General features: G+C 41.4%; 1 protein-coding gene across 4 annotated transcripts; it reads left to right on the forward strand.

Moving 5' to 3' along the window:
* The first annotated feature begins 6,549 nt into the window (after nucleotides 1–6,549).
* Nucleotides 6,550–48,198, forward strand: LOC148037715 (CAAX amino terminal protease family protein). Of its 4 annotated transcripts, XM_087676662.1 has the most exons (5): nucleotides 6,778–6,904; nucleotides 36,497–36,654; nucleotides 45,414–45,569; nucleotides 46,924–47,145; nucleotides 47,229–48,198. In XM_087676662.1, exons 2-5 carry the CDS (start codon nucleotides 36,592–36,594, stop codon nucleotides 47,571–47,573), a joined length of 786 nt encoding a protein of 261 aa, XP_087532788.1. In that variant the 5' UTR covers nucleotides 6,778–6,904; nucleotides 36,497–36,591; the 3' UTR covers nucleotides 47,574–48,198. The 4 variants fall into 4 exon arrangements, with proteins under 4 accessions (XP_087532787.1, XP_087532785.1, XP_087532789.1 ...); XM_087676659.1 differs by lacking the exon at nucleotides 36,497–36,654 and having other exon boundaries at nucleotides 6,554–6,904; nucleotides 47,229–48,195; XM_087676663.1 differs by lacking the exon at nucleotides 36,497–36,654 and having other exon boundaries at nucleotides 6,767–6,904; nucleotides 45,368–45,569.
* The last annotated feature ends 23,891 nt before the right edge of the window (nucleotides 48,199–72,089 follow it).

Here is a 72,089-nt window from a genome sequence, read left to right on the forward strand (position 1 = left end):
TTGCACTAGTACCTCTTTTATGCTATTCTTATTTAATCCAAGCTTGAAATATTGGATTTTACCATTCCAAGCAGAGATGAATGAGCTCTCATATCTTCGCCTTTTCCCACGTTTTGCGCATTGCATGGTGATCCAACTGCCTTTATTAAGGATTGTAGGAATCCATCTTCCATCTTTTTGGAATGAGTTAAACACTAATATAGGTGTGATTTGGGAGCTTGGACGCCTTGTTGAAGGTTGAATTTTTGTATCCATGGTAGAGAGAGAGAGAGAGAGAGAGAGAGAGAGAGAGAGAGAGAGAGAGAGAGAGAGAGAGAGAGAGAGAGAGAGAGAGAACTAAACTACCACGAAGAAGGGAAGAATACGAGAGGGATAAAAGAAATGAGAAAAAAAAATAAGTGTCAAGCTCTTTACTAATTTGAATTTAGATTAAACATATCATTATCATTAATCCAAATATATCATTAAATAAAAGTGACCCGGACTGTATATCATTAATACAAAGAATGTCATAATCACGAATATCGGAGGCTAAAAATAGATATTGATAACACAAAGTCCTAATATTTTATTATATATATATATAATTATTTTTATTTTTATATTTTTTAAATAAATCTTGCATTATATGGAGACTCCTATTGGTTTAGAGCACTCTCTCTCTCTCTGTCTCCTAATAAAAGGCATTTTTGATACCTCAAAACTCCCCTAATGACTTTGCTTTCATAAAGATCACCAATTTTTTCCATAATGCATAAGTACTGCCCTCAATGTCAATGACATTCAAATACATGTGCTTTAATAATGACAAAATGATAGTGAACTTGCATAGCTCATCAAGTTCTGGCCAATTCTATGCATCATAAAGATCAAGCTTTATGCTCTCTAACTTCAATGGCTTGACTTGCTGACATTTGCAATGAAATACAACATTTTCTTATTCTATGATTTGCCTTGAAGTTCTAGGCAAATGCATGAAAATTATTTTATAGCATTTGATACAGATGCTACTAGATGCCCTATCTAGGTTGCATTAATGTTGCACCAACGACATTATTGCATCTCAAAACATCCTCTCATCGATGTCACGTATAAATTTGTACGCCAGCATGTAGCTGATAACCATGGAAAGATGCAAATCTAACATATCAAGCTTAGTGCAATCAAGCTCGGCACCATCTTTGAAAACATGCCTCAATGAAGGAGGGTGGTGCTACCCTTTGTGGAGCAAGGGAAGGATGAAAGGCTACAAGTTGGATGGTGGGAGAGATTGGAGGGCGTGCTAGCAACATCAACCTAAAATGAATTGAAGTTTAGCAATGACCTTTTGAAATCATGAAAAGCCTCATCCGGGTCCTAGCTCAGTTGCACAAAAGCAATAGTATCAAGGTTGGGTGTTAAGGAGTTTGCATCAAATGCACATGCAATACATGGCAATGGAGAGCTTGTTGAATTGAGAGCTCATGGTAGCCTTTAATAAGAGGCCAAAGGGAAATGAAAATACATGATGGGCTATAGATTTTGGCACCTTGGCATGTTAAAATCCCAATTTCATAACCTTGGAAACATGATTGGATTATGTATTCTTAGTTCTATTTTATCAAACGATGCAAGTGGATGTCTTTAGCACATACTTGTGCAAAATATAAATACATGCTTAAGTATGAAACAACGATGTCATTAACGAATGCACAAACACACACATGAGGTAGGGCGATACTTGAGCCCACAAGAAATTGCTATGTTGTATTGCAAAACACTTTATCATATCAATGATAATAAAATTGCTAAGATGTGTTTGTGCACATCCAACATAATCCATATACATATATGTGCAACTTAATCACATTCATTAGAATGATGTCCATACATGTGTTATCAAGAGGAGCTACATGTTCATGTGAAGGACAAGAAACACGGATACATTGAAATGATCCATGCCAATTCAATTTTATAAAAACCAAACTCACCTGAGTTGTGGAGAATGTCTATCTCCATGTTTGTTGAGAGAGAGAGAGAGAGAGAGAGAGAGAGAGAGAGAGAGAGAGAGAGAGAGAGAGAGAGAGAGAGAGAGAGAGAGAGAGAGAGAGAGAGAGAGAGAGAGAGAGATGATTCTAACTACCCTGCAAAGACAAATGGCTAAGAATAGAATGAAACTCATTTAAGTGGGCTAACATGGAAGTGCCCTCCTTCATGCAAAGGCCCATGAGTTGCTTCAGCTAATACATCTGAGAAGTGGGGCTCTACTTATCATAGACATTGCGAATCTTTTCCCATAAGTCCCATGCAGACTGCCCAATCAGAGACAACATTATAGAACACATGCTTAGAGAGGGACAATATGATGGTGGACTTACATAGCTCATCTAATTTAAACGAGTCCTCTGCATCAATACATTCGGACTTGACACCCTTATGTTTCAAAGGCTTAACCTGCATTTTCTACACTAAAACTTGCCAAATTTGGGCCTTCTAATAGTTGTCATTGGTGCCATCTAGCTTATCAATATTAAAAATAGCACTATCATTGTAACTGCTAGCCATATTGAGATCAAGTAAATGCACAAAAAGAAAAAATAGGTTGTTGTAATAACCTAACCTCAAAACCACACTACCAGGTCAAGCTAAAGACAAGAGGAACTGCTGAACCAAGAAGCTGTCCATAAAGTATGAACAAATGATAATCGAACGAGAGTGATTGCCCTCATGAAAACTGCCAAAATCAGCAACTACAGTTTACTATAAGTAAGGTACACTAGTAAGAAAACCAAGCTAAAATTGAGCTATCACTGAGATAGGACAAACTAGAATTGTCATGTGATATCCTGCATCATGAAGAGTAAGTAAGAAATTCTAGCAACAGCATACATGAGACAAGCCCCCAAAGCTATCAACGACTGCAACCCGTCAATGTGGGATACATCAACTGGCATACCAATCATTCACGTAGCAGGTCTCCAAGTAATGGAAGAGACCAAAGGCACAACAAACTGAGCAAAATCTCAATAAAGATCCAAGACGTGTACGCATAGCTGGCAGTGACCTAATAGAGGTTGGTGCTAGTCCAAGACAAGTGTAAACTCAAATGAGCCCTCAAGGCATAAACTACAGGCATATAGCATGTAAAGAGAGCATGTGCATAAAGTGGATATCCCACTATGTCAAGAATCAAGCTCAACTATATAACCACGATCTCTATGTAACATCAAGCTCAATGAAGCGGCTCCTACACTGGAACAAATTTAGATGTAGAATGAGCAAGTGAAGTTCAGATACATCATGTACATAACATCAAACATCCAAGATCCAAGTTATACATCCAAAGCATCCACTATAACATCCAAGTAGATAACTGACAACCAATGTCAATGTCCAAAGCTCCAAAATATCAAATGCAAGTCAAAGGCGAAACCCAATGTTCGTCGAGCATAGGCAAGACATGTAGCATCCATTTTAGACATAAACATCCAAGAGGATTGCCCAAGTGTCATCCAAGGATAAGAGGTATAAATTGTCTCAAAGAATGCTTGTTGTAGGCAAATGACAAACAATGTCAATTAAAATGAGCTTCAATCACTGCTCAAAGGCATTTCGAAATCGTGACATCGCATGTGACATCGAGCATAAGCATCGGTATATCACTCCAAATAGTCAGTAAGCACCCAAGAAGCAATAGGCATATATTTCATTGACAATATAGCCTTCATCCCTGCTTATTATAACAACCAAATCTCTGTCAAACTGAGTGAGAATAGTGCTTAAATCAACTCCAAAATTATCTCCAATCAATTGTAAGAATCCTGGAATACATGTGCATCAACCAAGCATGAATGGGCATCATTTACGCATCACCACTAAAGCAAGAGGCATCAATGATAGGGGGCTAAACTGTTATTATAGCCTATAAACTATATAAGCACAGTCAATAGCTAAAATATAACACTCCAATGGAGTGCTCAAGTAGCAAAGGCCAATGCCAAGTGGGGTTGCCAAGGTATAGAGGACCACCTAGATGCTAGAGGGGCTACCAATGACAAAGGGGTTGTCAATGATTGTGGGGAGGAGTTGTCTAGATTGGCACAATCAGTGCAGGCTTGTCATGAATGGCTACTCAACATTTTGCAGGGTAAGGCTGGTTGGGGAGGGTTCTTCCCTTTATTCAAATGTCACTAGTTCGCCCCCTGTAGTGTACAGGTGTGCAAGTAACTAATACGTAGTGCGGGTACTGCCAATGTAACTAATACACGGGTGGCTAGGCACATGCACCTTTACCCCCAACAACAAGCTTGGCTAAAGTGGACAACAAGACTTTGGCCAACTTATTAGTAGATTGTAGACTAGAAATGCCACATCCCCAATGGAAAGAACAATTATTGGACGATGACAGGGAACAAGCGTAAGAATGAGAATTTCTACTACTTGAATTTCAAGTGCCATTTGTTTAACTACATGGGATGCATGTTTGAGCGTGAGTGAGCAATCAACCCACTAGCAGATGTCATCGACTATGATGGTCCAACAAGTTCAATAAATTGAAGCACTTTAGTTTTAAGTGAAAGTAAAATTGTGATTTGCTTTAAAATTGACTAAATTGAGCTTTTTTCCATTTAACAAGAGACTTGCCAACAATGCAATCGGAGGGCTCATTGAACATGTCAACTTCAGGTATCCCCAAATAGGACCAGAAGAGAGTGTAGGAGATGGACGTTGGTCTTAGAGCTACGAGTGCCGAGTGTGGCATGGAGTTGGTGGAGGATGGATGTATAAAGTGCCACAATGAAAGTTTGAAGGATACCAGGGAGACTATCTTAGAAGCTACATGAGTTTTATCAAGTTCCATAGGCACATCTATTGATAGATTGGATGACCGATTCTATTGATGTGACCATGTACTTGGCATTGTTCCAATCAATTTGAGTTACTCTTATGCTATGTTGGTTTATTGGTTACTCTAATTGTTTCTATATAGTATCTTTTTTAATCATCTAAAGAATCTCCCAATAAAGAACACAATGTTTCTAAATGAGTACAATTGAGCAAGTTGTTGTTAGTTTTTCAAAGACATTTAGATGAAGTCTCAATTGTATTGCGGCCTTGATGGTGTTTCGATTGTGAAACAATGCAACTTAATAATTGCATTATAAATATGTATTTATAGTGAGTACATCGTAGCAATGCTTATTTTAACAAGCATATCATAATCACTTGACATGTATTTTGGAGTTTTTTTGGTAGGAAAACAAATGGCCACTGTTTTAATTCAAAGGAAAATTTCCCCCTTTGTTCCTCTTGGTTACATTGCCTAAATCATGGGGGGATACATTTTATACTGTTATGAGTGTAAACATGGCTATTGATGGACTAGACTTATAGAGTGTAGAGGGTGCACTCTTAAATGAAGAGGTTAATAGAAAGAATATTGATACTTCCCACACCTCTCATGCTTTGACACTTAGAGGCAATAATGGTAGGATTGCTGTGGGAGAGACTCTCAGCAGTCTCATTCTCAATCACGTTGACAGTCTCACTATAAGTCCCATGGCCGTAAGTCCTCATTGGCTTGTCATTACTGTGGGAAACCAGGGCATATTTGGCCACAATGTCATAAAACGTGCAAGGACAAGTAAAATGAAAAAGGCAAGGGTAAATTACAGGACAAAAATGACAATTGCAGCATTATCCCTAGTAAGTTGGGTGTTAAGATTGAAGAGATTAATGTTATGCAGGCTGATTTTGATAATGATTTCATACTTGCAACTTCTTCTCTTGATACTTCACAACTAATTGATACTTTTTCAGGGTACAGTCAATGTTGCTTGATAGATTCAGGGGCTTCCTTTCATGTAACCCTTCATAGAGAGTGGTTATAATGTTGCTTCCCATTTTAATTCCCTAACTTATCATGCCGTCACCTCCAATATCATCATTGTCCAAAGCTTCACTTGCCATAATTACGCTCTTGCCTCCCTTGCTTTCTTATCCTAAATTGCCATATTAAATGATGATCAATCTCTAGTGTGCCTTGGAGACTCCCTAGGCTAGCATGGTGAAGCTTGAAGAAAAAGTAGTAGATGGTGCCCCTAGGCAGCCATGGTGATATTGGTACCATTATCCCTGTTGCAGCTACCTTTGCAATTGTCCCTGTTTAAGAAAAGTAGGATTCCAAGATAACCAAGTTGATGCCAGCACTACTATTGTAGATGGCGGAGGTCCCATTATTACATCTAAGGCAGAGGAGCCAACCAGATGAACTCCATCGTGATGTAGATGATGTTGCAATGATGGAGCCTCTTGTTGAGGAGAAGAAGATGAAGACGCTGTGATGTAGATGATGTTGCAATGATAGAGCCTCTTGTTGAGGAGAAGAAGATGAAGATAGTGAGAAAGACAAAGAAGATTAAGTAGAAGAGAAGAAAAAGAGGAACATTAACGTGTAGCACATGGAGATGTGGTGTTGGGGGAGAGAAGAGGAACTGGGTATTAATGGAGAGGACGTGTTGGGAGAGAGAATATATTTGTTTGTTAAGCTTAGTTTAAATTTTCCTTTTCTCCGCCACACATAGTTTCGGTGTACTCATAATACAGTAAAGAAAGAAAAGATGTCGGAATCATACTTGTGTGCTAATGCACGGTGCACATAAGGCAGCCATCATCGTGCATATAAGCTAGCCATCTACAAATGGTGGCTCCTTTACTTTGCAACGCAGCGCCATCGGTAATCTGCCAGTGGTCGCCCTCATGCCGCCATCGCCACCATAATCAGCATCACCACCACCACCACCACCTCTCTCTTATTTGCTCCCGAGCTCGTCCTGTGCTTCACTGCGCGCGCCGCGATAGCCCCCGCTCTGAAGATGACGAGTTTCCCTCATCCTCTTCTGCTAGCGCGCCTCATCTTTGCCAGGTAAATATCGTCTGGCCGTCTTTGTATTTGTCATTTGACTTCATAGGCTAGCAAACGGAGCACATGATCACCAAGGACTGGCCTGAGAACACGGACAAGAAGGACTTGACGTCCAAACTAAGAGCACCCGGCTCTGATACCCTGTCAAAATAAAACACACAGTGTGCAAACAACCACACGACTAACAACTGATACATGGACTCAGAGACGAGATGATGTGTAGGAAGAAATGGATAACCTCAACGAACAAACCGAGTAGCTGCTGAAGGAGCGGAGAACTGTTCAACGTCAAGGGTGCTAGCTGGGGGATGTGGGAGGAGCATGTTGTACTCCGACAGATCCTGACCTTAGCAGCTAGCCAAAAAGTTGGTGTTGGATGATGAAGATGATGCTGATTAGGTGCAAACAGGATGTGAAAGGCAAAACACAGTTGATTCAGGCTCATTGGAGGGTGTGCAAGCAGCACATGAGCCGATGATGACAGCTGATACTGATCCTGATCCCCAGTGCAAAGCGTAGCTGTGTCTGCAGTTGTGATGACCCTTGGGACTATCAAATTTCAATAGGCAGCAGGAGGAAAAAGGGCAGCAGCTGGATGACATTTGGATGGGGTTAGTCTTTGGGGCTGGAACTAGTAAACACAGCAATGTAACCGCCCAAAGATGATGGCAACTGATCACTGGCAGCAGTGGGAGATTGAGTGACAATTGTAGACCGCATAGCAATAGTCACTCGGGGCTAGATAGCTAGTAGAAGATGGCTGATGGTTGATACTTGCAAGCCAAGGATGGGCTGAATGGTTTATAGATGCAAAAGGATCCTCCCAACTTAGGGTTTTGCACGTGGGACAAAAAAACTCTCTAGAATCACTTCTTGTTTAATAGCACTTTTGGTAATTTATTGTTTTGGGACTGTTTTAAAGGGCTAATTGGTATGTAATGAAAATTTAGCTCAATACCCCCTCTCAAGCCCAAAATTGAAACTAGAGAGGGACTGTAAGAAAAGCTCAAGCCCATTTTCACTCCAATATGTCTCACCCAAAGTAACTAGGGTATTGAACAAAGGGTGCACATAGATTGCCCAGTGGCCTACCAAGACTATAGAGACAATGGTTATCTTACCAAGGGAGTCCAAGTGTTCACCCCAAAGAGTCCAAGGCATTGGACAAAGGGTGTTTGTTGGCTATCGAGTGGCCTACCAAGACTTGCAAAGGTAGATGAAACTACTAAAAAAAAAAGAGAGCAAAGAATGGATATGGTTTGCGGCCTTTCAAGTAATTGTGCACTGTGGGGAGAAGAAAAAGAGATGATTAAGTCTAATACATCACAAAACAAACAAGCTAACCCAACCACTGGAGGGTGTCAATGATGAGGAAAAGGGTGATGAAGTATGGTGAGGTGGTAAAGAACCATTAGTAGAGACAACTCAAGATTTTCCGAGGTATGCTCTACAGAATGACATGCATAGAGTAGTGTGCTATACAATGAGAGTATGCATGCAATAAGTGTCACTTGGACAGTGTTTCTCGTGGAAAAATTGTTCACTTGCCCAAGTGCCCTTGTATAAAGATGATGATGATTATGTAACACAAAGGGGAGGTACAACAAGGAAGGGAGGCTGATATTAAAGATAAGTGCAAAATCATGTAGAATACTAAGAAAGGATACGAAACCCCTCTCAACCTTGGATATCAAGGCCGAAGGAGGAAGAGGAGCTTGATATCAGTCTTTGTGTGGTGTTGAGAACCATGAAGATGAGGATGATGCATTCTGACTGAGCAAGGTAGAAGTTACTGCCATGATAGCATCAAGGGAGATGTTGCATAATCTCGCTCTGGAGGAAAAGCCTCCGTATTGGGTAGAAGAGTAAATCTCCTTGTAATATGAAACCATGAAAGGAATGGTGTGCATCCCATGTCTCCATCCGAGGAAGGGCCAATATAAATCTATATATTAGCTCTACACTAAAATACAAAAATCTTATAAGAGATCAAAATCTACAAAATAGAGGTTAGTAGTGAGATGCTTCAATGCAAAATAAAACAGAAAAGTATAGCTAAGTGAAGGATGCGCAATGTGTGTGTATATGAGTGAATGCAATGGAAGACGAAAGACCTAGAGGAATGCTAGACTAACCTAGAGTGTCCGAAGGAACCTAGAGAAGTACTAGCCTAAGGGTGTGGCCACCAATGCGTATGGCCATCAGCAAGTCATGGCCAATGAAATGCATGCCAAGGTAGGTAAGTGTACCTAGGTTGGGGTGTAGGAGGAGGCCTCGGAATGAATGCAAATAGTGCAATGGGTAAGGAACCAACATACCAATTAGCTAATCCTTCAAGGGTAGTGAAAGATAGGGGATATTGAGGCTGTCCATGTGCCACATGTCGAGTGGCAATTGTGCCAGAAGTAGCAGATGGGGTAGCAGCGGGAGGCCTAGCCCCATAGGAGTGGAGGCAGTTCTAGAGAGAGTTGTATTTTGGTTTCTAGTCTATTGCCCTTCCATTTTCAGCATCGAGTTGATTTGCGTTTACATTTATATTAGGTTGTTTTTGTGTTTTCAATACTTTTCTTCATTAACCTCTAGTCTGATTGGTGGTTACCATACTCGGGATCTGTCTCCGGTGGATGACACACATTGACATCTCACTCAACTAGCTCCTACGAGAGCTACCAGCTGTTGGACAGCTCTACCCTTGAGCATATTGTATATTCTTTTCTTCATTTACAACATTCATTCATTTACTTCAAAGTCCTTTTTGTTTTCCACATGCAAAATCCTAATTTGGGAGGATTCTTTTGCATCTATAAATAGACAGATTGCCCACCATTCAGCCCAATCCGTGTGTGCAGGTTTCTTACTCCCACATGTAGATTTCAGCTATTAGCCACTGTCCCTTTACTGTCCAACCCTTGTCGACTGCAACACCATCCTCTCCGGCACATGGCATCTCCATTACTATTGTCGCCTTACTGTTCGGAGGCTTCATACTGCTGTGTTTTCAATTGTCAGCTATCACATGCAATTTGCTCATCATTGATACCTAGATCAGCCTTAGACTTGGCAATAGATTGATCTCCATTTGGCGATTGAGTCAACTTGCATTTTTGCAATTGTTATGGCTACTCGTATCATCCTTCACTTTCTTTGTTGTCGTTTGGGTCTTGTACTATCTTGGTGATCAGTGTTTTGTAGTTTCCTATATTCTAATATCTTCAACTAGTGGGTATAGCACTTGGGATTTGTCTTTGGTGGATGTCACACTCAGACACTTTTCAACTCTGCCCTTGAGCATTCTGCACATTGTTACATTCATTTACAATATTCATACACTTGAGAGTACTCTCTCACTTTCTCTCTCTCTCTCTCTCTCTCTGTGTGTCTCTGTATTTGTTTCTGTGTTTGAGATTTGTACATCATTGTCTAAGTCTTTGCGTTTCAATCGTGATCGTACTTTCTATGTTTCCTCAGTGCAAACCCTAGCATCCTTCACATGGTGTCAGAGCCGGTGCTCTTTTAAAGAGTATCCTGTGGTATTGTGGAGGCTTGGTTTTGTGCAAGATACATGGATGACACATAACCATTTTACAATCTTTTAGATTCCTTCTTCTTGGGAATCGGTATCCTATTATGTCTTATCAGGATTTTCCATCATTGGAGGCCATGGGGAGGTATTATGGACTCGATGAGGAAGACGACAATTTACCTTCACCCTCACTTTCTTCTCCTTTTCTTGACTTCATGACAAGTGAGGAGTTTGAAGAATTCATGCCCAACAAGTACGGTCTCTCCTACTAGCTTTTCTTCTACATCCGGATTGGTTGGTAAGGCTGGCCACCTTCCGATCAAGGACATACGGTATTTGGGACAATTGGTGAACCATCTTCTTCATCTCAACTAGGCCCAGTGTCAGGTTCATATAACCCCTTTGATTCATATGAATCAAAACCCTCACATGTTTCTCCTTTTGGTATCCTGAATGTGGATAATTTTTAATATGTCAATTTTAATCATGGAGACTCTAGACGCAAATATACATCTATAGGTATACTTGGAATTGTATATTCTGTTTCTTCTGAGCATGGAATTGGCACTTCTCTTTCACACTTTCCTCTTGTCCCACTCACATCTCTTGAATCTCTTTTTTTTGCATTTTGTATTTTTAGTGGGAGGCTTGGCGATAGCTGTAGACCATGTAGCAACAGTTGCTTGGGGTTGGACAGGTAGTGAAAGAGGACTGATGGCTGAAATCTACAAGACAAGGATGAGCCTGAATGGTGGGCAACTTGTCTATTTATAGATATAGACGGATTCTCCCAAATTAGGGTTTTGGTTGTGGGACATAGAAACTCTCTAGAACCGCTTCCTATTTAATCAAACTTTTGGTAATTACATGCTTTGGGGTTGTTTTAAAGAGTTAATCCTTATGGAATGAATAGAGAAGAAAGAGAACTTTGAAATGAATGAATCAATGCTGTAAATGAATGAGAGAATGCATAGAATGCTCAAGGGCAAAGCTGTCCAACAGTCAGTGGCTCTCGTGGGCTGAGGTAGGTGTTGATGTGTGCCATACACCAGAGATAGATTCTGATTGTAGCAGCTACTAGCCCTAGCAGAGGCTAATTGACTAGATGTAGATGCAAATGCAAATCAGGTGGATGTTAAAAATTGAAGGACAGTAGGTTGGAAATCAAAATGCAGCTGTCTCTAGGGTTGGAATTGACAATCGCAGCAATGTAGTTGCTTGAAGATGATGGCAGCTAATCACCGGCAGTAGTGGGAGATTGGGTGATAGTTGTAGAGACAACTAGTAGTAGTTGCTCGGGGTTGGACAACTAGTGGAAGAGGGTTGATGGCTGAAATGTACAAGACAAGAATGGGGCTATATGGTTGGCAGCTTGTCTATTTATAGATGTATAAGGATTCTCCCAAATTAGGGTTTTGCATGTGGGACATAAACTGTCTAGAACTACTCCTCATTTAATGACACATTTGGTAATCTACATGTTTTGGGTTTGTTTTAATGAGCTAATCGGTAAGTAATGTATTTTTAGCTCAACATCCCCTCTAAGGTCATGGAACTAGAAAGGGATTGTAAAAAAAAACTCATGCCCATTGTTACCCCAAGGTGTCCCACCTCAAAGTAGTTAGGGCATTGGACAAAGGGTGCATATCGGCGGCTGCCCAGTGGTCTACCAAGACTACAGATGCAATGGTTATCTTACCAAGGGAGCCTAAGTGATCACCCCAAAGAGGCCAAGGCATCGGATGAAGGGTGCTTGTGTCAACTGCCGAGTGGCCTACTAGGACCTGCAAAGGCAAATGGTGAAGGGAGTGAGCCCCAAAGTGGAAGCACAGAGCAGAAGCAAGAGCTATGGTGGAGAGAGAGAGAAGATGTGAGAACTCCAACAGTCATAATGTGTGACTGGCCTTCCCTTTATTCAAATGTCACTAAAAGAATAAAGAATGAAGTGACAGTGATGGGCGTCCACCACCTGCAGTGTAGAGGTGTGTGGGTAAATAATACATGGTGCGAGTACTATCAATGTAACTAATACATGGGCGGCTAGGCATAGGTGCATTTCCTCCCAACCTCCCACTTAAAGGCGAATGTGTCCCTAGTGAGGAGAGCACAGAAAATAGTAACAAAGTACAAATGCATATAAGTACAATAGAATGAGGAAAGACATCATCTTATGTAATGCCTATCAACTTCCTAAGGAAGGCAAAACGCTCCATTGAGAGACTTTTAGTGAGTAGATTTGTAGGATTTTGGTTAGTTGAGATTTTGACAAGCTCAATGGACTTGTCCTCGATGACCTCTTTGATAAAGTGGTAATGTATCTCAATGTGCTTTGTCTTTGCATGGAAGACCGGATCTTGGCCAATTGAATAGCACTCATAGAATCCGAATGTAGTATAGGGACCCCATCAATAATGCCAAGGTTTGCCACCAGACGCCACCATACGACCTAACCAGAGAGCCTTCTTGCAAGCCTTGTTAGAGAGTCATTTCTTGGACAGCAGAGTGCCACATCAACAGTATAGACAACTTGCAGGACACGTCGGCAGTCTGCGTAGGTGCGTGCAGGATACGTCAGCAGCCACGTTAGCCGTTTGCTCAGGTGCCACGTGGCAGCCTGCAGTCGGATAGTTTTTGTCATTATTTTATGTAGTCGGCTGCATTTATTGCAGCCAACTTGGTGCTGGGCACTATTTGTTTCTTGGCTATTTATAGTCAGTTTGTGGCACACTTTCAGATATTTTGATCGGACATCTGACAGAGTTGGTTTGCTGAGACTAATAGTGCGCGGGCTGACGGAGATCGAGGTTCTCAAGGTGAAGATATGCACAAATATTTTCTCTGTACCTGTGTATATTTCTGCAGTCCTATACAGCCTACTATACTGCAGATTTTTTGCGTTACACTTTCTTCTTTTCTCTCTCTCTCCTCTCCGTGTTCACTCTCTCTCAGTCTGTGTCCTATGCTTTTGCATCACTGCACTCTGACATGGTATCAGAGCGGTGAAATCGGACGGATTGATTGAAGAACCTACGCAAAGAGGAGATTTCAGCACGATACAAGGCTGCGTTTTCAGCATTCGAGGGCGAGCAGGAGGGCTGCCCATTGGAACAAGGTTGAAGCGAGTGTGGGTGTGTGGGGAAGGAGTCCAACTGGTGAATTTACTGCAGGTTATTACTGTTTGAAGGGGAGGAAGGCTGTGTATTAGGCCTTCTACTGCAGATTTTACATTTTCATCGCCTCTAGCGGTTGAAGAAGGTTCGGGAAGCGGAGAAAACAGCCCTAACAAGTTGCGTTTACATAGTCAGTGGGGCTGATTTTGCTTTTGTGTAGGCATTGCAGGTGAACATGTCTATAGAGACTGATTTGGAGTTCTAAGCGATCATGGACATGAAGGTGCCTGTCCTACTGGCTCTTCCATTAGATTAGAAGCTTGATGGTGACAATTATCGCATTTGGCAGGTGATGATGTTAGCCATTCTGGAGTCTTATGATTTGGGGGAGCTTGTAATGGCGGAGATCAACAGGCCCTCGGTAAGAGATGAGTCCAAACTCTCTTCCAATACTCGTCCGGAGTTGACCAAGGCCCAGTCTCATTGGGACAAACTGAATGCTAGGATTCGTTCTTTTCTTTTTTTGTCTTGCACTACAACCGTGATAGCTCACATCGAGCACTTGACGGTGGCTCGAGAGATATGGTTGGAGCTTGATCAGATGTATAACCGGATGACCCTGATAAAGAGGGTTTCTTTGGAGGTGCAGATGTGGACATTGTCCATGAATAAGTCTTCTTTGCTTCGGGAACATATCAACAAGCTTCGGTAGCTTTAGATGTAGGTTCAAAATGTGGGGAAGCCTATTTCCTCCGAAGACATGACGATCACTTTATTGTCCCAGTTTCCGCCACGATTCGGTACCTTTTATTCCTCTCTTATTGCATCAGGGCGGGAGTCAACTCTTCGGTGGAAAGAGTTGGTTCTTATGGTCTTGGACCAAGAGGAATAGTTGAAGGGACAGAATGCTTCCAAATCGGAGGCATTGGTTGGTGGTCAAGCCTCTCAGAAGAAGGGGAAGTACCAAAAGAAAAAGGACAACAAATCCAAGAAGGACAAGAAGAAGAAATCGATTTGCCATATTTGTGGTAAGACTGGTCATTGGAAGAAGGATTGTCTCGACAAAGACAAGAAGGATACCAAGAAGAAGGACACGAAGGATTTTGGAGCGGTGGCTGCACCCTCATCAGCTGCTTTTCTACACTTAGTAGTCATTGAGGACTTTACACCGAAGACTTCTGATGCTGCGATGACAACTCCCCAAGTTCGTGAGTGGATCGTGGATAGTGGTGCCTTACGGCACATGACTCTTTCTCCCGTTGGTGTTGCCCATTTGCGACCTTCGCGTGGGCAGATTCTCATTGGAGACAGCTCTTCTGTGTCTATTGCTGCGCGGGGCGAGATGCAGCTGATTCCAGATGGACGTGGTGGTATCCACACTTCTGAGGTGTTGCATGTGCCAAGCTTGGGGTATCATTTGCTTTCGGTCCATAAGATTTGTTCTCTTGGTCTCTTGGTGGAGTTTGACAATGATGCTGTTCGAGTCCTTGATCGTGGATTAAGGAAGGTTCTCTCTTCTGGGTATGAGGAGAATAGCATATACAAATTGAAGTCTTCTATAGCTCTTTATCTCTCTTCTTCTCACCTCTCAGACACAGTTCGAGCTATGGTATGCTCGGTTTGGCCACCTCAACTATGAGTACCTTCGGAAGGCGTTGCGAGGATTGTTTGTCCGTGGTTTGCTGGACATAGCGGTGAGCCATCAGCCATGTGTCTCCTACATTCGTGGAAAATTGTATCAGGATGCGATTCCCAACAAAGATGCGAGGCAGTTTACATCCCTTATGGAGCTTGTATCAGTCCGATATGTATAGTACTAGTCGGCTGCATTTAATGCAGCCGACCTGCCATTGTTGGGTGCATTCTTTTCGGCTATTTATAGCCGATATTCTGCACAGTCTTCCACACTTCTGTTTGCAGATTATAGGCTGGAGATTCGCGCAGACTGCAGCGTACTTCGAGGTGGACAGCAGATTGCATCGTCGAGGTGGAGACACGCAGTCCCACGCACTGCGCCCGTGTACATATCTGCATATCTTTGTGTACAGCACACTTTATACAGCAGATCTTCATCTTCCACTGTCTCTTTCTCTCTCTCTCTTCTCTCCGTGTTCACTCTCTCTCTCAGTCTTGGTTCCACGCTTCCGCATTGCTGCACTTTGACAGCCCATGAAGAAGTGGAGTAGACCCAAGTCCGTCATCTCGAACGCCTGATGTAAAGCTGCCTTCGTCTCTTTGACCTTTTGTGCACGATCACCTGTGACAATCAAATCGTCAATATACAACACAAAAAGCACACAACTAGCCTCGGAAGTGTGTACATAAAGCTACGGATTGGCCTTGGAACGCCGATATTCCAACTGTGATTGAAGGAACGAGTCAATCTTCTCGTTCCATGCACGCGGAGCCTGCTTGAGGCCATACAAGGCCTTCTTTAACTTGTAGACCTGCCCATCTGAAGTTCCAAAGCCAGGAGGCTGCTCTACATAGATCTCCTCCTTCAAATCACCATTGAGGAAGGCCGACTTCACATCCAACTGGTAGACAGGCCATCTCCTATGGCCAGCCAAGGCAAGAACAGCTCGAATAGTCGCCATATGAGCAGTGGGGGCAAAAGTGTCATAACAATCAATCCCTGGGTGCTGTGCAAAACCTTTAGCAACAAGGCGAGCCTTGTGCTTGTCCAAAGAACCATCTCTAAGGTACTTAGTCTTAAAGACCCATTTGACGCCAATCACCTTTTTATGAGAGGGGTGAGGCACGAGATACCAAGTGCCATTTCTCTCAATAGCCTCCAACTCGGCTTCCATAGCTTTCTTCCATGGTGCGGATTGTAAAGCCTCCTTCATGGAGGTGGGCTCTCGATCCTGCATAACACGGGTCATCAAACAATAGTTAGAGCAAACAAGCTCCGTAGAATGTGCTGGTGCCTTCGTGACCGCCGCGGACCATTCTGCGATCCCCACTCCTCAGGGACCCCCTCGAGCCCAGAATCTCGGAGTGTGTCACGGGCCCAACGAGGAGGAGGTAGGACCTCTCCCCGTCGCTCTCCATCAATTGAAGACTCTGGGATATCCACCGGTGGTAACTACTCGGGGGTGACCGGTGGAACAGTAGACACTCTGTATCGGAAACAGAATCGAAATCAAAAGGCGCTGGCTCCAAAGGAATTGTCTCAGGAGCCCAACTCTCCCCTGGATCTCCAAGAACGGGATGCTCCTCACCCGCAGCTATGGCTAGAACCTCCACGAACCGCACATCTCAACTGGTGTACACATCCCGCTTGACGGGATCATACAAACGATAGCCTTGGGATTGAGAGCTATAGCCAACAAACACCTGTCTACGGGAAGCCGCTTCAAATTTATCACAATGAGTCTTGGGAATGTGGACATAGGCATCCTAAAATAAGAAACATCGGGCTTAGTCCCAAAGTAAGCCTCAAAAGGTGTCATCCCATCAACGGCCGAAGTGGGGGATCGATTAAGGATGTGGACTGCAGTAGCCACAGCCTTGGCCTACAGAAACTGAGATGTCGGTGCTCTATCATGGTGCGCGCCAACTCGATTACACTTCGGTTCTTCCATTCAAGAATGCCATTTTCTTGAGGAGTGTTGGTGTTAGCAAACTCCTGGTGAATACCTTTATCTGCACAAAAACGAGCAAACTCATTAGAAACAAATTCACCACCCTTGTCGGATCGCAAGGTCTTCAATCGCCGGCTGATCGGTTTCCCTCAAAGAGAAGCCAATCCTTGAAGTGGGAGAAAGCCTCTGACTTCAACGCCAAGAAATAGGCCCAAGTCATCTTGCTATAGTCATCTACTATCAACATGAAGTACGAGCTCCCTTTCAAGGACTCGTTCTGCATAGGGCCACAAAGATCCGTAGATACAAGCTCCATCGGTGAAGTAGACCGCCGCGAAGCTTTGTTGGGAATCGCATCCCTATGCTGCTTCCCACGAATGTAGGAGACGCATGGCTGTTGGCTCACCACTATGTCCGGCAACCCTCGAACAAGCTGTCCACGTGACGCCCTCCGAAGATAATCATAGTTGAGGTGACCAAACCGAGCATGCCATAGCTCTGAGTATGTCTGAGAGGTAAGAAGAAGAGTAGGGAGAGCGGTAGAAGACGTCAATTTGTAGATGCCATTCTCCTCATATCCTGATGAGAGAACCTTCCTTGACCCACGATCAAGGACTCGCACCGAATCACTGTCAAACTCCACCAAAAGTCCAAGTGAACAAATCTTATGAACTGAAAGTAGATGATACCCTAAACCTGGCACATGCAAGACCTCTGAGGTATGAGTACCACCACGTCCATCTGGAATAAGCTGCATCTCACCCCGTCCTGCAATAGATACCGAAGAGCTATCTCCAATGAGAATCTGCCTACGCAAAGGTCACAACTGGGCAACACCAACTGATGGAGGAGTCATGTGCCGGGAGGCACCACTGTCAATGATCCACTCTCGAGCCTGGGGAGCTGTCATCGCAGCATCAGAAGCCTTCGGTGTAGAAACCTCAACGATTGCAAGATGAAGAAACGCAGCTGATGAGGGTGCAGCCACCGCTTCAGAATCCTTCGAGTCCTTCTTGTTGGTGTCCTTCTTGTCTTTGTCGGGGCAATCCTTCTTCCAATGGCCGGTCTTACCACAAATATGGCATGTGGATTCTTTTTTCTTGGCCTTCTTTGACTTGTTGTCCTCCTTCTTCTTCTTTTGGTCCTTCCTCTTCTTCTGAGAGGCTTGACGTGTCAAAGTTTCCGACTTGGAAGCATGCTGTCCCTTCAGTTGTTCCTCTTGGTCCAAGACCATAGGAACCAACTCTTCCCACCGAAGAGTAGACTCACGCCCTGAAGCAATAAGGGTGGAGTAGAAGACACCGAATCGTGACGGCAACTGGGACAAGAGTGTGATCGCCATGTCTTCGGAGGAAATCGGCTTCCCCGCATTCTGAACCTGCATCTGAAGTTGTCTAAGCTTGTTGATGTGCTCCCGCAATGAAGAAGACTTGTTCACGGACAAGGTCCGCATCTGCACCTCCAAAGAAACCCGCTTTACAAGGGTCATCCGGTTATACATTTGGTCAAGCTCCAGCCATATCTCCCGAGCCACCGTCAAGTGCTCGATGTGGGCTATCACGGCTGTAGTACAAGACAGAAAAAGAAAAGAACGAATTTGGGCATTCAGTTTGTCCCAGTGAGACTGTGCCTTGGCCAACTCCGCACAAGCATCGGAAGAGAGTTTGGACTCATCTCTCACTGAAGGCCGGTCGATCTCCTGTACAAGCTCCGCCAAATCATAAGACTCAAGGATGGCCAACATCATCACGCGCTAGATGCGGTAATTGTCGCTATCGAGCTTTTGATCTGCGGGAAGAGCCGATAAGACAGCACCTTCCGATCCATGATCGTCTGGAACTCCAAGTCAATCTCTGTAGACATCTTCACCTGTAATGCCTTCACAACTTAAAAGCAGCCCCCTCTGACTGTGAAAACGCAGCCTGCTAGGGCTCTTTCTTCCGCGTCCCGAACCTTCTTCACCCGTCGAAGGCGATGAAAAAGGAAAACCTGCAATTGAAAGCTGAAAACACAGCCTTCTTCCTCTTCAAACAGCAGTAAACAGCAGCAAATCCACCAATTGGACTCCTTTCCCGCGTGCCCACGCTCGCTTCAGCCTTATTCCGATGCGTAGCCCTCTTGCTTGCCCTCGAACGCTAGAAATGCAGCCTTGTGTCGCGATGGAATCTCCTCTTTAGGAACGTTCTTCACTCAGTCAGCCCTTCTTCACTGCTCTGATACCATGTCAGAGTGCAGCGATACGGAAGCGTGGGACCAAGATTGAGAGAGAGAAAGAGACAGTGGAAGATGAAGATCTGCTGTATAAAGTGTGCTGTATACAAAGATATGCAGATATGTACACGGGCGCAGTGCGCGGGACTGCGTGTCTCCACCTTGACGATGCAACTTGCTGTCCACCTCGAAGTACGCTGCAGTTTGCACGAATCTCTAGCCTGTAATTTGCAAACAGAAGTGTGGAAGACTGTGCAGAATGTCGCCTATAAATAGCCGAAAAGAATGCGCCCAGAAATGGCAGGTCAGCTGCATTAAATGCAGCCGACTGGTACTGTATAGGACGGATTGCCACGTGGTTGGCCGACTGGTCAGTCCGACCAGACTGCCACGTGGCGCTTGCTTGGCCAGGGACTCTGATCGCTAACACTCTGAAGGGGAGCTTGTACTTCATGTTGATCGTAGATGACTATAACATGATGACTTGGGCCTGTTTTTTGACATTGAAGTCGGAGGCTTTTTCTCACTTCAAGGATTGGCTTCTCTTTAAGGAGAACCAATCTGGCCGGCGACTGAAGACCTTGCGTTCAGACAAGGGCGCTGAATTTATGTCTAATGAATTTGCTTGTTTTTGTGCAGGTAGGGGCATTCACCAGGAGTTTGCTAACACCAACACTCCTCAAGAAAATGGCGTTTTGGAGTGGAAGCACAGAAGTGTGATCGAGATGGCGTGCACCATGATGGAGCACCGATATACACCTCAGTTTCTGTGGGCCGACGCCGTGGCTATTGTAGTTCACATCCTCAATCGATCTTTCACTTCGGCCATTGACCGGATGATACCTTTTGAGGCTTACTTTGGGACTAAGTCTAATGTCTCTTATTTCCGGATCTTTGGGTGTGACGTCTATGCACACATTCCGAAGACGCAGCATGACAAGTTTGAGGCGGCTTTTTGACGACAGGTTTTTGTTGGCTACAGCTCCTAGTCCCAAGGTTATCGTTTGTTTGATCCCGTCAAGCGGGATGTCTACACGAGCCGAGATGTGTGGTTCGTGGAAGTTCTAGTCCGAGAGGGAGGTGAGGAGCACCTCGTCCTTGGAGATCCAGGGGGGAGTTGGGCTCTCGAGATAATTCCTTTGGAGCCAGAGCCCCTTGATGGAGATTCTTCTTATGATTCAGAGAATTCTCTTTCATCGGCCACGTTGGTGGAGTTGCTGCCGGTGGATGTTCTTGAGTCTTCAGCAAATGGAGAGCAACGGGAGAGGTCCAGCCTCCTCCTCGTTGGGTCCGTGACACACTTCGAGATTCAGGGATCAAGGGGGTCGCTAAGAAGTGGGAACCAGCAGGATGGACCGCGGAGGTCATGGAGGACCCAGTCACATTCTACAGAGCTTGTTTGCTGTAACTATTGTTTGATGACCTGTGTTATGAAGGATTAAGAGCCCACTTCACTGAAGGAAGCTTTGCATTCTGACCATTGGCGGAAGGCTATGGAAGCCGAGCTGGAGGCTATTGAGAGGAATGACACTTGGTCTCTTGTGTCTCGTCCCTCTCACAAGAAGGTGATTGGTGTCAAGTGGGTCTTCAAGACCAAGTACCTTAGCGGTGGTTCTTTGGACAAACACAAGGCTCGCCTTGTTGCTAAAGGTTCTGCTCAGCGCCCAGGCATTGATTTCCATGATACTTTTGCGCCTACTGCTCGTATGGTGACTATTCGCGTTGTTCTTGCCTTGGCTAGCCATAGGAGATGGCCTGTCTATCAGTTGGATGTGAAGTCGACCTTTCTCAATGGTGACTTGCAGGAGAAGATCTATGTTGAGCAACCTTTTGGCTTTGGATCCTCGGATGGGAAAGTTTATAGGTTGAAGAAGGCCTTGTATGGCCTCAAGCAAGCTCCGCGTGCATGGAATGAGAAGATCAACTCGTTTCTTCAGTTGAGGTTGGGATATTGATGCTCCCAGGCCGATCCGCAGCTTTATATGTGCACACTTCCGAGGCTAGTCGCGTGTTGTTTGCGTTGTATGTTGATGATTTGATTCTGACAGGGGATCGTGCCCAGCAGGTGCAAGAGACCAAGATAGCTTTACATCAGACGTTCGAGATGATGGATTTGGGGCTTCTTCATTTCTTCTTGGGTCATGAGATTTATCAATCTCAGAGGGGGATTTTTATCTCTTAGTAGAGATACATTCAGGAGCTCTTGGTGACTTTTGAGATGGAGACTTGTCGGTCCATTTCCACTCTTATGGATCCGAACTGGAAGGCGACTTCACACTCTGATTCTCCCTTGACGGATGCTCCCCGCTACCGCTAGTTGCTTGGATCCTTGATTTGGCTCCTCAACACTCATGTTGATCTTTGTTTTGCTGTGGGTCTTTTGGCGGGGTTCATGAGTGAACCCAAACAGGTGCATTGGCAGGCTACCCTGAGGATTCTTTGGTATTTGAGGGGGACCTCTGACTTAGGGGTTTCTTATCTAGCAGGTACAGATGCTTTTGATCTTGTTCTTGCAGGTTGGAGTGACTCAGATTGGGCTGGTGATGTGGACCAATGGAGGCTTATACCGGCTATTGTTTTACCTTGGGTACAGGTGTTATCTCTTGGAGTAGCAAGAAGCAGCCCACGGTAGCCCTTTCTTCTATTGAGGTGGAGTATTGGGCTGCGTCTTCCACCACTTATGAGGTTTTGTGGCTTTGGAGATTATTGGAGGAGCTTAGCTGTCTCAAGACTCGTCCTACTCTACTACGGTGCGATAATGAGAGTTGCATTGCCTTGGTACGGAATCTTATATTCCATGCCTGGACTAAGCACATTGAGATCCAGTATCACTTCATTCGGGAGAAGTTTTTGGATGGGACCATTGATGTGGAGTACTGCGAGACGGAGGATAATCTTACCGATTTGTTCACAAAGGCGCTTCCCCAGGCTCTTCTTCGGCAACATGCCAGATCCCTCAGTCTTTTGACCTGTCCAGGATCTGAGAGGGGATGTTAGAGAGTCATTTTCTGGACAGCGGAGTGCCACATTAGCAGTACGGACAGCACGCAGGACACGTCAGCAGTCTGTGCAGGTGCCACGTGGCAGCCTGCAGTCGGACAATTTTTATCATTATTTTATGTAGTCGACTGCATTTACTGCAGCCAACCTGGTGCTGGGCACTATTTTTTTCCTAGCTATTTATAATCAGTTTGTGGCACACTTTCAGATATTCTGATCTGACATTTGACAGAGTTGGTTTGTTGAGACTGACAGTGCGCGGGGTGACGGAGATCAAGGTTCTCAAGGCAGAGAGACACGCAAATATTTTCTCTGCACCCGTGTATATTTCCGCACTTCTATCACTCCTATACAGCCTACTATACTGCAGATTTTTTGCATCACACTGTCTCCTTTTCTCTCTCTCTCTTCTCTCTGTGTTCACTCTCTCTTAGTCTTTGTCCTACGCTTCTGCATCGCTGCACTTTGACAAGCCTCAGTGGCTGCAACATACTCTGCCTTTGTAGAAGATAGGGCCGTGCATTTTTACACCCTAGACATCTAAGAAATAGCCTCTCCAGCAAAGGTGAAGATAGCCAGAGATGGACTTTCTATTGTTTGCATTTGTTGTATAATCAAAGTTTGTGTATCCCATGACTCTTGTATCTTGGCCCCCATAATAGCAGATGCACATAGTTGCTATGCCTTTCAAACACCTCATGATACTCTTGATGGCATCCCAAGTTGTCTGCTAGGTGTAGCCATATAGCGTACCACAACTCCCACTGCATGAGTGGCTATCATGGCATACATCAAACTGCTCATTGCGGATGCATAAGGGATCTTGGCCATCTCGGCCTTCTACTCATCAAACTGTGAACAATTGGCTTGACTAACCTTCACGTGAGAAGGTAAAGGACAGCCAATAGGCTTAATATCCTACATATAAAACCGCTCAAGGACCATCTGGATGTACTCCTTGTGTGACAAGTGAAGGAGCCCTTAGAGCAATCGCACGTAATGCGCATCCCAAGAATATGCGAGGCCTGTCTTATATCCATCTCAAAGCTCTTCTTGAGTTGACCTTTCAAGGCATCCAACTCAGCATGAGCACTTCTAGTAATCAACATATCATTCAGGTAGAGTATCAAAATCGTAAGGCTGCCATCACGAGCCTTCTTTGTGTATAAACACGGATCCATATCACTATGGGAATATTTTTGTGAATGCATAAAAGCATCAAACTTATGGTACCATTCCCTAGGTGCTTGCTTAAGGCCATAAAGGCTCTTTCTCAATTTGCACACCAGGTGGTCCCTGCTAGGTTTTGCAAAGCTCTTAGGCTGCTCCATATAAATCTCATCATACAAGTCTCCATGAAAAAAAGGCGTCTTGACATCCATTTGATAAAGATCCAAGTCAAGTTGAGCAACCAAATAGTACCAAGTATAGGATAGTCATCTTCATAACAACAAGAGAAAAGACTTTAGCAAAGTCCACACCATGCTCTTGCTTGAAACCCTTAGCAACCAATTTGGGCTTGTATGCCGAGTTGGGGAGCCCAGGGATACTTTTCAACTTGTACACCCACTTGCATGGCAAAGCATGCTTGCCACTAGGCAAAGGAACCAAATCCCACGTATGATTTTTCTAGAGTGAGTCATATTGTGATTGCATGGTCCTCTCCCAAGAGTAACTATCACCTTTGCGTATGGCCTCATCATAGGTAAGAAGCGCACTAGCGTCTGTCACTATAACATAATCCATAGAGGGTGCAAAAAGCTCGGACTGTTCTCTATCTCTAGTAGACCGCCTCAAAACAGGCTGTGGGGCCTGGACATCCTGTGGAGTATCAAGGACTTGCGCCAGTGGAGCATTACCTGCGCTGCTGCAACCTGTCTAGCTGGTTGTACAGTAGTGGGAGGCTTCTCTTGAAATATCACCTTGTGTACCTCAACAACATGCTCAGATTGCTTATGCATTTCTCCTCATGGAAAACGGCACTATGATTGCGGATAACCTTTCGAGCTTGCGGATCCCATAGGCGATAGCCTATCTCACTTGCATCTCCATAAGTTATAACCAAGAAAGATGCATTTCCTGGACTTAGGATCCAACTTATTGTGCTTGTCCTTGGGAGCATGGCAGAAAGCCTCACAACCAGAGACACGCAAATGAGTATATGATGGAGGTTTTTCAGATCGTACCTCCCCTGCAACCTGATAGTTAAGGGTAGTACATGGGAACCGATTAATCAAGTGTACGTCAATAGTAACTGTCTCAGACCAAAAATGCTGTGGTAAGCCTATCTGGCTAAGCATACTATAAACTTACTCCTAAATTGTTCTATTCATGCGCTCAGCTATATCATTTTGGGGTGGGGTATACGGGGCAGTCAACTGATGCTTAATATCCTTCTCATCACAAAACTGCACAAAGGCTCTAGAGACATACTTACCCCATAATCTAACCTTAGGCATTTCAGCCTATACCCAGATTGGTTCTCAACGAAAGCAAGTCAATATTGAAATGTAGCCAAGGCTTCTGATTTTTGCTTAATAGAGTATGCCTAGAACTTATATGTATAGTCATCAATGAAGGCAACGAAATACTTCGTGCCACCTAACAACTTGCAAGGCATGGGGCCACATACATCCGAATGAACAAGAGCCAAAGGCTCACCCATGCGTGTCATACAAGACTTTTGTTGCGTATTACGTGTTTGCTTACCATATAAACAATGATCACAAGACTCAAAGCACTTATAGTTGAGGGGCGGAAGACACTGCAAATGGGCAAGCATTTCTATTCCTTTCAAGGACATGTACCCAAGGCGATGATGCCAATGAGATACACGTGGAATTGCATCCATTGCCAAAACATGGTCAATTGACATAGAGAAAAGCAAGGGGTAGAGAGTATTGGACTTAGCACCATGTGTAATGACAAGATTCCCACGGGTAATCTTCCATGAGGAATCACCAAAAGAAACAGCATAACCTGTATCGTCCAAAGTACCATAAGAGATAAGGCTCTTTGTGAGAGCCGGTACATGATGTACATCATGAAGAGTGAACATGCAACCTGAACCAAATTACAGCTGGACATCACCAATACCAACTATCTCTAGTGTGAGGTCATTACCCAAATAGACATTCAATCAAATTGCGATCGGAGTGGAACTACTCTCTATGAGGGGTCACATAAAAGGAAGCCCTTGAATCTATCAATCAACACTAAGTATAGTTGGACAAAGCATTGGTTAGTTGTGAACTATCAAGAGAAGGAGTTGCAAGTATGAAATCCATAGCAACATGGAACGGACGGAACAGGGGCAGGGAATTGCCAGAATACCATTCCATAACGGAGGGGAATGAGGAATGAGGTGGAACGGGGAATGTGTTTCAGTAGGGAGGAACGTCCCCAAGAGTCCATGCCACAACATTGCCCGAGTTGGAACATTCCAACTAGGTGTTCCATGTCGGGAATGTTGCATTCCAACAGGCTATGAATTAGCATCGACGCTACCACATTCCCCTAGATGGAATATTTCCACGTGCCATTCCATGTCAGGAACATGATGTTTCCCTTTTACCGTGTGGCCCGTTTTTTGGTTGCGATTCTAGGACAAAGCATTTGTTTCTTTTTCGTCTCGTCTCTTCTAGCTCATCCTGTCTTGACAGCCCTGCCTCCGTTTTCGTCTTGAACTGTTTGACAGTCGACTACCCCACCTAGTCGTTGACTTTGCAGACTGTGTGGCACACATGCATGCTACTCGACAATGGACAGGGGCGTAGGCTGAGCAATGAGTCACCACGACTGGACAATCACACTTGTCGCAAACACACAAACTGACACACACACACACACACACACTCTCTCTCTCTCTCTCTCTCTCTCTCTCTCTCTCATCTTAGTTGATCTAGGGTCCAGTGCCGTGTAGTCTAGTGAGCGCACACGCACTCTCTCTCTCTGCCTGCAGCCCTGTTCCATCAACCCATCTACCCATTTGACCTAGGTTGTGCCTCAAAAAATGACTACTATTGGAACTTCCTCCCATGCACAAACTAGGTGCCAAGCACCTAAAGATTGGTCATGGTGGGATGAAGTGGACGCTAAATGCTGTGCTCATGGTGGAGGAGCATGTCAATGGACATGCAAGCTATGCCCTTATGGGTGCACAAGCAGGGTTGATAAGGTGCTCGCTCATTTCTTGGGAGAGGAAGGGAAATAGGTACGCTTTTGCACATGAATGATGTTTGAGAAGAGGCGAGAGCTTGAGGCGCGTGTAACTGATGATCAAGATGCTTTGGCTCGATCGAGGCTACGTGTGACTCTAGATCGTGCCACACGCATTCGACGAGCAGCATCAATTGCACCCTCTCTGATATCGATTACGACTATACCCTCATCCTCCCATGCCCAAAGTGTATTTGAGGTTGGTGTATCTACTTCTAATGTACCTCGTATATGACGACAAAGTACCCTTTAGGCATTGTGGGATTTGTTGAAGGAGATTGATGCTGTTGTCGCTTGCTTTTTGTATGTGGATCACATTGCCTTTCATACTATAAGGTAAAATTTCAAATGTGTAAAATATAAATATTTGTTGTTTATCTATTAAATATGGAATAAAATTTAATTTTTAATAATAAATGTTAAATCTTGATTTTGATCTTTGAAGTTTGTTTCCAATACTATATGTGTGAAATCTGAAATCATGATGTGTATTGTGTTTAATAATCAATTAGGTCGGAGTTCTTCAAGGGAACGCTGAAGAAGGTTGCCGAATATGGCCCTACTTACATGCCACTATCATCAGAGCACTTACGTACTACTCTCTTGGAGAGGGAGAGACGCAAGGTTGAGAAGGCTATAGAGGATACAAAGATGCTTTGGGCATGCATCACAGATGGATGGAGTGATAGCTATAGGAGATCCGTTCACGGGCTAGTAGCATATTCTCGTGGTGAGATGTACTTTGTTTCATCTCATGATGCTTTAGGCACAGGTAAGAGTGCCGATGCACTTGCCCATGAATAGATAGACAACGTTGAGATGGTTGGGCCATGGAATATTGTGGCATTCATGGTAGATGGTGAGCCAACAAATAGAGCAGCTAGTGCCATAGTTGAGAGCTACTATCCCCACGTTACAATTTGTTTTTGCACGGCTCACTGTTTAAACAATCTTCTCAAGGATATTGGTAAGCTTTCATGGATTGAGCTGACCATTACTAAAGCTGTTGAGATGGTGACCTTTGTGCTCAACCATCAATATATTCGCCATGAATTTTCAAAGAAGTCTAAAAAGATTCTTCTCATGCACTCCGACACTCGTTTTGCTTACAACTTCTTAATGCTGGGTCGTCTGAGGGAGTGCAATGGTGCATTGAGATAGGTATTCATTAGTGATGAGATCATGAGCTCCCCTTTGGCTTCTACTCCTACAAGCATGTCATGCATAGATACAACTGAGGATATGGGATTTTGGGATGAGGTGAAGAGGATTGATGCCATGGTTCAGCTAGTTATACACTTATTGCGCCTCGTAGATGCGATGTAGCCATGTATTGGCAAGGTCTACGAGGCTATGGACAGGATAATTGAGCGCCTAGAGGAGTTGGTGCTAGATGAGGATCGGTATGATGAGATCCGTACCTTATGTGTGACACCTTGGGGTGCCCATGCATCTCCTTTGCATTCAAGCAGCATACATGTTGGACCCAGAGTTTTAGGGTCATGGGTAGGAGAGTAACAGGGAGGTTGCTGATGGTTGGAGGCACATCTTGGAGTGCATGGTTCTTGATATTGAGACGAGGCGCATAGTGAAGGATCAACATGCACTCTACATGAATTTTCATGGTTCATATGGTTGTGGTGATGCAAAGGTGGATAGGTTTACTAGAGGCAGTCCTTTATGGTGGGAGGATTATGGATATGATGGCCTTGAGCTTTAGCACCTAGCAATTCGCATTTTGAGCCAGGCTGTCAGCTTCTCTTGTTTGGAGCAATTGTGGAGCTCTTACAGCCACATTGTATCCAAGAAAAGGAGCAGGCTTGGTGTGCAGAAGGCCAGTGAACTTATCTTTGTCAGTGCAAACTTACATATGCTTTGCAACTGTGTGATTGCAAAGACCGATCCCTTCACTGAGTGGGAAATGAAGCAGGAGGACGAGGAGCAAAGAGCAGGGCAGGTTCCAAACTCAAGAGAGATTGAGAAGGCAAGATTGGAGGTTACAGAGGAGAGCATCGGTGATATGGCTGATGAGCCTTGAGGTCCTAGAGACATGTATAATGTATGATAATTGATGATAGATGTATCTTTTTGATGTACTAGAGACTAGTCAGTAGACTCTAGAGTGTAGTTCCGAATGTGATCATGAGTCATGACACATGTGATACATCATTTTGATAGTTTATTGAGTACTCACTGCTTCGTATTTATAAATTATGGCTCTTGACTCTTGAGTCTTAACTCTTTAATTCTAAAGTTTAATCAGTAGAGTTTTAAGTTTTTTAAAATTGTGTGCACATTGCACTTTAGTCTTTGTAATATGTGTTTAAGTCTTATTTGAATTTTTCAAATTGGCAACATTGATTGGTCTTAATAATACAATATATCTTGTATGCAGCTGCTAGCACCATTCATTGCAAATGCAATGATCAATATGATGTTTAAAGTATTCTTTAGACTCTAGAGTGTCTTTGAATAATTGTCAAGTTGTTTGATGTAGAATCATTTTTTAACTTTCCGTTCCCTTCGTTCTCAGAATGGAGCCTCCCCTTTCCCGTTTCCCTCATTCCTAGAATGGGCCTTTCCCATTTCAACCATGTTTTTTGTTTTCGTTACCATTTCCCATCTCTCATTCCATGTGGCTATGATAAGATCATAATCAGAATTAGTTTAGACAACATTAATCTCTTCAATCTTAACGTTGGACTTGCTAGGGACAATGTTGCGATCATCATTTTTGTCTTGTACTTTACCCTTGCCCTTTTTCTTGCGCTTGTCCTTGTGCATTTTATGTCACCGTGGTCGAATATGTCCTACTTTCCCACAGTAATAACAAGTCAATGAGGATTTACGGCCACGGGACTTTTTGCGAGACTATCCACGTGATTGAGAACGAGAGTGTTGAGAGTCTCTCCTACGGCAGTCATTACCACTTGAAACTAGTCTTCCTTCTTCGAATGGGTGGTGATAACCTGATTTAAGAGTTAATTACAGCAATAAGTAAATGCACATAAAATGAAATACACACTTTACCATAACATTCTTGGATAGTAGACACCCTGTTGGCCCCAAAATTGGTGTCCCTTGCAGTATTTCTTTAGCTTTCATTCAATTGGAAGGAGTACGATTTGAGATTCTTCAATCTCCTCCTTCTAACCAATTGCTCTTACTGTCATAAATGACCAACAAGCCTTTTGGGTCATTTGCCCCTTGATTCACCGAGGACTTCTTCTCCAATTCGACCCTTGGTTGGCCAAATGCTGCCCCAAATCAATTTGGAATGGGCTGGCTTCTGAATTCCCTTGATAATCTTCAATTATCAGCTGTTGATTTCAGTCCCTTGAGCCTTCAATCTCTGGCACGGATCCCAAGGTGACTGCTAAACCCTAATCTCTGCTGTAAATTAGGGTTTACTGCAGAAATTACAGATCAACCCACCGAAAATGGTTGAAGTCTCCTCCAAATGGCTAAGAATTGCTGAGAATGGTTGAGCATAGGCAGAAGGAGATGAGAGAATGCTGTAGGCAGAGAAAATTCTGAGATTTGTCGCAAAGAACTGATCAAAATCAGCTGCTGCCCTCCTGTACCAGCCCCAAACGGATGCACCAACAACAATAGGAGCATCAAAGACTGTGATCTTCAGGAGAAAGTGCATCAGCAACAATTGCCAGCTTCCCAAGGTCAAGAATATGCAATCTCCATCACCAAAATGGTCTCCAATGGTTGGGAAATGGCCCCAAAAGTTGGCAGCAACAGTCCAACACCTCTTTCCAACAGCTCCAAAATGAAAAAACGAGATTTTTCTCTCCCTTCAACCCTATTTAGCCTTTCCTCCACTTGCATGGGAAAGTTTTGCCAAGTGGCAGCTTTCTTAGTCCATTTTCAGCAATTTCCAGTCATTGAATTAATTAATTCTGAAAATTAATTCAGCCCTTAATCCATGCCTAAAAAATTGCCCTTGCCTATCCAAAAATCAATTGGCTAGGCCATTTGCAACCCAAAGTGGTCCCATGTATTAATTGGCCCTTGGACAAGCATTAATCCATTAATTAATGCCTAGTCCCTAGTGTCACCACTGACACTTAATGGCCAATTAATGGTCCTAGGGGCAAACTAACACCAAAATTCACCTAGAATCTAATAAGTGTAACTTGTTACAACTTTTGCCTTTGACACCTATCTTTTTCACAAGGTCCTTCGGCCTTCAACTGTGAAAAAGTAGCTTGCACCTCACATGTGCATCTTTTAATTGCACACATTGATTAATCCTTTAATCAAATGTCAATTAAGCATAAGCAAAGCATCAAATTTTCACGTCCTCGTGATACCGCTCCTACCATTATGGCCTTTAACTACCAAAGCATGAGAGGTGTGGGAAGCATCAACATTCTTTTTGTTAACCTCTTCATTCAAGATTGCACCCTCTACATCTTGTAACTTTGGCCCTTCAGTAGGCATGTTGACACACATAGTAGTACAAAATGTATCCCATGATTCAAGTAGTGTAACCAAGGGGAACAAAGAGAGAAGATTACCCTTGAATTCAATCCCCTGTAAAGACAAATGGCTGAGAATGGAATGAAACTCATTTAAGTGGGTTGACATGGAAGTGTCCTCCATGCAAAGGTCTATGAGTTGATTCAGCCCATACATTTGACGAGCGGGGCTTTGCTTGTTATAGACATTGCGAATCTTATCCCGTAAGTCCCATGCGGACTGCCCCCATCAGAGACAATATTTTTGAAAATCTGCTTAGAGAGGGACACAATGATAGTGGACTTACATAGCTCATCCAGTTCAGCCCAATCTTTTGCATCAATATGTTTGGGCTTGACATCTTCGTGTTTCAAAGGCTTAACTTGCGTTTTCTATAGTAAAACTTGTCAGATTTGGGCTTTCCAATAGCGATAGTTGGTGCCATCTAACTTGCCAAAATTAAAGATAGCACTATCATTAGAACCACCAGTCATAATGAGACCAAGCAAATGCACAAAAGGGCAAAACATGTTGCTGTAATGACCTGCAAATCAACCCCAAAACCAATGCCAAATCAAGCTGAAAACAATGGAAGTAATGAGCTGTTCACAAACTCAATGCAAAAGACTATCAAATGGAGTGACTGCTCGCATAAATAGTGCAGTAAATTGCAATTACAGTATGTTGAAAATGAAGTACAGTAGTAAGAAATCAATGGCAAAAAGGGGCAATCACTGATACAAGACAAACTGCAACTGTCATGGAATAGTTGTAACTAGCAGTGAGTGAATATGCAACTGGCACCAAGAATTGTCAAAGGATCAATGTGTCATATCGAGATACATCCCATAGGCATAACCATCATGCATAGAGTAGGTCTCACAGGTAATAAGAGAGACCAACCAAAAGTACAACGGATTGAGCAATGTAACAAAAGCTCAATACATAGCCAACCAAGATGCATACATTGTTGACAACAACGTGACATAGATAGATGCTGGCCTAAAAGCAATGTCAGATCAGTCCACTAAGCATCAACCATGTACATAAAGCATGACGAGAGCATGTACATGTTACCGAGTCCCACAGTCTTACTATAAGATCCTCAAGCTCAACTGCATAACCAAATGCTCAATGTAACATCTAAGTGTCAAGTAGCGGCTCCCACTGGAACAAAAGTCGAATGCCAGATGAGCAAACGAAGCTCAAAATATTAGGTGGAAGGCATCCATACATCCAAGATCCAAGTAGCATATATCTGGGAGCATCCAACCCAAGTAACCTGCAAAGCTATTATTGTAGCATCAAACGACTATATATAACAGTGAAGGACAGCCAATGCCAAGAGTCAAAGCTCCAATCTCAGCTCAAGAGCATGTAATGAGCATAACCAAGCATGTAATATCAATTGTATACCCTAGTGTAGCATCCAAAGTGCTCGGGAAGCATCCAATGACAATAGGCATACAAGATCCCTGATGAAATAGTATTCAGCCCTGTGTATTCCAGCAAGCAAAACATTTGTAAAACTGAGCAAATGGAGGCTCAAACCAGGGCCAAAATCATCTCACATCAATAGCCTAGCATCCTCAAACATGATAGCATCATATAGACATGAATAAGCATCATAGGACCATCACCAATGAGAATGAAGCATGAAGACAGGGGGCTGCCCTGTTTCTCATAGCTTGTGGACTGTTATTCACAGTCAATGAAGCTGAAGTATGAGCTCAATCTCAATGCCAAGTGCTAAAGCAATGCCAAGTATCAATGCTTGAGTGTTGGTGAGGCCTCCAATGTAGATCCAAGCTGCTAATGGAGGAGGCAAAACTGAGCACGACTTGTGTGCTGCCTGAATAGATTGTGCAGCTTGCGTGGGTTGATTCCAGGCTTGTGAGACTCCACTATTGCTGAGGAACAGTGTGGGGAGGATAGGGGGCACCAAGAAGGTGCCAATGAAGCCTTCAAGTAAGCTCAATCAAGCTTGGAGCAAGCCAAGACTTCAAGGTGAAGCATAGGTGATGGCTGCTCTTGTACATGACTTGCTGAGTTGAAAATGAGCTCTGAGATGAGCTCAACCCAGGCTTATTGATCCCTTGACCAAGCTCCAACAAGCCTTGATGAGTGCCAAAGCAATTGATGACTGATACGAACCTTGAATGTGAAGCAATGGCTGCCAATGTTGAAACCTTGCTATAGGTAGCTCGAATGGAAGATGGAAGCAAGGTCGCACTAAGCTCATGGAGAAGAAGACTCAACCGGTTGAAGGGAGTGAGCCGTGAAGTGGAAGCACAGAGCAAAAGCAAGAGCTGCAATGAAAGGAGCAAGATCGAGAGAGAAAAAGACACACACAAGATGTGGGAACTCCAATTGTCACAATGTGTGATTGGCCTTCCCTTTATTTGAATGTCACTGAAACAATGAAGAATGATGAAGTGACAGTGATGGGCGCTTGCCATCTGCAGTGTACAAGTGTGTGGGTAACTAATACACAGTGTGGGTACTGTTAGTATAACTAATATACAAACGGCTAGGTACATGTGCCTTAACCCCTAATAGATGGAATCATATTGAACTTTTTTTTGAATTTTTTTGTGTGTGAGCTAAATTTGAATGTGTGTGTGAATAGATATGGTTTGCGGCCCTTCAAGCAACTTTGTCCTATGGGAAGAATGAAAAGGGATGGTTCTTTATCACCTTGATATGCGTGGGATGGGAGGGAAGTGTGAAAGAGAAGTGCCAAGTCCATGCTCAAATGAAACAGAAGATAGAGTACTAGGTGTAGCTGTAGATGCATATGTATGTCTAGAGGCTCCTCGATAAAACTTAACATATTGAAAATTATTTGGATCTTGCACATCAAAAGAAGAAATAGGAGAGAGTTTTGATTCATATCTCAAAGGGTTATAGGAACCTGACCTTGGGGTTTGGTTGAGATGAAGAAGATGGTTCGTCAGTCATCCCAAATGCCATATGTCCTCCTTAATTGGAGAGGTGGTTAGTCTCACCAACCGGTTAGGATGTAGAAGAAAAGTTGGTAGGAGAGAGGTAAATTGGACCATACTTGTTGCACATGAATTCTTCAAACTCCTCATCTATCATGAAGTCAGGAAAAGGAGAAGAAAGCGAAGGTGAAGGTGAAGCATTGTCTTCCTTGAGAGTCCATAATGTATTCTTAGGGCCTGCAGTGATGGAGAAGCCTGATAAGACATAGTAGAATCCCAAGGAGTCCGAGACATTATGAATCGGTTACGTGTTGTTCATATATCTTGCATAGAACCAAGCCTCCATAGTATTTGTAGGATGTTGTTATGAGGACATGTATTTTTAAAATCTCACTTAACATGTGGATTACTTTTTAATCACATAGTCAAGTAAATGTTGCACATGTGAGGTGTAACTAGGATTAGAGTAAATTTACGAGCCCAAGTCCCTAGGATATCACGGGATGTCGAAGGCAAAAGTTGCTATAAGCTATGCCACACAAGTACGTCGTGGTATTTGGTGCCATTTGTTGGTCTAGGTCATTCATTTGGCCATAAGTGTCAGTTGATGACACTAGAGAAGTTGCATTTAATGGTACTTAATGCCAATCTGATGCCCAAAGATAGCACAAAGACACTTGGGAATGGAACTTGTCTAGCCAATTTAATTATTGGCCAATCACATTATTTTTTTAGGCATCGAAATAATTATTAGATTAATTTTTAGTATTTAAAGACTGAAAATTAATATTTGATTATGGATAATGCTGGAAAAACCATTTGGAAAGGTTGCCCCTTATATAAAAAATGCCCATGCAAGACTATCTTCTCCCTCTGTTTGTATTCGTTTTTGTGTTTTGCATTTATTATGTTACTGTCTAAGTTATTGTGTGTTAGTCATGTTTGTATATTCTGTCCTTTCTATGTGAAAACTGATTAGCTCTTTAAAACAGCCCCAAAACATATAAATTACCTAAAGTTTCATTAACAGGGAGTGGTTCTAGAGAGTTGTTGTGCCCCACGTGAAAAACCCTAATTTGGGAAGATACTTTTGCATCTATAAATAGACAGGCTGCCCACCATTCAGTCCCATCCTTGTCTTGCAGGTTTTAGCCATCAGCCCTCTTCCACTAGCTGTCCAGCCCCAAGTGATTGCTTCTACGTGGTCTATAGCTAGCGCCCAACATCCATTGCTCTACTGCTGATGAGCTGCCATCATTTTCAGGTAGTTACATTCTTGCGTTTACTAGTTTCAGCCCCAGAGACTTTTGCGTTTTGCTTTCCACCTTGCTGCCCTTCCATTTTCAGCATCGGTTAGATTTGCATTTGCATGTGAAGATATGCTAGGGTTTGCACAGAGAAAACATAGAATGTATGAACATGGTTGAAACACAATAACTCAAATAATAATGCAATAAATGCAAACCCTAAACGCAAAACGCAAAACAAAAAAGCAAAAACATAGAAACAAACAGAGAGAAGAGAACTCTGAAGTGAATGAATCAATGTTGTAAATGAATGAGAGAATGTACAAAATGCTCATGGATAGAGCTGTCCAATAGCCAATGGCTCTCATGGGAGTGGGCTGAGGCAGCTGTTGACGTAGGTTGTCCATTGGAGTGAATCCCAAGTGCAATAACTACAAGTTGGATTAGAGGCTAATGAAGAAAAGTGTTGAAAACACAAAAACGATTTGCTATAGATGCAAACACAAATCGGATTGATGCTGGAAATGGAAGGGTAGTAGGCTGAAAACTAGAATGCAATAGTTTTGGGGTTGGAACTGGTAAATGCAACAATGTAACTGCCTAAAGATAATGACAACCGATCATCGATAACAATAGGAGGTTGGTCGATAGCTATAGACCATGTAGTAGTAGTTACTAGGGCTAGACAACCAGTGAAAGAGGGCCAATGGCTGAAACTTGCAAGACAAGGATGGATTGAATGGTGGGCAGTCTGTCTATTTAGAGATGTAAAGGGATCCTCCCAAATTAGGGTTTTGCTTATGGGACACAAAAACTTATAGGACTATGCATTATTTAATGGAACTCTTGGTAATTTACATGTTTTGGGGCTGTTTTGAAGAGCTTATCAGTTTGTAATGAATTTGTTTGTGGCAAAGGCTCAATGAGGGATTGTGTATTGCTCTTGATGTTGTATGGTTATTGTGCTCATATGATAAGCTTTCAGATTGGTAGTGAGGCTTCAAGAGTGCATGGGAGATGAAATGTTGAAGGCTTTTCATAACCTTTACACATACAAATTATACAGTGCTGAAATTGCAGCTCACAGGATAGCATGGACCAGTAGTCTGCGTGTTCTTTCAGGCTCAATGAGGGATTGTGTATTGCTCTTGATCTTGTATGGTTCTTGTGCTCATATGATAAGCTTTTAGATTGGTAGAGGGGCTTCATGAGTGCATGGGAGATGAAATGTTGAAGCCTTTTTTTACACAGACAAATCATACAATGCTGAAATTGCAGCTCACAGGATAGCATGGACCGGTAGTCTGCGTGTTCTTTTCAGGCACTGTCAAAGCGCGTTTTCAGATTGACCTAATGCAGGAAGAAGAGATTGTATGGAAGGAAACAACCATGAAGATCCATCCTCTTATATTACTATGCTACAGACAGTACCAATGGTACCTTCCTGATATATAAAGATTGCATTCTCACTATGATTAGGATGTGCAGCTGGTGTCATCATTTTAATTTGAAGCATCTAGCTCGTTAGGGACATTGTGTACCTTGTCTAGAGCTAAGAATTGTGTCATTTGAATATGTACCCCTCAAGTTATTGTTGAAATAGTGGTTATGGAGCATTGGGACAGCATGGTTGACAAGAATGTAAGGGATTGTTTTATGCAAATGCGGGAAGAGATTGATCAGTTTGGCCATAACATGGAGTCCAAGATTTACAAATTAATTGACATTGTTTAGTTTGGTCGTATCATGGAGTCCAAGATTGAGAAATTAATTGACATTGTAACTTCATTCAATGATGAATCTACTCATATATCAGACTCTCATGTTTCAAGTCCCACTCTCAACGAGCTTTCTATTGGTGGTTTTCAAGATCACTAGCAATCACATGGACACTCTTTTGGACAATTATCGTGTACCTTCACCATATGGACAGCATCATGATGAGTATACCTATGATGATCATTCTTTTGGAAAACATGTATGCTATGCACCTTGTTATGATGGTGGTCAATGCTCAAATGTATTGGGACAGCAGCATGGTGACTATGGGCATTATGTTAATGATTATGCTTATGAGGATTTATTTACTTAGCAGCATGGTTCCTATGGACAGCATGCTAATGGTTATGCATATGGGGATTCATTTAGTTTTGGCCAGTATCCAGTTGACAATCATGATTGTTTTTATGAGTAGTCCTATTCAAATGGAGATCATGCTAGTTCCTTCAAGCCACATCCTAATGAGTTTGAACATGGTTATATGGGACAAATAAATGCAATGGTGAATACTTTACTTGCTAATGTGGGCAATGAGGATCAGGAAGATGAAGAGAAGGAAGAAGAGGAAGAGGATAGTGAAGAGGAAGATGAACAAGAGGATGACATAATACTTGAAGAACCACACGAGTCACTTGTGATTGTAGATGGTTATGCTGAACATGAAGGCCTTGAAGACTTTGGCCAATCACATGATGAGCTTATTGAGGATATGCATCAGCTTATGTTCAACCAAGGCTTACAACAACCAAGACAAGAGCTTCATACTTCCTTGGATATATATGATCATGAGTATTACGATCATGGGTATTATGATCACGAGGATGTGTATGATGTGGATGCATATAAAGATGATGCTAGCATTATGCTTCTTTTTGATCGAGGGGATTATGGCGATAATTTCTTATACCCGTTTGATTTGGGTGGCTGGAAGTATATGATTAGTAAAAGTTTTCCCATCTTTGATAACCATTGTGTTGGGATACCTTTCAATCTAAGTGATGATGGCAATCATTGGATGAGGACGTCCACCAGAGACGGATCTCTAGTGCAACAACCATCAATCGGAGATATTAGATGTGAGAAACTGCAATACGTTCATTACCAAGGGAATAGGATATCCAAACGACAATAGAGAAAGTAGAGGATGATGCTAGTGGCCACACCAGCTGCAAGGATAGATTGATTCAATCGCTAGATGGAGATCAACATGTTGCCAAGTCTGGAGCTATAAACACAAGTTGATTTGGGTGTCAATGATGAGAAAACTACATGGGACAGCTAGTAGCTGAAAATGCTAGAGTATGAGGCCTCCAGGTAGCAAGGCGATAGCATGGATGGAGGTGCTAGGTGTCGAAAAGGATGATGTTGCAATCAGTAGGGGCTCGACAATAGAGGGACGATGGTTGATGGCTGAATTTTGCACGTGGGAGTGAGAAACCTGTACACAAGGATGGGGCTAAATGGTGGGTAGCTTGTCTATTTATAGATGCAGAAGGATCCTCCTGAATTAGGGTTTTAAGCTAGTAGTGACAAACCTAGTGAGTAACCGCCTATATTCGGCCAACTTGACTTTCAGATCATCCCCTTTCGTAATGGAAAACTCCTAAAGCTCAAAGTCAAGATTAACGATGAGTGCGATCTTGTGCCACATAGCGGTCAATGAGATGACTCGAATGCTCATATACAATGGGAAAATGGTTGTAACTGAGAGTGGAATTTAGGAAGCAGCCCTTGCATAAGCTTAACATTGGCTGTGGCATTGTGGGCTTTGCATTGATGGATGTGCTTAGGGTGAGCCAGTCCAGGGTTCGACATAGGCTCAAGACCAACTACTAGGTCTTAAAGTCCCTGAGATTCAAGCACTTGTTACATGAAGTTTGGATAGGGATATGTGGGACAAAGGATGAAAATCCCTATGTAGGAGTGGCCCATGTAGTGTGTGATGGCTCATCATAAGTAGAGAGTAGATATCCCTGCGTCTGAGATGTTGATAGATGAGGTGAGTGTCCAGGGGAAGTGAGAGGGATACCCATCACAGTTGTCCCAGGGTAAACATATGTGCTCACTTGTGGGTGTGGGTAAGGTACAATGTTAAAGGATGGCATTCCCCTTAATGATGTACCAGGGTACAAAGTGGCATTCATCTAAGGATAGGTGACATGGGGTGTAGAAAAAGAGAAGGAACTAGGAGTAGAGATAGAAGACCCAACTCCTAGTGTGCTAGATGTAGAAGTGGGGTGCAATTCTAAAGTATTGAATGCAAAAGAAAGAGATATGGGAGATCTGTGTGGGATGGGAGGGAATGTGATAGAGAAGCGCCGGCTCCATGCTCAAAAGAAACAGAAGATACGATTCTAGGTATACCTCTAGATGTATATCTGTGTCTAGATCCTCGTTGATTAAAAATAATATATCGAAAGTTATCTAGATCCTACATACCAAAAGGAGATATAGGGAAGGGTGTTTATGCATATGACTTAAAGGGGGTATATGAACTTGACATTGGGCTTGGATGAAATGAAGAAGATGGTTTGCCAGTCATCTCAAATGCCACACGTCCTCCTTGATCGGAGAGGTGGCTAGCTTTACCAATTGGTTCATATGTAGTAGAAAAGTTGGTTGGAGGGAGGTAAGTTGGACCATGCTTGTTACACATGAAGTCTTCAAACTCCTCATTTGTCACGGAGTTAAGAAAATGAGAAAAAAGTGAAGGTGAAGGTAGAGCGTCGTCTTCCTCATCGAGTTCATAATGCCTTCTTAGGGCCTCTAGTGATGGAGAAGCCTGAAAAGACACTATGGGATCCCAAGGAGTCTGAGACATTGTGAAATGGTTATATGTCATCCATGTATCTCACACAAAACCAAGCCTTCATAATATTGTAGGATACTCTTTAGAAGAGCACCAGCTTTGGTATCATGTGAAGATGTGTTAGAGTTTGCATAGAGAAAACATAGAATGTATCTCTCTAGAAGAGCACCAGCTTTGGTACCATGTGAAGATGTGTTAGAGTTTGCATAGAGAAAACATAGAATATATAAACACGACTAAAACACAATAACTGAGTCTCAATAATGCAATGAACGCAAACCCTTAACGTAAAATGCAAAAAACACAAACACAAACGGAGAAGAGAGAGAACTCTGAAGTGAATGAATGAATGTTTTAAATGAAGGAAAGAATGTACAAGATGCTCAAGGGTAAAGCTGTCCAATAATTGGTGGCTTTCGTCGAAGTGGGATGAGGGAGGTGTTGATGTGCGTTGTTAATCTGAGATGGATCTTGAGTGCAATAACTAGTAGTCGGAGTAGAGGCTTCATGAAGAAAAGTATTGAAAACACAAAAACGATCTGTTGTAGATGCAAATGCAAATCAAGTCGATGCTGAAAATGGAAGGACAATAGGCTGGAAACTAGAATAGAAGAGCCTTTGGGGGTGGAACTAGTAAATGCATCCATGTACCTGCTTGAAGATGATGGTGGCAGCTGATCACCGGCAGTAGTCGAAGGCTTGGCGTCAATTGTAGACCACGTAGTAGTAGTCGCTTGGGGCTAGACAACTAGTGAAAGAGGGGCGATGGTTGAAATTTGCAAGACAAGGAGAGGCTGAACGTTGGCCAATTTGTCTATTTATAAATGGGGACAGATTCTCCCAACTTAGAGTTTTGCGTGTGGGACACAAACTCTCTAGAACTGCTCCCTGTTTAATGATACTTTTGGTAATTTACATGTTTTGGGATTGTTTTAAAGATCTTATCAATATGTAATAAATTTTTAGCTCAACAGTTCACATAGAGTAAACTATCCCACTGGGCTTGTGCCTTGGCTGATCTATGTGGGCCCAAAGGGGTTGCAAGAAAGTGAGTAACCCTTGCATCCTCCATGAGCCATCGATACCACCGAGGAATGGTGATAGGCTCATCATGTCGCGAGGGAGACTGAGGGGCCTCCAATACCTTTAATGCACTTATTTGGGAAAGGGATTCCCCATCATGGGGTAAAGGTACATCTCCCACATGAGGAGAAGAGGGCTCCTCCTCAAATAGCTTAAGTCCCAAGAAGACTCTTGATGGGATGGGGAAGGAGTAGAAATACTCAATGAAGAAAGAATAGAAGGAGCCGTCAAGGGTGAAAGAGGAACATAAGGGGGAGGAGGAGGGGATGGAGGGGGAGGAGTCGAAGAGGCCTCCGATACATTTAATGCACCTATCTGGGAAAGGGATTCCCCATCATGGGATAAAGATACATCTCCCTCATGAGAAGAAGAGGGATCCTCCTCAGACGGCTTAAGTCCCTTGGAAGACTCTTGAGGGAATGGGGAAGGAGTAGGAATACTTGATGAAGAAAGAATAGAAGGAGCTGTCAAGGGTGGAAGAAGAGCAGAAGGGGGAAGAGGCGATGGTGGGGGAGGAGTTGAAGAGGTGCTAAGAAGTAACTGCGAAGGAAGGGGTGGAGTTGATGGTTTGGGGGGAGGGTGATTAGTCGATGGTGTTGAACCATCTGTACAAAAAGCACCATCAATGGGATCATCAGATCAAAGATCACATCCTTGCCCATATCAATCTTTCATGTCGACAAGTCATAGAGCATGTAGCACTCCACCACACCATTCTTTGATGGTGAATGGGATCCAAGTTGAAACTACGAGAGGAGCTACGTGAATACTCCACTTGAATGCTATGATCCCTGCAAAACTTGGAAAATACATTAGAGCAAAACTCGTTGCCGTTGTTAGCTCGTATACCTCGAACCTTGAAAAACATTTGCATTTCAGCAAATACCTTCCACTTGTAGAAGTTGGGAGTACACCTCACTCTTGTACTCCAAGAAGTACGGCCATACATATCTGCTGAAATTGTCAATAATCAGCATCAAATACTTGGCCTTCCCAAGGGAGGCCATGCCCATAGGTACACATAAGTTGGTGTGGACCAACTCTAGTAGTGTAGTAGCCCTCGAAGAAGTAACTTGTGGATGAGGTTGCCTATGATGCTTGCCCCATAAGCAGCTAGGGCCCAAGGTGTGAATAGGAGGAAATTTGGGAGGCCTTTCACTTATTCCGAGAAGCCTTGCATATGGAGTCGAAGTTTAGATACCCATAATGGGCATGCCAAAGTAACCCAAGCTCATGAGAAGTTCACACGGCAAGGACAATGAGCTTATAAAGCCCACCCTCATAAGTGCTTGTCCAAAGTATAGAACATGTAGAAGAGTCCTCAACGGTCACAACATCCTAGGTAAAGACCACACAACTACCTAGCTATGTTAAACCATGGACAAAAAGAAGGCCAATGCCCATATCTGGAACATAAAGGACTTTGGCCATTGAGGCCTAATGATTGGGCAAAAGGGGAATGGTCCCCACTCCATGTATTGGCACGGAAGATTTATCACCAACTGTGATTAAACCCCTTTTGAATGAAGATCCTAAAGCCAACCCTATTGATAAGTCATATGGGAAGTGGCCCCACTATCAACAAGCCATGGCTTCCCCTTAGTGGGGGAAGCAAAAGTGATATCCTCCACCTCAAATAGATGCATAAAAATAGACTGGGTAGTAGTAGGGGTAGCCTTTGACTCCTTTGGACCATCCTTTGGCTTCAAATGGAGGTGCTTCTGCCAACACTTCTTCTCGGGATAGTGTCCTTCCCATAGTGTGGGCATTTGGGCTTAGACTTCTCATCCTTTTGTCATCTTGCTTCTTGTTGTTATTGTCCTTCTCATTCCCCTTCTTGTTTTCCTCTCTCGTATTTGTAGTAAAAGCTTTAGTAGAGCGGGATCTAGCGGCTCCTATCTCTTTAACACACTTGTCATGCTTTGAGACAAGTGTGTCTAACTTCTCCCAAAGGAGAGTCTCACGCAGCCTTGATGTCAGAAGTTTGGTGTAGAAGACATTGTACTTAGGAGATGATAGTTGGGGAAGAAGAACCATGGCCATATCATCCAAAGATATTGTTCGTCCAAGGGATGCAAGCTCATCCCTCATATCTTCCATTTTATTAATGTGGTTCTTAATAGAAGGAGAGTCATCAACCGAGAGCATATGAAGCATCTTCTCAAAGGTGATATAGTGGGCAAATGTCTTTTGATGGTAAAGAGAAGAAAGCTTTGTCCACACTTTTGCCGCTTTCTTTGACCTGCATACATGAACAAGGACAGAATTCTAAAGGCTCATAAAGGGAAAGGACTGGGCTGGAGAGTTGAGTTTATCCCGAAGGGCTGCGTGATCCATAGATGAGCCAATAGTGGGATCCTCCACGGGCCAAGAAATATGGGTAGTCACTAGTGACAAAAGCCCAAAGATCAAAGGTATCAAGAATACACTCCACTTTGCAAGTCTAAAGGGAGTACTTTGATCCGTCCAAACAGTTTTATTGGGTAGAGAAGGAAGAATGGACACTTGTACAGAAGGTGCTATCCATAGTGGCCAAGAAACGCAGTTCATAAGGTTAAGAAACTCGTTTCATATCTAGGCGTTTCATAAACGTATGAAACATCTATTTTAAACTTTCACAAATGCCATACCCTAAATGTCTTGGGACTTTTGTAGTCATTGTTTATCATGGATCTACTAAACACATTGACATGGATATTGGCATTGATCGCCAAAGTTTTACTTTGAGTTGTTATCCATGATGATTGCATATATTGATGGCTCCTTTTACGACTAAAGTTGATGTAAGGCATGGATAGTGGACCATGATGCATGCAAATATTGATGCTATGTTGAATGTTCATTGGCATTGTATAGAATAATGAATAATGTCAATTTGTGTTTTCTATGTCACATGACTCATATAATATATGTATATAAAACTTTTGTACTTTTTAATATCTTGAATGAAACATGTTTCTGACATTTTACGAAACTCGTATGAAACCCATTGCATACCTCTCATTTCGGAAACCCTTGGCAACTATGGTGCCATCATAGGCATCCTAAGACCAGAATGACAGGTCCTATGGGAGACATGAAGAGAGGGAGGAGATGGCTGCTCTGATCTATGTGACCTGTCAAGAGAGGGTTCCTGTTCAGAATGGGGCTCGGACCTCCAATCTTCTCAATGGTTGTGCTGCCCATTAGAGGGAGTATGAATAGGCTTCTCATCTGAATCAGCAAAGCCTTGGAACCGGTGATATTCCATGTCTCTAGACCTACAAACAAACTAAATCTGCTGACAGCTGTGTTTGGTTGTAGAATAGCCTGAACGGAGAGTATAATTAGCTACACTTGCAAAAAAACAGTTCTAGATTTCTTGCCTTTGTCAAAAGCACCAGTAAAATGCAAAATTCTGCGTTTTCTGCAACAAACAGCGGACTCAAAATTTGTGTTTCAGTAGTAGGGTGGTCTTCTCTGAAGGAAACCTCTGGTCCTCACTTAGGCCATGATACCATGTGAGAGTGCGCAATGGAAGAGGAACACGAACACAGAGAGAAAAGGAGAAGAGAGAGGACAGCAGGAATGAAAGAGAAATCTGCGCCAAATTCGGAAAGAATGCTGAATACAATGATGGATTGATCAGACCCTACACGCAGCCCAAAGTGCCAGTGAGGGCACTGGGCCAACTCAAATAGTGAATGAACTCATAAACTCAGAGAATGGAGAAATGATGAATGATGTACAATGATGGTATAGTGGAGACCCTTGGCCTCTGTATCTTTGGGACTGGGGCTGAGGTGTGAACCGCGGAGACTAGAGTTGACGGTGTGGCTCAAGACGACTACTCTATCCTGGTTGATCAGGCTGATCAGGCGCTAGCACTTGTGAGGAGAATACTCTGTAGAGGGAGCAAAATAGAGTCCTCTAGACAGGGATGTGTTGAAGAAGACAGATAAATATGGACAGCAGCGAAGGGAGCAAAACATAGTCCTCCATAGCTGTGGGTGATGATGAGGATAATCTCTAAGGTAGCCTCTTGTCATAGCACACTTCACATTTTATGCTATGATGAACTCTAGAGTTGAGTACGTCTTTTCAATTTTGCAACATTACAGAGTGCTTAAGCACTTGAAAACAAAGTCAAACATAAGGCGCTTACATTCATATACATGGATGTAAAACTAGCATTTGTCGTTCTTTGCATGAGACCAAGACCATCTGAGGAAGCATTTATTTGCTGAACCAAGAATTTTGTCTATTGTTAAGGTCTTCTCGTAACAGATGCCACTAGGTTATTGAAACTCTGAGTTAGATGACATCCATATCAGTTGAGACTATTGTAGTGTTTTTGTGTGTATACAAGGTGGGCAGGGCAGGATCACAGCTGCTGGTACATGTGCAGAAACATGTTCAAATAACCTAGTGTAAAATGTCTGAGGGAGTTCCAGACATCTTGGAGTTGCTTTGATTCTCACAATGTTTTGCTGTTGCAGGTGTTAAATGATTCAAAAAGTTTTATAAGTATTGTTGTTGATGCAGAATGTGTCCAGGTTGCCCGATGTCCCATGGGATTGCAATTCTGTGTTAAGTACGATGTTCTCTTATTTCAGCATACTGCATATTCCATTTGGAATAGGTGGGATTTCACTTTTGGCACGACAGCTTCATGTAGAAGACCTTGACCCGCAAATCAAGGTTTGTATCCTTGTATCAATTCTGAGAACCTCATCTTGTGAAATTTATGGGGCTTCTGTGTTTTCAATATTAGAGTGGGGTTTGCTCCTTAAAATACTCTCTCTGAGGATATAAATATTCTTTTCTGCATTGGGTCCTTTCCTGAGCATTGAAAGATCTGAAATTAAAGAAGTAAAACAGGTTGTTCAGATTGTTACCTACATAAATGAGAAATTTCTTCAGTTTGTCTTTGATGCTTCTAATCCAGTTGAACTTAAAAGAAGAATACTGTTGTCAAATGCTGCAAATAAGTGAAGAAAGTCTTCTAGATACTGGCATAGAAGGACCTGGGCGTGCATTGACCTCACTGCAGGTTCCTTAAGCTCATGTGGGAAAGTCACTCCGGCATCATGTAGACCTACCATATGTCTTTCTCACCTGTCAGATTTTGCAGAAAGAAGAAATGATGCCATGTATCTTTCCTGCATCTTAAAAATGATATTCTTTCAGTTTGTGCACCTTTTTGTTCATCCCTAATCCTGTATGAATGACCCAGGTAGAACTGGTGGATGGGCTCTTTGTGCTAAGTTGGCACATCCTCTCCTGTTCCCATCTACTTTAATGTGCATCCTCATGTGCCCACTTTCCTACCACACACTGAAGGTCAGATAACTGCTGGCCTTAATTTGTTGATGTTTGTTCAGTGCTTCCTAGTTTTACAAGGTGGGATATGCAGTGGCTGGCCATTTTAGTAGCTGCTAGGAACAGAGCACCCATGATTGGATGATTCATGAGATTAGATTTATTGACATCACACTCGTTAATGGTGCACAGACCAGATTTAAACATCTCATACTTGTGGTGAATGGTGAACAGAGCAGTCATCAGATCGGTGCATCATCTGTTACACTGGACATTTCAAGGTTCTTGAGTTCGGATGCCTGTTGAATTCTTTTACATGGTTTTGTGCACTGTAGTGAGGTGGTGCGGCTCTTGGAATGCCCTAAAAACTTGTTTAGCACCTATGGTTTCACCAATATGACCAGTTCCCCTGAAAATAAGCATATTGTGTCACTATGCAGAGATTTCAAGGTCCTTGTAGGTCTCAGATGCCAGCTCAATATTTGCACAGAGGTGGTCCAGCTTGTTTATAACCCAGAACTTGCTTATATTCTATGTGCTCTTTCACCAATATAACCAGTCCTGAAAAAGCAACCGTCATCTTTCACACTTCTAGGAATATTAATTCCTTGCCAATGTTCTTATTCTTTGCCTCTTGTTTGAACAGAATCTGGTGCTTTAATACTTTTGTGTCAATGTTTTCTTCTCAAAACTTGATGCAGTCAATTTTTGACAAACGTACTCTTTACATCAGGCTATCTCACTACTATCCTTTCAGTTCATTGAGCTTGCTGGAGCCATGTGGCTGATTCAATCTTCATTGAAAGAGTCCAAGATCTCTTTGCAGTTTTGGAATTTTAGTTTTGAAGACCTGGGTGGAAGTAGAGGTTGGTTGATGACCTCAGCAATTGGGTGTGCTGTGATCTTAGTGATTATGGAGTCCGTAAGTTACTTTATGGGTAATCCCCCTACAGAGGTATGCAAGCTCATAATTGTGGCAAGGAGGTGAATGCCATTAGTATTGAAGGACTTTAATTTGTGTGCATTATCATTTATCAGGGGGATGGCAAACAAGAGGCCCTGAGGGTTATGCTTTCAGGTGACACTGTGACACAGTCGATTACTTATTTAACATGTTGCATTTTGACACCTTGTTTGGAAGAGATCGTGTACAGAGGGTACTTGCTCCAGTCATTATGCACACGTTTTGGTTGGCAGTTGGCAGTTGGCATAAGCTCTTTGGCTTTTGCTGTGGCACATTTCAATTTATTAGGGATGCCGAACTTGTTTCTGGTGGGCTGTATATTAGGGATTGCTTATACTTGGAGTGGAAATCTTGCAGCAAGTTATGTCATTCATGCTCTGTATAATGCACTTATTCTGCTGAGTATAGCCTCGGCATGATTGTATACCTTCAGCTGAGACTTTCTTTGCTAATAGGAGTGCAATCTGTTATGAACTCCAAACTTCTATCTGGTGGATTGTACATTAAGGAACTGCCAGTACTTGGAGTGGAGATCTTACAGTATGTCATCAGCTGACGACTCCATTTACTAATACGAGTGCAATCTGTTATGATTTCCAAACTTGTATTTGGTGGATTGTAGATTAAGGGGCTGCTAGTGCTTGGAGTGGAAATCTTACAGCAAGTATGTCATCCATGCTCTGTGTAATATGCTGGTTCTTCTCCCCTTCTGATGAGCATAGTCAGGCAAGATACTATGACTTCAGCTGAGACGCCTGAGCGAATCAGTAGAATCTGGAATGATAGTTACGTTGCTGTTTGAAACGAGCAGGCAGGCCACCTTACTTGGCCTTTCAATGTATAAAAGTGGGCAGCAGAGCCTCATAAAGGTCAAAATGAGTAGTAGTATCGACTCGATCTGGTTATGTGGGGACAAGGTTCAAATCTTCCGATCTCTTAGGATACTTCTACTTGGCACCTGCTGTGAAAACCATATTTTGCCACTAAGATGAGCAAAATAACGAAACATATGCTTTTTAATAATTAAGTAAGTCGCATCAAGCATTAAAAAATCGAGTATGCCACCTATCAAAATGGTAACATTCTCTCTATCTAAAAATGGGTCATATCAATATCTATCTAGATACCACTCTCCAACCTGCCCAGGCAATTCCAAGGACCTAAAATAAGTTGGAGGACAGGTGTGCAAAGTTGGCGATGAGGTAACTCAAGGAGCAAGTAACACAACAGAAAGGATGTAGAATACATTTTTTGTAACAATAAGTGACACATAAAAAGACTCTCTACAAGTGGAAGATAAGCAAAAGGACAAAATGGTGAAAAGAAAAAGAAAATAAAAGCAAAGATAAATGAGATTAATGCATGGGGCAATAATGATGGTGATGTTTTGCATATATTCACCTTGGGCGAAGCATTCAAGAGAGAGTTGATAGCTCCTAGGTGATACATTTAAGAGACAGTTGATAACTCTTAAGAATCTTGCTTAACATGATGTAGGTGAGAAGATGAATAGGACCATTTAGGAAAGGATAAGTAGTATGCTCTCTAATTCTAGTTTCACTAATGGATTTTGGATTGAGTTGTAAAGACAACAATGCATTTGATCGATACATCTCCTAACAAGCCATTGAATGGTAAGATACTAGAATAATTACGGTCTAGTAATAGATGTAGTGCTTTTGATTGTGAGGCATTTCTACATATACTTGGGGATAAGTAGAGTAAGTTTGATTTGAAGTCCAAAAGTATCCATTTTTCTTGGTTGTGGAGAGTGAGGTGAAAGGGACTATTACTTATGGGATCATGAATATAGAAAGGTAGTACGTAGCCATGATGTCACATTTTATGAGAATAAGATACATAAGTAGCCTATTAAAACCATCGAGATTTGTAAAGTGGTATTTTAGGAGAATGAGTATCCAACACACAAGCATATTGTATAACATGTTCTACATGATGCAAGGCTTGCATAGTTTATTAATAATGAGGTGGAGTGCCACAAATGGGGGAAGTTTCATGTCTTATAGGATAGATAGATGGGATAGCTAGAGGCTTCTATTGAGTTAATTTTATGCAAGTCTATGAGGAGTTTTACTTTATCCCTTGACTATGTCATGGTCATAGATTTGGTGAGAGAACTATGTGGTCAGAGATAGATTTTTGGATCAAAATGTTTCTTGGGAGTTAGTTTCTTTACCCAAGGGAAAATATGTACTACCATATGAGTGGGTCTACGAGTGGAAGGTATCTTTATCTGATGCATTACATAACTACAATGCAATATTGGTAGCCAAAGGATTCAAGTAGAAGGAGATTGACTTTGATGAGATATTTTCACTGTAGTCAAGATGCTCATAGTTCTTGTTGTGGTTGCTAGAGAGGATATAGAGTTGGCTCAAATGGATGTAAAGACCACTTTCTTACATGGAGACTTTAGGGTTATAGAATAAATAGATGAAGTTATTAATACATTGAAACATGCACAATAGCCTAAGGGGTTTGTTATTGAAGGTGGAATATGTAGTATGTAAGTTGTATAAGAGCTTCTATGGCTTGAAATAGGCTCCTAGGAAATGACAGTATAAGTTCGATGCCTTTATGCAGTCTTAGGGGTACACTAAGAGAGATTGATTACTACCTACATGATAGGACGGCTAGAAACAATAGCCTTATAATCTTGATTCTTCATGTGAATGGCATTGATTGCTAGGAAGTCAATCATGGATGTGGATGCTTTGTTTTATGAAACCTTTGACATGAAAAACTTGTGGAATGTTGCTCACATTCTTGGTATGCAGATTATGTGAGATTGAGACAAAAAGGCACTATTTATCTAAGGAATACATTAGTATTGGAGTGTTTCAATATGGAGAGGGAAGGCTATTAGTGTTCCATTGTATCCATATTTAAAGCTAAGCTAGGAGGATAACCTCAATTTAGATAAGTAGAAGATTGAAATGATTAAAGTTCCTTATGTGTCCACAATTGGTAGCTTGATCTACACCATGGTTGCTACACATTCGAACATTTTCTATGTAGGAGACGCTGTTAGCAAGTACACAATGAATCTTGGTAAAAAGAATTGGGAGGCAATAAAGAGTATTATGAGATAAACGACATTAGATCTGTGTATATGCTTTGAAAGGAATGATACATCTGCTCTTGGATATATATATATATATAGTAGAGAGTGTAGACCTTACAAGGTCTACTATAGGTCTTGTCTTCACTTTCACAAGGGCTTTAGTCTCTTGGGTCTCTTGATTGTATCTATGTATGACTATCTACTACTAATGCAGCATATCATGTAGCCCCACTAAGGCAGCTTACAAGGAAGCTATATGGCTTAGTTGTCTAGTGGGAGACTTGTGCATTGCAGGAGAGATGCCTATATTATACTATTATAATTAGAATACCATTCAGTTGGCATAAAATCCTGTCTTTCATGCAAAGAAAAGCACATTGAGGTGGAGTACCACTTCATTAGGGAGGTGCTTGAGAACAAGCACATTGAGCTTGTTAAGATCCATACAAATAATAACCCTATAGATCTTCTCACAAAGAGTTTACTGTTTGAGTGTTTTGCACACTGTAAAGTGCTAATGGGCACTGGATAGTATCTACACTTTCTTCTTATACTCCCATAGAGGCACATTAGCCTTTAAGTCGGAGGGTGTTGGGTAAAGACCAATGGCCTATAGTTGGGTGTGCACCTTGTATATTTACATAGTATACAATCATATATAAGTGAAGATACTAAAGAATAAGGGCATCATTTATTGTATCCACAAAACTCTCGTGTTTCTCTCTCTCAACCCTCTTGCACCCCATAGCTTTTACCTTGTATCCCACCATTGCTTTCCTCTCATTCAAGAATAAATAGCATACCTAGAGATGATTTAGTTACATGATACCTATGGAGGTGTTGATTGTGATCCTTGATTGACTTTTTCTTTTTGTTGGTCTTTGTCATTTTCTTCAATTTTGATTGGCGGTTATTATCAACAATCATCATTGGTGGTGGAGTAGCCATTGGGGATTATTTTGGTGAACTCTAGCCTCTAGAGGGAGTGGTTATTGAATAATGAGAATAGTAAGGAAATTGGTAGTAGGTATTGGTTTCAAGTAAGTCTTCTCTTATTTCTTGGTGTTGATACTTGATATCGTTGCAATGGTTTGTGGCTATAGTGGTATTTTTTCTTGCATAATTGGGACTTTGACATCAACAACTAGAGGTTCTTGTGGCACCAATTTTTGGATAGTTGATACTTGTGCTTGCAATACTTGCTTTCATTTAGGACGTGAGGTAGCAAGAGGCCGCATTAAGGTATTTAGCCAGTGTCAAAGATTCCTTGGTAGATTGGGAAGAAGTAGATGGCCGTTGAAGCTTTGGTAGCCAAGATCCATTTGTTTCTAGCATAGTAAAAGGGCATTGGAAATCCATCATGGTTTAGTATCGATCCTTCTTTGGCATCGATGATGCATTGGTCTTACATTGTAGAAAATAGATCCAATTGCTTGTCTCTCAAGAGAAAAAACCTCATTGTTGGTGCTTTTGTATTATGATCCACTTCTTTAGGATTTCTTTAGGCCTTAGTACCCTGCTTATAGTAGTTTTTATTTGTTTTTTGTGCTTCTAGTAGGTCTTTTAGCAAGGCTTTACTCCCCTAGCTAGAGGTGTCATTATGTTTTGCTAAAGATAGGGGGCATGTTCCACTTTGTAGAAACAAGATTACCCTTGTTGAAAGCCATGATGCTTTCCATGTTGGGTAAGGCTAGGTGCATGTGTTGACTTGGCTTATTGTTTGAAGGTCTTTTTCCACTAGGGTTTATTTCCCAACGCACTTGCATTTGTATGCACATAAGAAATTTATGGGGAGCCCTTTGGTCTCCATGCTTAGCATCACCTTGTATTTTCCTAGTAGGGTCTACGAATTAACCCCATATGGGTTGATTTTTGTAGTTTTTGGGATTAATTGAGGTTTTCCAATTTGCATCCAAGAATAATGAATCAAAACATTATAATTGGCTCCCTTGTCAATAAGAGAGTCAAGGGTGTACTCTCTTTTTGCAGTTACTTGAACCCTAATATAGATTGTATTAGTTCCTAAGCTTTGGGGTCAAGTTCTGTGATGCTTGTTGTACGAATAACAATTTTATATAATAGACGTGAAGTAGACAATCCCCTTTCTTTCCAAGGTTTCTAATGCCGTATTGCTCATTTTACTAATCTGATGTATGCTAAAAGGACTGAGACATCTAAAGTTCATATTGTCTCGAAGTCTCTTTGTTTGATATGCCTGTCAAACCACACCTACTTGTGAACCTTTTTGCAGATGTGTCCATGAGTAGCCAAGAGTCAAATCTTTTATAAGCACTAAGCTCGATGAGTCACTTGGTCGAAGCTTTCTTACCCTCCAAGCATTCTTACATTGTGATTTGTAAAGTAGGAATGGAGAAATCAATTGATATGATTGCATTTGTTTCATATGCTAACTTGAAGTGTGTCTATCTAGTTCTACTTTTGGAGATTGTGCAATGCACCCACAAAGTTGTCATAAGCTTGTTACCCTAGTCTCTCCTAGAGAGGTAGAGATTGTTTAGTTTAGGATGTTGCTTAAAGTTTTACCATTTGCTTCAACTTGACCACGCTATTGAGGGTAGCAGGGAGATGACTTCCTGTGAATGACCATGAAGGTGGACAATAGGTGCACAATCACCTAATTAATAAAATCAATGTCTTAGTCACTCATTATCTCAATGGGGTAGCCAAAGCATGAAATGACATACTCCCATAAAAACGGAGATGTTATCTTGGTATCATTCTTTTGAGTGGCCCTTGCCTTAGTCTACTTCATTAGATAATTTGTAGCTATAATTATGATATTTGCTTTGCTAGTTTTGGGTTATTGTGCTAATAGGTCTAATGAAATCAAATCTCCACTTTTCAAGGGATGATGGACTATGATTGGAGTCAAGTCCATCTTATGCATTACATAATATTGTGAGTCACCAAATTTGAGATTGAAGGATTTTTCTTGATATCATATCTTTGTCAAACTATCTTCTTGCAATTTCTTGTGTGCTTTGATGAGCACACAATGCATCTCATGTTTACATACACATCATCTCATAAGACCTTCTTGACGTGATCAATATAATTGTCTTGCAATCATCTTAGGTAGGATTGTGTCTTGAGGACAAGGTGCTTAAACCTTACCTTCTTGATTGGGTGATAAAAAATTCTTTTTTCAAGGACTTTGAAGATTTCATTGGTCTAATCCGAAGTAAGATATGCTATGTACAACTCTTCTTGAGAGATTCGAAACAAATGGGCATCAAGAAGATCATCCATGAATCCATTTCCTGCTAGTTTCTCACTCATCACTCTTGACATAAGATCTACCATGTAGCATTGTTTTTCCTTAATAAGATAAAGTAGTGTTTGATGTGATCAACAAAAAAGGTAAATGGTGTCACCAAAAGATAATGATGAACCTTCTTAATGGCAAATACCATCCCTAATCCTTCACTTTTAGTGATTGAGTAATTTATCTTAGCATTGGAAGCTATCTATTCTTGGAACTCATTGGGAAGTCCATGTTATTCTCTTTAGTTTGGCACAATACTACCTTGACAACAAACTTCAAAGCATCAATATGCACATGAAATGGGATTGTCCAATATGGGGCTCATAAAATAGATGCTATAGAAAGAGGCTCCTTTAAAGCCTCATAATCATGTTGACATTCCTCAGTCTATTCAAATATGCTATTTAATTTTTACAAAGGTCCAACAATTAACCACTTGTAGTATCCTATATGGTTGAGAAAACATTGGAACATCCTTGTGGTTGGTCGAAAGCGAAAGTTCAATAGTCATTTTGAATTTTGAGAAGCCTATGGCAATTCAAATTTTCAACACAAGATGTGTTAAATTACATCAATGCTTAATTTAAAAGTAGTATTTTAAGCAGCTTTATAAGAGATCATGATATCAGCAACATAGAAAGACTAGTTGCAATTTCTCTAAGTGCTCTTCCTAATAAGTGGTGTGGACAAAAAGTGTCATCTACAAACATTTCAGGTCATTTTTTCAACATATCCTTGAATATTTCATGTATAAGCCTCAAAGGTGGTAGAAGCAAGTAAACACTCCCTACTTTGTGGCAAACATCATCCCCTATTGTTCAGATGAACTTGCACTTGAGTATATCTCTTTACCATGTGCTCTGTGTTTGAGAGAGGATAATTGTCTCTCCTTGTAGTGGCATTGGCTTTCTTATAATTGATATATACTGGAATTTTTTTGTTATTCTTAAGCATGATAACAATTGGCGATATTCAATCTCATAAGTAAATGTGGTATTCAAGAGCTTTTCAATCTCTTCTTTGGCCATGTGCTTTGGGATTGATTGTATAAGGTTGTTATTGAAGTGGTGCATCATTAGGGACCATTGGAATGTTTTGCACTATGGTGCTCAAGTTAGTTCCCTTAAGCTCCTCCATTGACAAGAAAATACATTGAAGAACTATCTCAAAAGACCACAAGTTTGGTCTTCTTCTTCTACGTCAAAGTCATTAGGTATGAACACAAGTTTAGGTTTTTACTCTTTGTTGACCAAATTGACCTCCTTGATCTCGACAGGCTCTTCAATTGGTTCGGTCACCTTATCTTTGCATCTTTCTTCCAAAAATACCACAATACAATCTCCTTTCATAACTTTATAAAACATTTGGGAGATCTTCAGGTTTTCTTTGTCTTTTTGATACCGAATCCTCCCTTTTTTTCCTATCCTATTTTAGCTTTCTACATTGTAGGTGTGGAGTCCAAGGTTCCCTTTAGTGTATTAAGCTTTTGAAGATTGGGGTATTTTTGGATCATTATCCAAATTGATCTCAAATTCAACAACGAGCTCGTATCCTTTACTAGATCGGGGTCCCTTTTTTTCCTATCCTCTTTTAGCTCGTAAGTGTGGAGTCCAAGGTCCCCTTTAGTGTATCAAGCTTTTGAAGATTGGTGGATTTTTGGATCATTATCCAAATTGATATCAAATTCAACAATGAGCTCGTATCCTTCACTAGACCAAGGTATTCCACTTGGAGACCTTAGCTTGAATTCTATTCCTACTTTGTATAAGGATACCAAGTCAACTTTAGTGAGTCCTAATGGTTCATATTCAACTATCTCTAGGTACTCATACCAAGTCGAATTATATCTATTGTGACCACCACCACTCCAATGAACAACATACCAAGTCCATCTCATAGAATACATGACAATTTGTTTTGTCATGCACTCATCAATATTATAGTCTATTGTATTGTTTGAAACGTCAAACATGACAATTTGTTCTATCATGCACTCATCAATATTATAGTCTATTGTATTGTTTGAAAGGTCGAAAGGGTGACTAAGAATGAGAGCACATGCCAAAGCAAGAAGCTATGGAGATTGGAGCAAGAAGAGAAAGAGTAAGACCATATATGGGAACTTCAAGAAACACAATGCATGACCATCTTCCCTTATTCTATTGTTAGAGCAAGAATAAAGAATAAAATGACAATGATGGACAGTTGCCACCTGTAGTGTACATGTTTACAAGTAGTAAGTACAAGTTAAATGTAGACGGCTAGGCATAGACAACCTTTAAACCCCAAAAACCTCCCACCTAAAGGCAAACGTGTTTGAGTGAGGAGGAAACAAGAAAAAAAGTGATAGTACAATGTCTATATATAACTAGACGAGGAATAAACATCATCTCATCCTATGCCCATCATCTTCCTAAGGAATGCATAATGTTCCACTTGAAGACTTTTAGTGAGTAAATCAACAAGATTCATATTTGTAGAGCTCTTGACAAGATCTACTTGCTTGTCCTCAATTTACTCTCTAATAAAGTGGTAACAGACCTTAGTATGCTTGGTCTTTGTATGAAAGACCGGATTATGTGCCAATTGGATGCCACTTATAGATTATGAATGCAATGTAAGAGTCATATTTGTAATACCAAGGTCTGCAACTAAGTAGCATAACCTTACGGCCACCTTGTAAGCCTTAGTAGTTGCAATGTACTTAATCTCGATAGTAGAAAAGGCAGTGCATTTTTGTATCCTAAACATCCAAGAAATAGCACCGCTAGCAAAGGTGAAGACATAGCCAAAGGTGAACTTCTGCTCTCAGCATGTCCTACATAATCTAAGTTTACGTAAACCATGAATCCAATATCCTAAATGCCATAGCAAAGGCACAAGTCTGTAGTGCCCTTAAGGTATCTCATGATACCCTTTACGATGTCTCAATGTCACTTGCCAGGTATCACCATATAAAGAGTCACAACTCCCACTACCAATGCTATGTCAGGTCTAATGGCTATCATGACATACATTAAGCTATCCACTGGGGATGGATATGAGATATTAAACATCTCGGCCCTCTCATCATCTGACTATGATTGGGAACAATCTGCATGACTTACCTTCACATGAGAAAGTAAAGGGGTGCCAATTGACTTACTATCCTACATATGGAATATTCAAGTACTTTTTGAATGTTCTCCTTCTATGACAAGTATAGGAGTCTCTTAGGGAGATTACACATAATGTGCATACCAAATATATGAGAAGCATGCGCCATGTCCTCATCTCAAAGCTCTTCTTAAGCTATGTCTTCAAAGCATTTAGCTCGTCATGAGCACTCCCAATAATCAACATGTCATCAATATATAGTACCAAAATGATAAGGCTACCATCACAATCCTTCTTCTGTAAAGCTATGGAACCATATCACTACAAAAATATGGCTATGAATACATGAATGCATTGAACTTGTGATACCATTCCCTAGGTGCCAAGTTTTGTCCATAAAGACTCTTCCTCAACTTGCACACTAGGTGTTCTTTTCTCTTTTTCACAAAGCCATTTTCATGTGTAAGTCCCCATGTAAAAAACCATTTTCATATCCATCTAATACAAGTTCAAATCCATCTATGGAACCGATGCCAAAACCAAGCAAAGGGTAGCCATCCTGACCATATGAAAGAATATCTCATCAAAATCAACTCACTTTCCTTGTTTAAAATCCTTAGCAACCAAATGGGCTTTATATGCTAGCTTAAGGTGACCAAATCCCGCATATGAACTTGTGCAATGAATCAAACTCGAATTGCATGGCCTTATTCCAAGAGTGACTTATATCACCTCTGTGCATAGCCTCCTAACAAGTAAGGGGCACACCAAAATTTGTCACTTGGACATAATGTATAGAGGGCTCATAACAATTAGAAGCACAAAAGGCTCTATGAGCCACTATATCATCGATAACTATAGGTTGTGTAGCTAGGGTTGGTTGTATGGTGACATGAGGCTCCTCTTAAAAGATCACCCTGCCCACCTCAATCACTAGTTTTGATTGCTTATGTATGTTACCCTCATGAAAGACAACATCATGGCTACAGATAATCCTTGTAGCTTGCAAATCCCAAAGGTAATAGCCCACCTCACCTATATTACCATATCCAAGAAAGATGCATTTGATGGAATTTGGATCTAGCTTGTTGCATTTGTCTTTGAGAATATGGCAAAATGCCCCACATTCAAAGACTTGCAAATGAGCATATGGGGGTGGTCAAATGACACTTTTAATGCCCCTCTCATCACAAAACTACTCAAAAGTATGTGAAGCATATTCACCCCCATTGTCATAGCTTAGGCATTTCAATCTGTGCCCCCACTTCTTAACCATAGCAAGAAATCATTGAAAGATATGTAAAAATTTTGGCTTTTTCTTGATGGGATAAGGCCTTATGCGAATAATCATCAATAAATGTAACAAAATATTTAGTACCACCCAAGGATTGACATGGCATGGAACCACAAAAATATGAATGAACAAGAGCCAAAGGCTTAGCCATGTGCATAGAGCCAGACTTTTTAAGCATATTACAAGTCTACTTGCCATATAGACGATGATCACATGAACCAAAACATGAAAGGTCTAGGAATGGAAGATACTACAAATGATTCAAGACTTTTTATTCCTTTGAGAGACATATGCTAAGACAACGATACTAAAGAGATACATATGAAAGGTCAAACATAATCAGTAGTGTCAGTTACAAGTACGGGATAAATATTGCCAATCTTGGCACCTCTAGTCAAAATGAGATTACCACGTGTTATTTTTCATTGTAGAATCACCAAACAAAACATGATACCTAGCATTATCCAACTATTCTATACAGATAATGCCTTTAACAAAATACAACATATGACATACATCATGCAATACAAATGAAGCATTAGTAACAAACTACAAATGAATATCATCAATACCACCAATACCACAAACATGATTATCTCCCAGTATCATGGAACCTGCCATAGGACAATCGATATAGAACCAAGCATGATGTGGGGTCACATGAAAGGAAAGTTCTGAATCAAGCAACCAACACTGGGAGAAAGAGGATAGAGTATCAGTTAGTTGGACTTCAAGTGAAGAAGTAGCTTGAATGTACTCATTAGAATTGTACTCCAATGCATTCATCTCCTCAATCTTGAGACAATGGACTTTGTGATGTCATTATCATATGAGGCCTTAACATTATCCTATGATTTTCCCTTGCCTTTATCTCACAAATCTTAGTGCATTTTATTGCATTGTGGCCAAATATGACCTTGCTGCCCACAATAATGACATGTAATAGATGACTTGGGGTCACAAAATTTACTATGATCCTACCCATGAGGTCTAAACTTTGGCCTACCCTACTTTGCATCTTTGCCATGGTGATCATTACCATATCTACCATCATTATGGCCTCTAATAATGAGTGTATGAGAGATGTAGATTGTATCAATATTCTATTTACTTTCATAATAATCAAGGCACACGCTCTACATCTTTGAGGTTAAAACCATATGCAAAAGCATTAGTACTTATGGTAGTGTAGAAAGTAACCCAAGACTAAAGGAGAGTGACGAGTAAAAGCATAGCCCTGTCATTCTCCTCAAAGGTAATCCCCTATGACGTAAGTTGGTTGGAAATGGAATGAAACTTATTAAAATGAGAAAACATAGTAATGCCTTCCTTCATAAGAGATCCATGAGCTTCTTAAGCCAATACAATTACGAGCCACTTGGCAAGGTTGGAGAAGTCTTGGGAGGGCCCTAGAACAAGCTAAAACAAGTCAAGATGGAGGGGATGTTTAATTTACCTTAAATGGACTGAAATGGGGCTGCCATGGAAGCTACAGGTGAAGCTCTATTCTTAGGTTGAAGTCAATGTGAATGAAGTTCCTCTAAGGCCCACTCTAATACTAGTTGAAAGGTGAAAAGGGTAAGCAAGAATGAGAGCATAGGTGGAAGCAAGAAGCTGTGGAGGCTGAAGCAAGAAGAGAAAGCAACACCGTATGTGGGAACTCCAATAGTCACAATATGTGACTTGCCTTCCCTTATTTTATTATCATAGCAAGAATAAAGAACAAAGTGACAATTATGGGCGATTGCCACCTATAGTGTACAGGTGTGTAGGTAGTAAGTATGAGATAAATATAGGCCACTAGGCACATGCATCCTTTAAACCCCAACATTGTTCTCAATATTTGAGGCTTCATTCTTAGATTTATCATTGTTATGCTCATCTTCTAAGTCCCTTCTTTAGATGGCTCATTATTAGTCTATTCATCATTAGCTAAAGCTTTCTCTAGAAGGGCATAGTTGTACATGATATTTAGGTCATGCACCCTTATTCACTTCTATTTGTGAGCTTCTAGGAGTTTATTCTAAGGGCTTCAAATTTGCCTCTTGGTTATTTTTCATGGATCCGCTAAGAAAATCAAGGACTTTGATTAGTTGTAGCATATTGGTAGATATTGGAAAAGTATTCCGGAAGCCTTTTTCTTAATCCCACTACCTACCATCATGCATATTGAAGCTAATACTCCATCCAAGGCTTTATCCATGGTTATGGCCTTTCTTTGTTCATTCACTTTCTCAACCACTGTCTTATAATCATTCAAAGGCAAGTCAATTTTTGCAAGGATACATATCCAATTGCACTCCTCCGAGAAAGGAATGTATTTTGGTCAAAGGTCCATACTTAGGCATGCTTCGTGAATCTCCTTTGAGCATTGTAAAAATGGCATCTAAATCAACAAGTGAAGTGTCCAAGTGTCCATCTCTATGTAGATTGCTTTCATTTTATTTTGAAAAAACATTAGTCCATTACCTTAATCCTTAATAGATTGAGTACTCCTCATCCATAGTCTTCATAGCAAAAGATTGGAGCGCTCACTCCCTTTACGTTAATGAAGTACATGCAGAATTGGACACTTATAATTTAAATTAACCGATCCTTCAAGACTGCAAAGGGTCTCACCTTTGTTCCATTAGCCAATAGTACATTGAAGGGAGCAATCTTTACATGAGGATTGCCCCATGCTTGCAAGACCATGTGACTCAAAAAACTCACTCTTGCTCTACTATCGACAATCCCTTATTGGGTAATCTCTTCTAAGGTTACTACTAGCAATCCTTCAAGACTGTAAAGGGTCTCCCCTTTGTTCCATTAGCCAATAGTACATTGAAGGGAGCAGTCTTTACATGAGGATTGCCCCATGCTTGCAAGACAATGTGACTCAAAAGACTCACTCTTGCTCTACTATCGACAATCCCTTATTAGGTTGTGTCTTCTAAGGTTACTACTAGCAAGACAATAGGCATTTCAATCACCTTCTAGAAAGCATTGGTTTGAAAATCTTCAGGTACTCGACTAAGGGTTGAACTATGTATATGTGTTCCAAATTGGACTCCTACATATTTGCATCATTTTTGTTGGCTCCAAAGGTTTACCTATTCAAGCTTTAAAATTTTACTATATCATTGGGTATCACTTTATTGGAAGACCAAGAGGCATTGAAACTTAGTTGGAGGCTAGGGTGGCTATTAAACCTATGTCTACTGCAAGGACATGGTTGGTTTTGCCCCTTGTCCTTTCATGTTAGATTAGATTTTAGTTTTTCAATAAATTTTACATATATTAGGGGAAAACAATGGTTCTATGCTTGAAAGATCTTGAGCATCTTAATCTAACATTGTGTCTATATCTTAGATCTCTTCTAGCCTCTAACATTCTCCACAATTTGCATTTAATGGTTAGGGTTAGTGTATTCTCTTATTTTAGCACTTCTCTTCTTTTTAGTTTTAGGTGTTGAGGTTTTTGCTTCTGTGATGTGACTTGTCTTCTATTGTAAGCATGGTTGCACTATCACTCTTAAGATTGATTTTTCTCTCCATCCTCATTTTCTTCTTCTTCTTGCTCTTCTTTCCGATCAAAGAATTTTTCAAGCTACTTGGTCTTTGTATCAACACTCCCACTTTCTTTACTTGTGTTCTTGTCATTGCAATAAGCAGAATTGGGGTTGCTTCTTTGTCTAAATATTAAATTCCAAAGAGACCCAAAGGCACTAATGGGATAATTACCTTGCTATCGTAAGCCTTTTGTTTCTAGAAACAAACATGTAGGTGAGTCATGCCACATTTGGGGCATTGTAAATTTGCCTTGTCTCTACTAGCTTGCTCTTTCTCTAGGTATTGAGACAATATGTGCCAAGGTAGCCACAATTCCAGTAAGTCACTAGGTCTTGAGGTCATATGCCTCCAAACCCACAACCCCTTTTGCTACCTAGCATCATTAGTGGAACCAATATATAGTCCATAAGGACTACAATACTCTCTTTCTCATATGAGACATAAGAGTTCATATACAAATCTTTATCTAGTGGCTCCTTCACATTATGAATGAGAGGGTTGCTTTGTGGAAGTGCTACGATTGGTGTAGGGAGTATTGAATTAGGGCAAAAAATGCTTCAAAAAAGGCACTTGTAAGAAAATGATTAAGTTACTAATTAGTTGCGGTTTTGGAAGAATGAAACTACCAAATTTGGTCGCTTAGATGTGATTAATGAGAGAATATTTGGTTCATTGAAGGGGTTAGCCATTAATTGTCCCCATCTTTTAATTTATGTAAGCGTCACTTTTTTGGATGTTTTTGTCTTGAAACTTGGGAGATTCTGTATTTTTGAGATATTTGCACCAAAATCACGTTCGTTTCCTCTTGCATCTTCTTTTCACACACCATTCTCTTTTGCCTCTTTCGCCATTCTCTTCTTTGTGCTTACTTTCTTATCACTGTGACATTCATTTGTGGTTGATTTGCTAAAATGTTTAGCAATAGCTATTCAAGTAATATAGATACAAGCATATGTAAGTACAAACTTACCATTCAACTAGATCTGATTTATACATCTTGGAGAAGTATACATCATCGAGTACTAACAAATGAGATGGAGGCTAATAGATAGCATATACAAGAAAAGAAGAATATAGATTTGTGGGTGGATGAAAATATTTATCCCAAGGACCCTTGTATGGGTAAATCTCCTCCTTTTTTCAATATTGATGACTACATAAGATATGTTGGAGAAGGTTATAATGGGATCCTAGGCTATTGTACAAGGTTATGCCCTGCATCTTGCACATACATGGCTCAAATGTTTGAAATGAGAAAAGCATTATTAATTACACAAACAAGCATTTTCGAGCTAATGGATAAGATTGACACTTTGAAAAATGCTAATAAGTCATTACAAGACAAGCTAACATGCTTGGAGGAAACTCCAATAGGATTTAGAGAGAAGAAGAGGCCATTAAAAAATATAATTAGCTTGTGTAAGAGAAAAAAGAAAAGAAGACTAAATCTTGCAAAGAAATATGTCTCTAACATATCGAACATTAATATCCGAGAGAGTAAGGAGAGAATCAATCTTTTAAAAGAGAATTCTTAGTATGTTTCAAAATAGAAAAGTAGAAAGCTAGCTCTCAAGAGCTTTACAACTTCCTCCTTAGGGATCTTTTCTCTATAACTCAAAACTTTTCTTCTCTTGTAGCCAAATATGGATTTTTTATCAGTTCAATTTGCTACCAAAGCATAAGACAAGAGGGCCAAAAAGTATCCTAGTATAGAAGCAAAGAAACCAGGACTGTAATCGAAAATCCTAATTGTTGTTGTCTTCTCCAAAAACATCACATTGTGCGCATTATATTGTAACCTAGAGAAACCAAGTAGTCTTGTAAGTGCCTTAATACATAGTATAGGCCGTGTTGCTTTCTTTGAGAAGATGTTATGAAATATTAAGAAAATATGAGGATCAATCCTTGCTAAGTAATGGCCAAGTGCAATATCTTTCAATGAACTACCACCAGCTCTCGACCCTTTGCCATGTCCCAAGAAGTTATCAGAATCTTCAATTCCAATTGCAAAAAACATGAATATTAAATGAAAGTAAAAATCAAACATATCAATGTATCTTTAAAAATCAGAGATAATAGTACCAATTGGTTTTCATCATGCTCTAGCTTAGTTGGATTGCATATATTAATTGATGATGTCTCATTGGTATCTTGCAATTCTTTAACATACTCCGACTACTCTCTTCCGAAATTGAAAATTCCAAGTCAATCTTGAAGATGGTTAAACTTCTCATCAGTAATCCCCAACTCTTTCTGAGTATCCTTTGCCTTGTTGAAACAAAGAGAAATGACATCCCCTGCATCAATAAACTTGTCATCTGCAATTTCAGTGTCTAGTTTAAGTAACTTTTTATTGGATTACTTTTTTATATCAACTATGCCATTTGCAGCATTAGAAGCCTTTGCAATGATTGCCAAACAATAATCCTCCATGAGACTAAAGAGCCTTTGGATGTTTGATAGTAGTATGTATTACTTATCCTTAATAGGAAAAGTTGGAAGAAATGAAATAGTATAGAAAGAAGGGGAGTCACACACAATATCTACATTTATTTGGCGGCATCTAGTTTGTTAGAAATATATGCTTCTTGTGTTGAGGGTCCAAACCTTCTCATTTTCCACCTTATCCAAAAGGCAAAAGCTAGAAGATTTTACCACCTCCAATTGTTGTTCATATGATTTAATAGGATAGGATATCTAACAAGAGTATATACAATGAATGCAATTGCTTTTAACATAAGCCTACATTTTCTAGAATGAGCAGAACAAAACACATTTGTTGCACAAAACTTGTTGAGAGAATGAGCTCCACACTTTCTTGTGAATAATGAATTCTTTAAAGGTGAGGTTCCAATATGTATATAAATATATTCCTTTCAAAGTATATTGGGTGCCAAAAAGAATATTGAAAGCTCTTGACTTTCAAAAAAGTCATTATTGACTTCAGAATATCTTTGTCAGATTTTCTAAGTAAATAAGGACTTTTGGACTACCAAAACATGTCAAACTTTGGAGATTTTGGATAAAAAGGAGGAGAGAATCATGAAGTGGACTCTACTATCTCCAAAAAAGAGGAGACAAGAATATCATATTCTTACACACATGGAAAACTCTCTTTGGTCATTTTTTAAATCCTGTGATTAACAAAAGTGCATTTTTTGAAGTGTTTTTTGCCCTATACTTATAAGGTTGATGTCTACCCTAGTTGCTAACTATATTTGACCATGTGGTACAAGCAGAACCAAAGGAGCTCGTGTACATACTGGAACTATCGATTCATTTGATAGGGGTTCTGATGGTAAGGTTAATTATATAAAAATCTACTTGGTTATTAAGAGAGAGCATATGTGAGAGAGACAGTGTATGAGAGATAGCCAATTTTTATAAATAAACATTGTATCTACATGTGAGAGATTGGCAAAAAGACTATGAAGACTATAAAGATGATGAAATATGAATACTGTGTGATGAATTCCATTCGAAGTTGAGAATTCTTATGTGTTATTTTGGTTCTTTGATGATTTCTATGAAGAATATGTTGAAGTTTTGTTGTGATAAATTCGTGGGAGATTCATTATATGATGTTGCATACAAAGTTCCTTTGTTCATAGTGTTCTTTTTTCTTCTTGTTGTTTCTAGAGCATAAAGAGCATGCTTGTTTGTGAGACAAGATAGATTTTCTTACAATAGTTTATTCATTTTCTTAGTGTTCTCTTTGTGACTCCATGTTTTTGGTGTGCACTAGATAAAACTGCCCCCCCCCCCCCTACCACCACCACCACCCCTCTCTCTCTCTCTCTCTCTCTCTCTCTCTCTCTCTCTCTCTCTCTCTCTCTCTCTCTCTCTCTCTCTCTCTCTCTCTCTCTCTCTCTCTCTCCCCTTTACAATACAAAATAACATTTACAAGCAATCTGGTTCCATATGTATATCATATTGACCTTTGGCAAGTGTACTATTATTCCACAAACTAAGAGACAATGATAGTAAAATATTATCATAAATTTGATAATAACTAACCAAGCAAGGTATGCTTGTATTTTTTGAACAAAATAAAATGCATTTGCTCTAAGAATTCGCATATTCTTTGCTTTGCTAGTCACACTTTGGGTGACGTTGGGAAAGTTCTTCTACATCCAAATATGAGATGCAAGTTCTCTTCGATAAGCATGGGCTAGTGTTTAAACATGTTTACATTTGTATCCATTTCAAAAACTCACTAAATATTTTTTTAATACACGGCTCTAACAAACTCATTAAATATTGGTTAAAATTTTATTAACACTTACACATTTGTGAATTATTTATTGTGGTGGCAAGAAGGGATATTGATTGATGAAAACAATTATAAATTTGATGCTCAATCAATATGCTTAATGAGAGAGAGAGAGAAAGAAAGTAAGTAAGTAAGTTATATTAACGTCTTCTAAAGACCAAAATTGGCCTATGAGACAAACTGTGATACAATTGATGAGGTCCAGCTATCCAAAATAAAAGTGCTGAATGAAAAGCTAAAAACTGAATACTGAAAATATAGTGTTGTGAGTGTGATAAGTGTCGTGTATGTGTATGTGCGTATGTAGCTATGGTACTCCAGATAATGGCTACAAAATTTTGATCTCTCATTGTGCATGTCTTTGCTAACTTGATATCATATTATTGTAATATTAATATTCATAGGCTATAAAATATAATTATACTTGTTTGAACTAATCATTTGTGTACACATGTGTGTATATGCATATTAGGACTTCCAATATACACAGACAAGTATTTGAATAAAGGGAAGGCTGATCACACATTGTGACTATTGGAGTTTCCACATCTTGTGTATCTCTCTCTCTTGCTCTTGCTCCTTCCACCATAGCTCTTGCTTCCGCTCTATGTTTCCACTTCAAGGCTCACCTCCCTTTAGTAGGAATTAGCATTCCAAATCAATCTAAGATAGCCAAGCTGAAACTAACAGGAGAAGCATAGCTATGGTGGAAATAGTGATGTTGAGACTATGGAATTTTGGAATTGTCTACTAGATGGGACCAAATGAGGAAGCCATTAGCAGAAGCTACCTCCCACCATCTTACTGCACCTTGAAGGCAAATAAGTTCTTCACCCTTTACCAACTAGGGATGAATTTGGAAGGTTATTACCCTTGGTGTATAACACTGAAGAAGTATGCCCCACCCATGGATACCATTAGCAAGTGATAAATTTTTGCCAAGGGTTATATTTTCCATTGAATGCATGGTTGGAGGCTACTATGCGACCCTGAATCTCTAAGATTCCCTAATGGGAGAAAATTTCATTTTTCAAAGCACCCAATTCAAACTTATATCTATTGGAAGTGGATTGGCCAATATCTAATGATGGCCATATCCATTGTAGAAAATATCTAAGAAGGGAATTGTAGTAGATTTATCCAAAGTCAATGACCTACAATAATGGCCATCTTTGGGTAAAAGGTCATCTCTGCTTTGTGCAGTGATTGGGATAACAAGTTGATGGTGGCCTTGTGTGCCTACTGCACGACTTACAAGATGGCTGTAGGATAGACCCCATGTAGGTTGACATATGGTATGGAGGCAATTCTACCCTTGGAGTTCTTCATACCTAGCCTGAGGATAGCCCTTCAAGAGAGATGGGATGGGAAAGAGGCATGGACGAAACACTTAATTGAGCTCGAAAGCTTATTGAAAACTCGGTCTCTAGCCACCCATGTGCTAATATGTAAGAATGCAAGACACAAACACTAGTTTGAAAAGCATGTCAAGTAGCCCAACTTTGAACAGGGTGACTTAGTGCTACTATACTCAGTCAAAGGGCATAAGCAAAAACTGAAGTTTCGAGGGCTAGGTCCCTTTAGGGTTCAGACCATTAGCCGAAGTGGCAATGTAGAACTCAAAACCCTAGAAGGTGAGGGCATAGGCTTCTTCAATGGCTGCCACATAAAGAAATACTTCCTCCCATGCACCCATTGCATGAGCCTCCAATGATAGCATTCCTTGTCTAAGTACAAGTAACCACTATCACGGAGATGGATGATGAGGATGTGGAAGATGTAGAACCAGCTTACATAAGCATAACGATCATTGCTAAGCACACAAGCACCATCAATGCATTGGTCGATGAGAGAGCTGACTTTAATGTCTTAACTCATGACTATTGGACCCAAATTGGCAAATCGCAGTTATAGCCCACTAATGCTAACCTCACCTCGTATGGAGGTCGATCATACACACTTTTGGAAAAGTACAATGTTGCAGTTTCTATTAAGTCTGAAAGCATGCCGAACATCTTCTATGTGTTGCCCAACGCTAAAGTTGCAAGCATAGAATCACTGTTAGGATGAACCTTTAAGAAGTGAGCTTGTTGCCATGTCAACTATATGGATCACATCGTATCCACCTTGCCATGGGCAACGTCAATATAGTTACAACTTTCAGCAAGGGCGGTGTGACTATGTTCAAGTCCACGAATCCACCGGTAGAGAAACCCACTGTCAAGTCTAAGGAGGGGGATTGTGACTCGTCACAATCTGCCAGGTTCCAATGCTAGCAAATCACTGAACCCAATGCTAAATCCCATATACCCCAGCTCAAATGGGTACCTTAACATCAAGGACCACCACTCAAAACCAAAAACCCGCGACTACGCAAGGCTAATGACCCACGCTTGAAGCCTAGGAGGCCAAAACAAAACTATTAAACATGACGCATAGTCAAGCTGCGATGGGTCCCCAAGACCTTATTGCAAGAGCAAGGCTACTATGAGGGTAACACCTAGATTTGGCTACCTAAAACCAACACAGCCAAAAGCCCCACTCAAATGCCACCCTCAAACTGGACCACACAAAACATTAAGCTAGAGACTTTGGGCCACAAGAGAATCAAGCTACTATATCCATAGAACCTCCAAAACCTAGATCAGCAAGGCCCAAGCTAATCTATTGTCCAAAACCACAACCTGCTACTAACAAACCCCCCCAAATCTAGCATTGATGGTGCCCCTAAAATCTCAGAAACATCTAGTAACGTGACAACCGTGGCTGCACCCAAACCCATCAAACATGAGGCCAAGGTACTCCCTTAGAAGAAAACCAAACAACACTCAGTAGAGTTGATAAACTCTCTATTACCATCAAACCTCAACCACTTGTTGACCTTAAACCCTCTTATAAATGGTGCTCAATTATAACCTTGGCCGTGGACCTAGCTGAAAATACAGGGGATGACTTAGTTGCTTGCCTAAGACGCTTGGACATACCTTCATGACATTGGCTAAAACAATGATCAACTAGACCTAGGTCTCTTAGAAGAGCCTATAGCAACAGAAGTAAGCAACGCTCCCTTGCTCTTGGGAAGAGTCAGAATTCGTATTTGTAAAATCTTTCAAAGCAATCGAGGAGTTAATTGCAACTGAGATATCCAAAGAACAGGCAACCACACATCGTCCCATTATGTCACATAACAAAACCGTAGTCATGGCCACAAACCAAGAAATCACGCGGTTGCAACAACTTGCCGACAACAAATTTTCCTTCTTTTGCAAAAATGTTCGATTGCAATGGGATCTAGAAGGATGACAAATCATGACCAACACTGAGCAGCGACACACAATCAAGTCATCAGAATATGACCCAACATATGTAGCTCCAACTTCCTATAGGGTGTTGACCACTATTCGTAACCGGCCCTTGGAAGATCACATTAAGGGACATCCTTATTTAGATTGCATCCTCACTGAGGAAGAGTTGCACATCGCTAGTAGCCGAGTGGACTCCGATGACTTCTTGCTTGATGTCCTCACTTATATTACTCATGTGGGTATACGCCCTTTGGACATGGACAGCTATGCTACTTTAGAATATAACTCGAATTTCTATGCTTGGCTCATGTGACAGTAAAGCACTAAGATTATGTGCTGCAGGCCCTTCATCCTGTAAACCCTTAATCCTAGGAAGGATTCTTCTCAATTTAGAGGGGGGAGAGGAGGTAAGGTGAATCAAACTAAACACATAAGGAAAATAATAAAGGAAAAGTGCACATGGGGGACCTCAATGGTAGGATGAAACAACTTGTGATTGAGGAAATGTCAATAAAAATTGAAATCAATAGACTACTTGGAGGAAAAATTCTGATTTTTTACTAAAAACATTTTAAACTGCCAAGCATGAAGTTTCTTTTCTTCTAGCAAGTGATTTTTTGGAAAAGCACTAATGACAAACCATGGCTTATGATAGAAGCTGAAGATGTTGCAATAAGACGGAGCCCATCGCCTCCCCTTCATGGAAGAGGAAAGAGCAAAGTACAACCTCTCCCTTGAGAATCGAGCCTACAGCATGGGTGTACAGCCAACTGAAATTCAGGATCATTCACAACATTGAAGAGGTAGTGACCAATGAGGAGGCCGTCAGGAGGATCGTAGACTAGTGCAACCTCGCCAAGCTAAGTGTGTGGAATTCCTGAGAACATATGACCCTGATCAAGAGTGTGGGACAATATCCTTGGAAAGCATAGAAGGAATCAAGTAGATACAGGTCCCACTCAGCAAGGCCTTGGTGGAAAAGGCATTGGGATTGGAACCAAGGGTGGAGAAGAGGCCGAAAAGAGATGTCTATGCCATGCTGGGGATGAGGAAGGAGAGTGTCTTGACGAATGATGGCATAAGCATCCAAGACATTCCCAACGCAGAGGTTAGGTTGCAATCCAAGGTGATCCACTCCCTCTTTTCCAACCAAAGATACAATTCACTCATGCATAGGATTAGCGTGCTCGTGCTGGAGAGCGTGGTGGCTCATTTGCTACATGAGGTGGATTGGAATGGCTACGTCAAAAAGACCATAGACCAATCAACTAGAACACTAGCCCTTGGAAGTAGACCACTGGGTGGAGAATCCCATCATCGAAAGGAACCAACAGGAATAAGCCCTCAACCAAGGCCTCATTCATAGGGTATGGAGGAGTCTTGACCGCCCTTATTCAAGAGGTGATAAAAGAGGCGCAAGATGGAGAAGAGGGAGTAGATGAAACACTGGATAGGTCACCTCCTCGTCAGGACAAGGAACAATCAAGTGAGAGGATGGTTAGTGAAGAAGAGGGAGAGCAAGAAGCTCAATCTAGAAAGAGGAAGGCAAGGTCGCCTAAAAAGAAAACAATGTAGAAAAAGTAGGAGGAAGAGAAACGAGAAAGCAAACTTGCAAAAAGCCAAGAATGAGTCAAAAAGGGCCGAGGAAGAGACGAAGAGAAAAATTGCCAAACAGGAGGAGGAGTTGAGAAGAAAAGAAGAGGAGGACTTGGCAACAGTGCATGTATGAGGAGCTAGCAGCAATGAGCCCGTCAAGGTAGAATGGCTAGTGGCCAAGCATAAGAAGACTTACCTCCACCCATCCCAGAGGAAAAGGGAAAGGTCTCACTCCACTTGAACCCGCCTACCATCTTGCCAATTACCCCGATCATTGTAATAACTCCAGGCACTCCAACCACAATAGATGCCAGTAACCTCATGGCATGGGTGCAATTCTTGGTTGATAAGGCACATATTGCAATGCCAACCTCCAGTGCAGAAACCCCAATGACAGGAATGAAAAGGTCGGCAACTGCGGATGCCAAATCTCAACAGGGGCCCAAGCGACAAAGAATAGGTACTACTACCATAGGGCCGCAGCCCGCGCTGTTGGGTCCATAGCTTACTGACCAGGAGGAGCATGTCAAGGAGCTTTATGCTCAATTGGAAAGGGAAAAGGAGGAGAAGAAAGTACCAGTAGCAAAGCTAGAAACGAAAAGGGAAATGTCAAATGCCTTCCAACTAGAAAAGACCCGCCAAGTGGCCTTGTAACAAAAAGAAATCCACGTGCTAAAAGTAGAGCTGGGGGCTAGGGAAGATGAAGAGAAACAGTGGCAAAAAAGACTAGAAGAAGAGAACCATGAGCTGATCAGGATGCAAAGGGAGTACAAACTCCTAGTTCTACAGTAGACGGAGCTCAAAATGCATATGAGAAAATTCCAAGAGGGCATGGAAGAGCTCACTATGCTAGAAGCAAAGAAGGTGCATGAATAAGAGGAACGAAAAAAAGAGAGGGAAGAAGTAGAGCGTGGAATGCAAAGACAAAGAGAGAAACAAGCAAGACTAGAAAAGGAGATTGAGCACCTGATAGAAGAGAAAGAGAAACTTGTACAAAAATGGAAAAGGTAGGAGCTGGTGATAGTGGCCCTATCACAAAGGCAAAGTGAGGGCTTGGAAGAGATGAAAAAGAAGGCAAGGGAATGGAAGGCCAAGAGCGAGAAGAAAGTGAAGGACCCAATGAGCTGCTTGGCCCTTGTAGAAGGAAGCAAAATACTAGTAGAAAGTAGGGCAGGCGCCGCTCAAGCTAGCCTCGAAGCCCAATAACATGCCTTCCTCAACACGATCTTAGACATCGCACTCTCTGAGGAGGAGGAGGCAACTGAAGTGCTTAAAAGAAAATTAGAAATAGCTTGCAAGGCGATTAAACAAGGACTTTGCTCCAAAGTCCAAGACACAAGTCTCAACCCGAGTGGGCAAGATCAATGAGAGAATTTGATGAGAGCAGGCTTGATGCAGAGGAGGTTGACACATTGGAACTCCAAGAAGAACAACTATAGCAGGTAGGAG

The sequence above is a fragment of the Lygodium microphyllum genome, chromosome 4, assembly GCF_053477565.2.
Source record: "Lygodium microphyllum isolate KBCC chromosome 4, Lygodium_microphyllum_v1.1.10, whole genome shotgun sequence".
Lineage (NCBI taxonomy): Eukaryota > Viridiplantae > Streptophyta > Polypodiopsida > Schizaeales > Lygodiaceae > Lygodium > Lygodium microphyllum.

What these genes read in the sequence shown, in the direction of transcription:
- LOC148037715 (XM_087676659.1), top strand. Translation starts at nt 6,680, where the DNA reads ATGGTGGCTCCTTTACTTTGCAACGCAGCGCCATCGGTAATCTGCCAG. An exon ending in GCGCGCCTCATCTTTGCCAG is followed by an intron (nt 6,905 to 45,413) that starts GTAAATATCGTC and finishes TTGTTGATGCAG; the next exon opens with AATGTGTCCAGGTTGCCCGA. An exon ending in TGGGTAATCCCCCTACAGAG is followed by an intron (nt 47,146 to 47,228) that starts GTATGCAAGCTC and finishes ATCATTTATCAG; the next exon opens with GGGGATGGCAAACAAGAGGC.